General features: G+C 40.3%; 1 protein-coding gene across 1 annotated transcript; it reads left to right on the plus strand.

The window, feature by feature from the left end:
• The first annotated feature begins 834 nt into the window (after positions 1–834).
• Positions 835–28,510, plus strand: MKI67 (marker of proliferation Ki-67). The gene is made up of 18 exons (XM_074875545.1): positions 835–926; positions 2,429–2,510; positions 2,593–2,708; positions 3,214–3,283; positions 4,190–4,268; positions 7,326–8,831; positions 9,142–9,380; positions 10,135–10,555; positions 12,636–12,751; positions 12,955–13,126; positions 13,215–13,349; positions 17,504–19,332; positions 20,366–20,441; positions 21,003–22,675; positions 23,708–23,783; positions 24,346–24,705; positions 25,426–26,331; positions 27,830–28,510. The coding sequence occupies exons 1-18, from the start codon at positions 835–837 to the stop codon at positions 27,979–27,981; spliced, it is 8,100 nt and encodes a 2,699-aa protein (XP_074731646.1). The 3' UTR covers positions 27,982–28,510.
• Positions 28,511–72,089: the final 43,579 nt, after the last annotated feature.

The raw sequence follows: 72,089 nt of genomic DNA on the forward strand, positions 1-72,089 counted from the left end.
GAAGGATCGCCCTTAAGTACATTAGGCCCCTTGTTTTCCGCTTGTCACTTTCAAAGGTGTAATATTTGATGGTGCATTTTATATACGCTTTCTTGAGGATGGCTTGTACTTCGTGACGCGCTCTGTATATAAAAGGAAGAGCGTCTCTGGTAGTGCAAACGCTGTGGGTTTGGTTTTGGTTTTTTTTTTTTTTTTCAAGTTAAACGCTGTTCCTTCTTCTGCTGCCTCTCGGTGCGCGCCGAGATGCACTTGCCACCCTCCCAGCTGCGGCTGATCCTTGCAGCCGTTCAGCTCCCTTCCTGCGAGTGCTCCTTTGGGGGGACGCCACCATTTATTTCCTCCTTGTTCAGGAGGATGCAACTATAGTCTATTGGTCTCTTTACTTTAAAATCGAGTTTAAGGATTTCCGTGTAGAGAAGAGAATGTCTAATACTTCGATTTAAGTGAGGAGGAGTGACTGTTTACATGAAAATAGAGTGGCGCACAGGGTGAAATACAGTGTGTGTTGCCCCTGAATCCTTGCAAAGGCTCTGATGGGTAGGAAATACCTGTTGCAGATGTCAAAGTAGTATAATCGAGTTTACAGGACCACGTGATGACTGCTCTTGCCACCCTCTATAAGCAAGTTTCTCCAAACACAGGGTGCCTTCAGCTTCCCGTGTTTGCTCATGGTAAATAGTTCCCAGTTTTCTACACTGAGAGTCTTCTGCTGTACGTTAGAAAATCTTTATTGAAAAGAAGTAAAAAAAATCCCCTGATTTACATTATTTGGATGAGTAATTTTGATGAGTAATTTTGACGTGCTTTTATAGGTAAGATTCCTTACATTTGAAGATGCCGCTCTTTGGGAATATCATCGTAATTAAACGGAATGGGACTGATGGAATTAGTTTTCCACTCACTGCAAGTTCTTGTTTATTTGGAAGGTGAGAATTGGTTGAGTACTTGCGTACATCAAAATAATATTAGTGATATTTTTCCTGCAGATTATATCTTCTAATACTTATTTGCAAAAATGTTTAGTTGTGAATGGTGTTCAGGGAAGGGAAGGTGACATTGGACTAAGGTTAACTGTTAAGACTAGAAAGCTGAACTTAATTTTTTTTACTGCTTTTTGTCCTTTCCTTGCCAGAACTACTACTTTTCTTTTTTTTAAAGTTTCTGGCCAAAGGAAGTCTGGGGGAGGGATTAAAAGTAATACACATTTGACAAGCAAGTGATGGTATACCTTTATTCTGAGGCAGTTTCCAGATAATTGACTAGTGAAGAGAAGTGAGGTACATGGCTTGGTTTTGACAATCTTCATTACATCACTGCTCTTTTCAACCTTTTTGTTTTGGTTTGGTTCTCTGAAACCTCAGTAATGGAATATGTCAGGCAATATCTAGAATTGATATTAAATATGAAGAAAAATTTATACCTCTTCCTCCAATCTTGAAACTCACTTTGACTTATACAGTCTAGTGATAGTGGGTTTTGAGCTTGATCCAGCCACTTCACATTAAAAGATAAAATTAATATGCCTGAATGGTGTATGTGAAGACTTGACTAGATTATCTGACTATAAATAGGCTTTAAATAAAGTGGTTTTACTTCCCTTAAACTAGGTCTGTTCAGCACTTTATTGTCTGATAGATATCTTAAATAACTAATTATTCAGTCTGGAATCAGATTCTTCAGGGCAAATCTATGGGAAGCACTCCAGGGTCAATAATACCTGTTCCTTGGCCTCAGCAGAGCTGCCCAGACGGATGATACTTAATGGTACAAACATTAATTTCTGCCAGCTGCATCAGTGAGAGGTGTTGGTGCTTCTGGGAACAGTAGTACCTCTGGTATGACAGTGGATAAGTCTGCTGCCTGCAAGCTAAAGCGTGTCAAAAGCTTAAAAAAAAAAAAAAAGAAAGAGAAAGTCTGTACACTTAGAAACATAACTTTCACTTACTAGCAGCTTTTAGAGAAGGTTCAGGTGGCTCTCCAGGTGAGACCAGAGGTCCAGGTCTGTCTCTGAGGGTGATAAGTAACAAATGCTTAAGAGTGAACTTAAGAACATGTGGTATTTTAAGAACATGCTGGTATTTCCTAAAAATATTCTGGAAGTCTTCAGCAACTTGCAAGTCAGGAAACAGGTAATCTCAAACCAGGAGATATGTTGTAGATGTCTCTTTTGGCTTGTGAACTGCTTTTTTCAGAATTTGCGTATTTCACATTTTTTCTTCTGATATGGATTCTCTGATGATGTAGAAGCATGAGCTGCTATTTTTTGCTGCAGTTAGGTAGTTCATTTTCTTCACATTGCCAATTTAAGAAAGTACCATGGTGCTGCACAACTATTAGCTGAAAAGTTGGGAAATCACCTAATTCTATAGTAGTCAGATTCTTCTGTCTTTTGCGTGTCTTGAAACTCAAACTGTATTTTCACCTGCAGGAGAACAGAATGTGATATTCGCATCCAATTGCCTCAGGTGTCGAAAGAACATTGTAAAATTGAAGTAAATGAAAACAAGGAGGTAAGATTGACATATTTTAATGAGGTATACGTTGCATCGTTGGATCTCATCAGGCTACACAAAATGTTTGTTTTATTTTTAGGCAATACTGACTAATTTAAGTACGGTAAATCCTACGCAGCTGAATGGTGGTTGTTTTCAGCAACCTGTACCTCTGAAGCACGGAGATGTGTTAACTATTATTGATCGTTCTTTCAGGTAAGTGCCACTGCCAAACTGTTAGTGCCTTGGTCCTGGAAGGTGTTGTGCAGGCAAAGAGCGCAGAGAGCTTTGTGGGCGCAGGCTCTGCTGTTGGATGGAGATGTAGAAGGTGGCTGGAGATAAACGGGAAAAATTAAAACGTCCTTTCACCATCTTCAGGAGCAGAAGTTAATCTAGTTTATTTCATATTTCTTTATGAGGTCTTATAGACCTTCTTCAGAAAGCAGGATTGCTTAAAGATTTTTTTTTATCATTTTTATATTACGTTAAGCTAAACCAATAAAGATAGAATTGTCTAGAGAGATCATTGTGGTTTTGTTTCGAGGGTAGTCATTTTTAGGGGAAAATTTAGAACTAGTTTGATGTAGTTAAAGCCTTTAAAAGTGGTATGTCTGTATTGTTGGGAGTGGACAACTATTGCTAGGTCATTTATCTTAATAATAGGGATTTAGACATCAGCAATTTGTCAAAAAATGGTTGTCTTTTTAAACATTTCTTCCAGATTTGAATATCCTCTCCAATCAACTCCAAGAAAGAAACGTTCTAGGTCTCCAAAAGATGAAACACTGCAGGTAATTTTGTGGCCATAGGTTATTTATTGCAAGTACGTTGGTATTGGTAGTGATACAGTATTCTATTTCCTTGTTCTGTTTTCTTGTTAGAAATAATTTTTCAGCCATAGACTAACTTTCTGTTTGAAAATACGAATAAACTCCTTCAGATAAATACTTTTTAAAAAATTAATAATTTATTAATTTTAGACTTGTCAGTTTCTGGTAATAGATCCTTAATAATCTATGATGTTACTAATACAGGTAAACTATTAAAAATTAATCCATAGTTTTTTCGAAGAGAGGATGGAATGGAGGAAATGCAGAGTTATGAGCCTTGGATATCCTCATATTTTAAACAGGGAAGTTTGCCCTAGAGAATGAGCATTCTTTTTTTTTTCCAAAATAATCTGTTGTTCTATGTGCTAGTACACTAATGTGTTGTTAGAATTTATAAATATCAAGCTAAGACTGTCTTTTAATAATTTATTTCCATTAGTTTCTTTTTTTGTTCTCAGCAAAGTTTTCTCCCTTAAAGGGGATGGTGTTAGTTTGTGAGTACTGTGGCTATTGAAAGATTTTTTTTTTCTACTATTATTTTATAGTTCTCTTATTTAAATAAAAATTTTCCAGTAGGTCTGGTAAGAAGGTGAGATTCAAGTGTGCTTATATATATTCTTATGATACAGCTGCTTTTAGAGCTAATAATTCTAATGGCAAAACAAGACTTACACTCTTGCTATATAGGGCCTTAAATGTGTATTGGTCAGTGTGCTTCAACTTTGAAATATTCTAGGATTTCATTTGACTACTTCTATGCCTGTTTAGTAAACAATGCATATACTTCTATACTGTTTTTCAATGTGCAGGTGAAAGCTAAACTGTAAAATATTTGTTGCTCTGCTGTAATATTGTGCAAATTTACAGGTTCTTCATGTTCAGCAGGTGGCAGAAGTGGAATTACTACACAAACAAACTTCAGGATCTAAAAGTCTTCATGCTTCAGGTTGGTACCTGTTTTATGGGGGCTTTGTTTTCTTCTTCCCCCTTAACTGCATTTATTCTTAGCATAAAAAGAAAAACAAGGTTGAAGAGAGCAAAGGAAATGTGGTTTAGGACTTTTCAGTACAATACACCTTGCCAAGTCAGTGTACTATCTCATCATGCTTAGATGCTGTGATTTACCAAAGCCAAGTCCTGCCAGAAGAGTTCAGTTGAATTTCATCCTGACAAATGGGCAGTAACAGTTAGCCTGGAGTTGGCAAAACCCATTTATATTGCTTTAAGTGACTTGTGCAGATTCAGTTTATGAACATTATAGCTAAGAAGGGAGTTGAGTTACACCAGCTTTGCAAATGCCATACAAATGCCAGTTGAAACTGATACATGCAACAATTGCCTATTACATTTTACTTTTCAGCAGCATCAGATAAGTACAACATGACAAATTCACCTTTGTGATTAAAATTTAACTTGCAGTTCTCTGCTGATCGAGAATACAGCTTTCCTCATTTGTACTAATGAGTTTCTTTTTTCCTTTTGAGCAAATATTGCGTTATCTCATGTATTCTTTCCTGATAAGAAATTGAAACAGCTATCATTTTGGAGATACGTAGGAAGGGTTAATTTTGATGATGGAAATAATAATTTACAATAGCTGTTTTGTGTAGACCCAGGAAAATCTTCTAGAGCTACCAAGTCTGGCTAGTTACAGATCATGGACTGGTTAAATGCCAGGACTTCACCTTCCCATCATTCTTGTCTTAATTAATGCTGATTTTCATGGGAAGATACAAAGTTTGTTAGATGGAGGCTATTTATCTACAGATGGGTTTGATTTTTGTGACAAATGGTTGTTGCAGTGCAAAAAGCCCAGACTGTTTCCAAGTGTTCCATTTCAGTAGGTTGTTGTGAGCGCATCTGTGTTTGCAGGATTCGGGTAACAGGTTCCCCAATGCTGTCCTACGATACAACAGTCTTTGCTTCATTGTTCTGTCAACTTTAAGGGAACAACTTGTCAACTGAGTGAAAAAAAAATGTTGATGTACTTGTCTGCAGTCGGGTAACAGCTTTCATAGAAAGATTTAATTTCCTGTTCTTTCCCATGTGTCTCTTTCCCCCACTCACTCCTTTTCCCCTTTCCCAGAAGCATTTCCTAGACAGCATTCTCCTGGCGAAACTGGCTGCTCGTGGCTTGGATGGGCACATGCTTTGCTGGGTGAAAAACTGGCTGGATGGCTGGGCCCAGAGTTGTGGTGATTCGGAGTTAAATCTGGTTGGCAGCCGGTCACGAGTGGTGTCCAAGGCTCAGTTTTGGGGCCACTCCTGTTTAACATCTTTATTGATGATCTAGACGAGGGGAACGAGTGCACCCTCAGTAATTTGCAGATGACACCAAGTTGGGTGGGAGTGTTGATCTGCTCGAGGGTAGGGAGGCTCTGCAGAGAGATCTGGACAGGCTGGTTTGCTGGGCTGAGGCCAACTGTAGGAGTTTCAATAAGGCCAAATGCCGGGTGCTGCACTTGGGCCACAACAACCCCCAGCAGCGCTACAGGCTTGGGGAGGAGTGGCTGGAGAGCTGCCAGTCAGAGAGGGACCTGGGGGTGTTGATTGCCAGCCGGCTGAACAGGAGGCAGCAGTGTGCCCAGGTGGCCAAGAAGGCCAATGGCATCCTGGCTTGTATCAGCAATAGCGTGGCCCGCAGGGACAGGGAAGGGATCTTACCCCTGGATTTGGCACTGGTGAGGCCGCACCTCTATGACTGGGTTCAGTTTTGGGCCCCTCACTCCAAAAAGGCCGTTGAATGACTCGAGCGTGTCCAGAGAAGGGCAACGGAGCTGGTGCAGGGTCTGGAGCACAGGTCTGATGGGGAGCGGCTGAGGGAACTGGGGGGGTTTAGTCTGGAGAAGAGGAGGCTGAGGGGAGACCTCATTGCCCTCTACAGCTCCCTGAAAGGAGGGTGCAGAGAGGGGGGATGAGTCTCTTGACCCAAGGAACAAGCACCAGGACAAGAGGGAATGGCCTCAAGCTGCGCCAGGGCAGGGTCAGACTGGCTCTTAGGAAGTATTTCTTTGCAGAAGGGGTTGTTGGGCGTTGGAATGGGCTGCCCAGGGCAGGGGGGGAGTCCCCATCCCTGGAGGGGTTGAAGAGTCGGGTTGACCCAGCACTGAGGGATCTGGTGGAGTTGAGAATGGTCAGTGTGAGGTTCATGGTTGGACTGGAGGATCTTCAAGGTCTTTTCCAACCTGGATGCTTCTGTGATAATTGATAGGCTTTCCTTTCTGTGTCAGTACCTTAATCTTTACATAGATTATTTCCCATCACAATTAAGAAAAGTCAACATGTATCAGCTTTTCTTCCAGCGGGTGTTCCCACTGACATAAAGTGGTGTTGAGAAATAGACCCTGTAGATGATGTACGTCAGGTCTCAGCTTCTCAGGGCTTAAAAAAAGCACCTCTTAGCAGATGAACTCTGTTAGTGTGCACATACCCCTTGCTCATGGGAAGCCCGAAGTGAAGCATTCTGCCTCAGTCTTCCTCGTGTGCGTGTCCCGGGATCCAGTGGAATGGCAGCACGTGCACAGTCACTTGCTGTGTCTCATCTGGGAAGAGGCAGCTCTGCAGTCTGGCTTTACCCTAAAGCAACGTAGCACCTATGTAAATGCAGGACGAAAAGCAGATGGAAGTGTGGTGAGCTGATCTAAATGGTGGGTTGATTGTATGCTCACAGATTTGTCTTGTGGCAGCCCTGAAAGATGTTTATGAGCCATTGATTCTGATGAAAAACAAAAGCGTGAAACATCAAGTGCCTTCCCTGAATATGGGATGAATTCCAGATTACAACTTAAAGTTTAATTAAATATTTAGGTACTAATACTTCTATCATGAGAAAAATTGTTCTGGTTAACAGAGCTTTATTTACAGTACTGTATCCTGGACCCTGGTTGACCATCTTGGGAGAGGAAAGGATGGAATTTTCACCTGTATTTATGGAACTCATATTTGTAGTTCTACCATTTTTAAGTAACTCTGCATCTGTATTATTTTTTGCTTTGCTTTGCAGATAATGCTGAATGTGAAGAAAAAAATGCCAATGAAAATAAACAAAGTACAGAGGAAAAAACTTGCAAAGCTTTACCTGTCAAACTACAAACACCCAAATCTGCACACGGAATACATCTCTCTAGTAGGAGGCAAAGTGAAATGTCTCCCTTTAGTAAACTTTATGAAAAACTGAAATGTGAAATTAAAGTGAAGAAAACTCTGCAAGAGGGAAATGTATGTCAACAAGCTGCAAAAGAAGATGGGAAGACTGTTCTGCTAGAGCCAAGTGCTCGAACTTCATCGAGTTGTGTTTATGATCTGGGAAGCCTGACTAAAGAAAAAGAAAGAAGTAGAAGTGAAAATATTGAAGAATGTAAAATAAAGCAAGAAGTAATCTGTTCAGAATTTAACCAGATCTCAGCTGTAGGAAGCGCTACCAGGAAGAGTTTTACCAGGAGTCCTCGAACTTCTATTTCAAAGGAGACACCAAGAGATGCTGTGGAAAGAAATCACTTGCAGGATCGTAAGGAACTAAGTACAGAAGGCAGTTCTAAAAGTACTGAAGTTACAACCAAATCCAGTAAGGAGAATGATGCAAATGCAGCATTTCCACTGAAGCCGTGCATTATAGAATGCTTGGATTGTGCAGATAAAATAAAAATACACAGCTCTCCAGCAGCAGTAGCTAAACTAGCACAAATGACAAACACAATTAATGTTTCTGAAGTAGATAAATATGTTCTGTCTACACCAACATCCAGGAGGAGGAGTCCTCGGTCGCATTTCATATCAGCTACCAAAGAAACCAGTGGAGTGAGTCCTGTATATACTGATACTCCAACAACTCAGCGACGTGTGTCATTGAAATGTAAGTCTTTTTCAGAAATTTTAGCTGAGACTCAAAGGGAAGATTCAGTGTGTGGAAATGATAGCCTCAAACAACTGCCTTTGGCAGAAAATGAATGCTTGAAACAAAGACGAAACAGTAAACAACGTACCCCAGGAAGACCTGTAAAAGAAGAAGTGCTGAAAGAAATTTGTGATCAGGCAAACTTTGTTAACTCAAAAGAGGAATGTTCTGAAACTCCCGTTTCTCTTTCAAATTCCAAGAGTCCCAGAAGAAGTAACAGGCAAAGTAAAGAATTATCAAACACAAGTGTCCATTTGGAGACACCGGCCGCAGAAGAGTTAACATCAGAACTGTCATCTACTGCTAGTCCGAAGTCTGACTCTGGAAGACAAAGGGGTAGGCCAAGGACCTCTGGTCTGCAAACTGAAAAAGCCTTGGAGACAAGTGCTGTTCAAGAACATCCCAGTAAAACTCCAGATGGAAACGACAAGGGAGCTAAAGAAGACCTGGCCACGAAGGGGCATCACCAGAAACGAGATTTGGAAGATGCCTGTGATACGAGACCTCGTAGATTGTCGTTCAGGAGAAGGTCTTCTGGAAGTGCTGCTGTACTGAAAGGCAATGAGGCTGTCTCAGAAATGAATGTTTCTGGCCTGTTGGCTGGAGGAGAGTCAGGTAGATATGTTTAATCCCTTGTCATTTTTATATTTGAGAAATTATCATAGTGTTTTTGTGATAATTTTTTCACTTATGTGAAACGTAGAACTCATTGCTGACATATTAGTTCTAAAATATTTATTGTGTAGTTATAGTGACCATAAAAATACACAAAAATATGTATAAAAGTTTACTTAATTGAGTCTATTTATCTCTTCCGATATGTTTCCAACTTTAAAAGGCACAAATAAGCACTGTTTTCTCTGCTGGTTAAAACGTTGACTTGGATTCTTAGATATATAGAAATATTTTCAATTGTTATTTTTAGGCAAGACAAAAATGCTATCTCAGAAGAGGAAAAGTGGTGGTTTGTTACTTCAGCCTTTAGAAAAAAGGAAGAGAGTGTCTTTTGGTGGTCATCTAAGTCCAGAACTTTTTGATAAAAGTTTGCCTCCCAACTCGCCCATTAAAAGAGGTGCAATTCCTGCCAGACTGAGCTTACCGTTTGGAAACTCGCCACGTGCCGTTCTGAAAAAGGCTCAGGGATTGAAGCGCTTCACAGTCCAGGTAAAAGTTAAGACTGATCAGGTTGTGAATGTGAGCAGAATTTATAAATTCTAAGACTTCTAAAAATTAGTAGTAAACCTTGTCAGGTGTATGCTGGGAAGTGGAGATTTTAATGGCAAATTAAAATCATATTTAAAATCAAGTGTTACTCAGCATTTTTTTAACTTCTCCATTGTAAGAAAGGGCTCGGCTTACACTTTATATCCACCTGCCTTTATACAGGTGTGTTTTTATTCACCTCACATGCTATTGCTTGTTCTCACGCATACACAGGAGTGTATTTCTGTATGTTTGCGCTTAGAAGCAGTGTCTACAAGCTCCAGTTTACCCTAAGTAAGAGAAAAAAGAAGAGGAGTTTGACAGACTGCAGAAGCTACTGCCATGTGGTTTGGCTAGAACTTTGAAAACATTCGCTGTTGATGTAAACTGGTTGAAATGTATCTAGTGTACTTGATATGAACAAAACTTTTGAATAAAGTAGAAGTTCAGTTAATTTATTCGATTGAATTTGCATGTGTCTTAATGGTTGGACTAGATGGTCTTCAAGGTCTTTTCCAACCTAGATGATTCTGTGATTCTGTCTTGTGAGACTGTTTTGAAATTTAAAACTTGTTACAAGTTTGTTTTCAGAGAATAATATTTAAGGTTTTCTCAAATGATCTGATGATAGTTTATACTATTGTATGTACTTGCCAGGGATGTAGTTGAGCTATGTGCAGTAACATTTTATGTTTATCTTTTTTTTTTCTACCAGGAACTTTCTGAACATTTGCAGAAAGAAACCATGTCACCAAAGCATTTGCCAGCCTGGAAGTCACCAGCGGCCTCATCCCCTGCTTCTGGGAAAGCAACACCTACACTTCCTTTAGGCTCTCCAGCACTTTTCACAAAAGGCCGTTTCTCTGTCTCTCACATCACAACACCATCCCCAATTGCAGAAGAAAAGTATGCCGTTGCAGAAAACGTGAATACGAAGGAGAAAAATGATCCCCAAGTGAAAACCCCTAAATCTTCTCACGTTCACCAAGATGATAAAACCTCTTCAACGACTACACCTGACAAATTGACAAAAAGTGCACAAGTTGCTTCAAAGGTCACGCCCATGAGGAGAAGTGGGGCTGTAGCAGTTATCAATGCAAAAAGAAGAAGCGGTGCCTCTAGTGCCAATTTACTAGGTTTGTTTCAGCAGATAATTTTTAGTAGTAATTTTAATGCTGTAAAATACAGGAACAAAACTGAAGTAGGCCTGTTATTTTGTTATGCAGAGCCCACCAAATGATTGGCATATCTTCTGGCGGTTGTTGGACTTCTTGGAAACAACCTGGGAATCGCAAAGTGTTACATTCTCTCATATTCATAAAGCAAATTACTAAAGCATATATGAAACCCTGTTTAGAACACATCTTAAAGTTCAGAAGTTGAAAAATGGTAGAGTTAAGGTTCTCTTTGCAAGGTTAGTTGCAATAGTGATCCTTCAAGTCCTTCCAAGTTCAGGTAATATTGAACTACATTACATTGTATCAGTTACATCAATTTTGATGTGAAAACCTGAGTTTTATAGCAATCTAGCTTCAGTTTGTTTTCTTTGTGCCTTTTTTTATAGGCAGTTCACAACTTTTGTCCATGGGCTGGACTGCATTTAATTGTTGACAGTGGTATATAACAGAATTAAAAAAAACAGGGTGGTAACTGGGTGTTAATTTGAATATGTTGAAGTTGAACATTTGAATTTGAATGTTGAACACTGGTTTGAAAAGGTTTTCACAGCATTGGAAACATTATGATAGGGGGCATCTGGTTCTTGACGTTTTTATTTTTGAAGAAGCTTACAGATAATGTGTCTTTGTCATCTGCTTCATAAATTAAATCAATTTGACTCTTTCAAAGTCAAATTTAAAACTTCCCACTAACACCACTATTCACCCAGGAATTTTTGTTACTCTTTACTGTCTCCATTTTTTTGTAGTGTCACTTTAAACTTTTGAACAATGTGCTGCATATGTGTACCAATGAGGATCTCATCATTAATATTATTACATGATAAGATAAAATCACAGGTCTTCACAGTACTTCCTGGTTAATACAGCTGAATGTGGTATTAGTCTTTTAGTGAAATAAGTGGGGGTTCTTTTTTCAGTGGCTTTGGTTGTGCCGTTCATTTTCATAGCAACAGAGTAGTTCACAAATATTAGACACACCATTTTTCGCCACCTCTCTGTAATGCGTGAGTGTTTTTTTATATCAGTGCATCAGTTTATTCTGTAATGCGAAAAGAAAGCCACAGTTCTTAAAAATTTTAGGTGTCTACTTTGTATCCAAAATAAAACTTTGTGCTTTTTCAGATAATTTCCTGCATGCTTGGCACTTCTCTATGTATTCTGAACACCTTAGCAATGCCAGCATTTGAAGTCTTATTTACAGACTTTCCCTAACTTGCACAGCAATTCTGACAAGAAAATAATAACATCCTTTTCTTCAGGAAGGGCATTCCCCTTTTTATCTCTACTTAAAAAAAAAAAAAAAAGCATTTCTTTTATATAATCATTGTCTTCTACCTCCTTTACTTCAGAAATAGACTATGAGATGTCCTTACAGCTTCATTTATTACACACCTGTAACTATTTTCCCTATTCCTCTGCTGTGTACAGAATGATGCTGTGATAAAGACAACTTTGCTTTGGGAATTTTCAGAGGATGTTATAAGGAGAAGGTGATATAAGAAAAAATTATGGAATGTCTGTAGATCTAAATGCTGTAAGCAGTATAAACAAGTAATTGCCTGACTATGAAATTCCTTGGGAAGGTGGTGAAAGAAAAGCTGGGTATGGATCACGTAGAAGCTGTTTCTCTGATGGTAAATCTCATGTCCCACCAGGGAAAAGTTCAGGTATAATAATGAACGAGACTGAAAGGCTCATGGCAAACTTCTGTTGGAAAAAATTATTTCCATACAAAAAGAGTGAGGGTGGAATTGGATTAGCTTTTAGTGCTAGGATCTTACATCTATTTGACTCTGTATGAAGCTTTTTGTTTTTGTTTTGCTGTGGAAATAGCCATAGCGGGTAATTGGACACTTGTTCAGCTGAAATTGGGTCCACCAACTGAAAGCATTTCACAGAGCACTTTAGTGTAGGTGTTGTCAGATGATGCAACCACTTCCCTGTGCCTGACTGCAGGAAATTCACAGGGAATTAAGTGTGAACTTCAATTTATACAGCTGAGAATTAAAGTGGTTATTTCTCTTTTGCTTTCTAGTTGCAAAATCTTGGGCAGAAGTGGTAAAACTAGGTGTTGCAAGATCACAGTCAAAGACTGTTAAAAAAAGTGTCCGAAAAGGAAGCTCCCTAAAGAAGAAAACCAAATCACCAAAGGTATTCCTTTTCTTTTTGTTTTTGTATAACCACAAACCAGCTTGTAGGTATTCTGCTACAGAAACGGGAAGCTTATGAGCTTCTAGTATGATGTTAAATGGGTGTTGATGTCTTTTTTTACAGCAAATAAGAAATGTAGATTTTATATAAAAGCTATCTTAGTTTACTAACCTTTTTTTTTTCCTTTTCTTTCCCCTCTGCAGACTCCAGAAAGAAAAATAAAAGGTCATTTTAGTACAGGTCATGCAGAGTCACCTGCTACAATAGTTGTAGGTAGAGCTTATTCCACCACAGTCAGAACAGTTGGACAGGTCCCTAAAGTGGTAAAAAATCCTATCATGAAGCTAAACGTGAATATGGATGAAAGCTTCACAGGTAAGGTGTTGAAATCTGTTGCTCACTCTGACAACTGTGTAGTTCTTTTGTCAAAGCATATGCTCATTTCTCTGAATTTAATTTATAGGAATAGCTGAAATGTTTCAAACTCCAGAAAATAAGAGCGGAAAAACTTTACCTTTGGCCTCTGTTCAGAAGACTGATTTTACACCAACATGTACCGCAGTGGAAACTTCTGAATTGCAGACGCCTGAAGAATCTGGTATGTTATTTGAAAAGAAAGGAAATGTTTTGGTATATTTAGGGGTAGCAGTGTAGTGGTGTGTCTGCTGCTTGAGACAGCGAGTAGGCTCAGCCTAGGCAGACTCGATGTATTGAGATGAAGCATCTGGCAACCCATAAAAGGAACCATTGATTTTTATCATGTATTAAGACATGTTTGTAGTTCCAGTTAATTTTTGAGTAGATGTTATTTTATTTATTTGGTATGAAACTTCAAAATGTTGAAGCGTGGCGCTTTCTTAATCAGTTGTCTGGATACATCTAAATCCAGTGACCAAGTTTCAGGTAAGGAGAGGTCATTGTGTAATCTTGCAGAAAAAGTCTATTTAAAAAAAAAACCAAAAAAACCCCCAAAAAAACAAAAAAAAACCCCAAACCAAAAATGTGTCACGTTAGAAAAATCTGTTGAGATGGTACTTTGTTGTGCAGCTTTTCCTAATAAGCTTGCATACCAGTCACTGTGTCCCTGTATAACCCAGAATTCTTGAAATTAAAATTCTGTTTTCTTGAGAATTTAGCAAAATTGAGCATCATCTACTGATGATGATGAGCATCATGAAAAATCAAGAATTAAGTCCTCCAATATTTAAAATAATAATTGCAATGTATTTTGGTTTATTTCAGATGTTGTGGAAGTCAGGCTTAGGTGTAACAAACCTTGTTAAAACTTCAGAAGGGAGTCCAGTAAAAAGTTTTTCTTTGAAAAGAAGAACTAGTAGAGTGATCTTCATGCGCTTGAAGATGTCCGTTAGCAGCTGTTAGTTATTCTATTCTTTAGTGCTTTCCTTAAATCGGTGGGCAAGCCCTTAATCTTAGATTCTACACACACCAATGCTTTTGTATGTCGTGAATGCTTTAGTTTCATCATTTAGGGAATATGGATTGAAAAACTTAAGTTTGTTTCTTAATGCTGCTGGACCAGGAATTTGGAAGGACTTGAACATTTTACGATTAGGACTTGACAGGATAGGAACTACAAAGGCAAGTTATTGCTAGATCCTAGAAGCCCTGATTTAAGAACTGACACCAGCAGACTTGCATACTTTATTTCTAGCTTGAAGATGAGGGTTATGCTTTTAAAATGAACAGATAGTTTTAAGATTGAGATTATTAGAGTTAGCCTGTTCCTCCAGGCTGCAGTACGCTTCCTTGTTACTGGCCGGCAGGTAGAGACTTATTAACTGCAACTCTCTGAGCCTGATCCACCAGCCAGTTCTTGATTCAACCAGTTGCCCGTTCATCTAACCGTGATGTTCCTGTTTAAGTACCAAAATATTGTGGGAGACAGTGTTGAAAACATTGTTAAAGTTGCATTAAATAATAGCCACTGCGCTCTTTTCATCATAAAAGGTAATTGGATCGGTCAGGTATGATTTTTCCTCTGATAAATCCAAGCTGACTGTTCCCAATAACCCCGTTCTTCCTGTGCCGAGAGGTGTGTTTCAACCTGTGCCACTGTTTTTCCAGGGACCAAAGCAAGGTTAGCCTTTTAACATTCAAGCCTTGGTTTGGAGTATATTATTCTGGAAATAGCGTTTCTGGCATAAGTTTGGTTCAAATTGTTTTGGGAAGAAAATACAATTTCTTTTAAAATCTTTGGTGAATTGTTCTGACCTGAGTTATTTCCATAACCTTTCCTTGGCTTCAGTTCTTTTTTACTAGTGGTAGGAATGTTGGCTGCATCTGCTGAGCAGCAGCATAGTTACGCTTGTTGTAATGCTCATGCTTACTGTGCTAGGAAATGGTGAGGGCAAATAAATAGTTGGCACTAAACAGCCAGAGAAATTCACCTTTTCCCAAGCTTTGTCATTTTTGGCTCCGCAGAATGAGCAGGATGCAAAAGAATCCAAAAACTCGAGCTCTGTGCCTCTGCAGGGACCATAATGAATAGTTGTGAAAAGTACCTTTCCAAGTACCAGCCACATACAAACCCGGTGTAGGTGGCCGATGTTCCTGTGAGACCTCTCCATTATTTTTCGGTGGTCTTAGGAAGGGTGACAGTAAGATGGGAAATGTCCCAATTTTCAAGATGGGTAAGAAGGAAGACTCTGGTAATTACAGTGCTTTCAGCCTCGCTTCAGTGCCTGGCAAAATTACAGAGAAGTTTATTCTAGGAGTTTGTGGTGGTTTAGCCCCTGCCGGGGTCTGAGACCACGCGGCCGCTGCCCCTCCCCCACAAAGGGAGTGAAATACAAAGCCCCAAGACTGAAATAAGGAAAGGTTTAATACAACAGTGCAATAGCAACACAACCAACAACAACAATAACAGTAATAGTGATAGCAATTAACAGAGCAAAATAGCTACCAAATACAGCAGTGGGAAGCACGATGTACAAAACCACGAGTGCACCGCGCTCCGCGCCAGGAAAAATGTGACCTGCCAGGATGTGACGTCCGCATGGTATCTGGTATCTGAATAACCCGGCTAGAGCTCCCCCCCCACTGCTGGGGAAACTTAACCCTATCCTGGTTAAACCAGGACAGAGTTACTGAAAAACACTTGAGAGAACGCAGCCATTGGTCATAGCCAGCACGGGTTTATGAGGGGAACGTCCTGCTTTAACCAATGTAATTTACTTTTAGGACAAAGTCACCACCCATGTAGTTGACCAAGAGAAGCCAGTAGATGTGGTGGTTTGGGATTTTAGTGAAGTTTTTGATACTGTTTCTCACAGTATCCTTCTGGATAAAATGTCCAGCACAGAGCTGGACAAGTCCATGGTATGTTGGGTGAGCACTTGGCTGACGGGACGGGCTCAGAGAGTAAATGGGGTTACATCAGGCTGGTGGCCAGGCACCAGTGGGGTCCCCCAGGGCTTAATTTTAAGGCCAGTGCTCTTTAATGATTTTATAAATGACCTGGACACAGAAATGGAATGTAGGGCAAGTAAGTTTGTCAGTGACAGTAGAGTAGGAGGAGCTGTGGGGCTCCCTCCTGGTTAGAGAGGCCTTCCTGAGAGATCTTGGGAGAGGAGAGCTGAGCAATCAGCAAACGTGTGAAATTTAACAAGGGCAAGTGCAGGATTCTCCACCTGGGATGGAGTAATCCTGGTTAAAGGTACAAGTTGGGGGATGAGAGGCTGGAAAGCAGCCCCGTGGAAAGACATCTGGGGGTTTGGGTTGATGGCAAGTTGCGTCGTGAGTCGTGGCAACCAAACGGGCCAACCGTGTCCTAGGATACGGCAAACACAACACAGCTGGCCAGTCGGGGAGGCAGCTGTCCCACTCTGCGCCGCAGAGCTGCGGCCCCTCCTCGGGTTTTGGGCGCGTGGCTGTACGAAGGAGATCAGAGTGTGTCGAGAGGATGGTGACCAAGGTGAAAGGCCTGAAGGGTAAGACTTGCAAAGAGCAGCTGAGGTCGCTTGGTTTGTTGTTGAGCTTGGAGAGGGCTGAGGGGTGCCCTCATGGCAGCCCTTCCTCCTCGAGGGGGGCAGTGGAGGGGGAGGTGCTGCTCTCCTTTTCTGCTGACCAGGGATAGGCCACGAGGAAATGGGATGAAGCTGCGTCAGGGGAAGCTGAGGTTGGGCGTTAGGAAGAGGCTCTTCACTGGGAGGGTGGTTGGTCAGTGGAACAGGCTGCTCAGGGAAGTGGTCACAGCACGCAGCCTGTCAGAGTTCAGGGAGCGTTTAGACAACACTCTTGGTTATATGGTTTAGTTTCAGGTAGTGCTGTGAGGAGCAGGGAGGTGGGCTCGCTGATCCTCAGGTGTCCCTTCCAACTTGAGATATCCTGTGATAAGAATTTTACAAATATCTCTTGTCATGTTTTTCTTCCTTGCTGTCAGAAAGGTCAAATGTATGTTCTTTAATGTGAAAATTTCTGATTTATGTCTGGTATTGCATCAAAACAAAGGAAATTGCAATAAAAGACTTGCAGCGCTAGAAATTTTAGGGATAATGGAAAACATTTTATATCAGTTTAAATAAAAACTATTTTTTTTATAGTCAGTTTTTTAAATGTATGCTGTGTCTCGTAGGAGCTAATTACCAAATCAACTGTTGATGCTGTTTTGTATTTGTGTTTTTAAAAGGCTCTGGCTGTTTGAATCCATTTTACTTACTTATAGCAACTAGAATGTTTGGATTTTCACCATCGTTATTTTTCCAAATTACATAAGTCTTCTACTTATTTCAGGAGAGATGATGGTGTCACCGTTAAACAGTTCGGATGCTTCGGAACAGAAACAAGATAGTCCAGACATTTTTCACTTTCAGATAGAGGAGTCGGTGAAGTGTGTATTTGATACATTATCCATGAAAACTCCTGAAAACGTAAAAGCTATCCTGGGAGAAAATGTTAGTGTGGCTAGTTTGTCAATAATTCCAGAAAAACAAACACCTCGGCTGAAATCAGGAAGTAAAAGGAGGACCCCAAAGCAGAAGTCGGAGCCTGTCGAAGACCTGCCGGGCATCAAGCAGCTCAGGAAGACCCCAAAGCGGACGTTGGATCCTGTAGAGGCCTTGTCAGGCATTAAGGCGCTCATGAGGACCCCAAAGCGCAAGCCAGAGCCCATCGAGGTCCTGTTGGACATCAAGCAGCTCAGGAGGACCCCAAAGCGGACGCTGGAGCCTGTAGAGGCCTTGTCGGGCATCAAGGAGCTCATGAGGACCCCAAAGCGAAAGCCAGAGCCCACTGAGGTCCTGTCGGGCATCAAGCAGCTCATGAAGACCCCAAAGCAGAAGCCAGAGCCCATCGAGGTCCTGTCAGGTATCAAGCAGCTCATGAAGACCCCAAAGAGCAAGCCAGAGCCCATCGAGGACCTGTCAGGTATCAAGCAGCTCATGAAGACCCCAAAGAGCAAGCCAGAGCCCATCGAGGACCTGTCAGGTATCAAGCAGCTCATGAAGACCCCAAAGCGCAAGCCAGAGCCCATCGAGGACCTGTCAGGTATCAAGCAGCTCATGAAGACCCCAAAGAGCAAGCCAGAGCCCATCGAGGACCTGTCAGGTATCAAGCAGATCATGAAGACCCCAAAGCGCAAGCCAGAGCCCATCGAGGACCTGTCAGGTATCAAGCAGCTCATGAAGACCCCAAAGCAGAAGCCAGAGCCCATCGAGGTCCTGTCAGGTATCAAGCAGCTCATGAAGACCCCAAAGAGCAAGCCAGAGCCCATCGAGGACCTGTCAGGTATCAAGCAGCTCATGAAGACCCCAAAGAGCAAGCCAGAGCCCATCGAGGACCTGTCAGGTATCAAGCAGCTCATGAAGACCCCAAAGCGCAAGCCAGAGCCCATCGAGGACCTGTCAGGTATCAAGCAGCTCATGAAGACCCCAAAGAGCAAGCCAGAGCCCATCGAGGACCTGTCAGGTATCAAGCAGATCATGAAGACCCCAAAGCGCAAGCCAGAGCCCATCGAGGACCTGTCAGGCATCAAGGAGCTCATGAGGACCCCAAAGCAGAAGCCAGAGCCCATCGAGGTGCTGTCAGGCATCAAGAAGCTCATGAGGACCCCAAAGCAGAAGCCAGAGCCCATCGAGGTGCTGTCAGGCATCAAGGAGCTCATGAGGACCCCAAAGCGAAAGCCAGAGCCCATCGAGGTCCTGTCGGGCATCAAGCAGCTCATGAAGACCCCACAGCAAGAGTTGGAACCTGTTATGGGTGAAACTGGCTTTCAAAGATTGCTTAAGACTCCTGCACAAGAAGGGGAAGCAGTGAAAGATGTGGCAGGTGTTACTTTAACCAGGAAAACTCCAAAGCTGAAATGTCAACCAGTAGAAGACATGATTGGGGTCAGCCGTATTTTCAAGACACCAGAGGAAAACGTTGAACCCATAGGAGTTGAACCCATAGAAGATATATTTGATATGAGTACATTAGTGAAGGCTCCGAGAGAAAAGTATCAACCAGCTGATGATTTTGTGGGTCTGCAAAGGCTTATGGCAGAACCCAAGCAGAAGTGTTCTAATTTCAAAGTGGACTATGTTGGACTTGCGGAATTGTTTGAAATACCAGAGGAAACAAAGGTAAAATGCTTTCTTTAGCTTTTGGAAGGAATGTATTTAAACTTTGAGGCCTGTGGTTGAGATGAATGCTTAGGCTTCCTTGTATGACATCTTGTACGTTACAGCACTTCAAATATGTCATGCCCAGAACCTCTGGAGGAAATAATACCTTCTAGAAAGGCACCTCCTGTTGATTTGAAAACACTAAAGATGGCATATTTTTTTTTTTTTTCCTTGGTAGCTGTCCAGGTGAATGCCCCCTTGTTAGAAGACACACGGGTTTTTTTGTTTTGTTTTGTACAGCTGCTTCACACCTCATAGTTTAGATTTTAAGCTATCTCTGTCTTTGCACATCCCAAAGTGTTGGGCATTGAAGAAAACATGTCACCACGTGATCGGTTGATAGCTCACTATGCCCGTAAGTGTTTGTTTCATCGCTCCCTGAATGGATGCCTCTTTTAGAGAGGTAGCTCTGTCGCTGTGCGTTTGCCTGTGTTAACATGTATTTTCACTGAAGGAACCCAAAGTAGTTACTGAGGTTGCTCTGGGTTACCATTCTGACCTTATAATTCACAGCTTCATCACTGTTATCATTTGTGAATTTTATTAGTATTGATTTTTCTGTTCACACCCAGATCCATAGGTAAAATGTCAAGGATCACTGGGCTTAGTGCTCATCTGTGTAGAACTACAATAAAACACTACAAAACACTCAACTAATTCAGCTTCAATACCCCAAATTCCTTTTGAGCACTCATTTAGACACTTTTCAGCCAATCTTATTAATACTTTTTTCAACTCTACGCAGTGTTTGTAATCTTTCCCTTTAACAACTGCTACACTAGCTCAGATGAGAAGGGTGAAGTTTGATACATTTGTGTGCTAGTAACAAATACATGGATGCAGTTACAAAACTGAGTTGATTTCATTTTTAGAGGAAAGTACTTGACAAGACGTTTTTCAACCATTACTATACATTAATTTTGTATTGGTTGGCTCCATTATTTCTGGTCCTGTCAGAGATGGATTTATGGATGATTGTTTATTCCCTTAGGTCGGATCAGGAAGCGTTCCGGATTCTGAACAAGAAGATACTGCACCTCCTTGTACTAATTCCAGTCATAAATATGGTAAGTACAAATACTTTAACTAGAGGAAAGATGAATATACAAAGTAATATATGTTACTGTCAAGTTCTAACATGTTTTTAAAATTCCTGAACATACAGTGTGAAGCTGTATATTGTATATGTGAAGTGATAGCTCATGGAATTTGTGCAGCATCTCTAATGAACACCAGGTGCTGGAATTCTATTGTTGTAGAAGTAACGGTGTAGTAATTAGTTGGTATGGTAAGGTTGGCATCTCCAGATGTAACAGTGTAAAACATCTCCACTTAAAATTACATTTTTTTTGTAAAGACTTTCAAGAACATAGCTTAAACCTATGAATGCTACCTACCAAATAAACCAAACATTTTTGGTCAGAAGCCTGTCCAATCTAGGAATTAGTTAAAATCTTTATTTATTTTAAATTTTTTTTAACATACTAGTGTGATTTGTTTGAGCAAGATGTCTGTTAGGAAAATTGAAACTCACAGATACTTTGATCAGGCATAGTAATATATAACTTTTGTTTGTGTTCTTTTCTTTGTAAAAACTTTGAATGGGGAAAAAAAATCCCCTATTTTAGAAGATAAAGGAAATGTTTCACAAAGTGAAGATTCTCAACAGAGGGAATCAACTAGTGAAGACGACTCTACCCAGAGACCAACAAAGGGCAGGTCGAGGAAGACAAAAGTACATCCTGCTTCAGCAAAGCAGTGTGAAAAGAATTTGAATTCAAAAGAATTGCAAAGTCTGGAAAAAAAGAGCACCCAAGAGGAGATGGAAGAGATCAGTACTTCAACTTCAGCAGCTAAAAACAGAGGAAGAGGAAGGAGAGCAAACCGTTGCATCCAAGAGGAAATTGTTTCACAGCATCCTGATCCGGAAGAAGTTGAAATTGATTCATTTGTGGAAGGACTTGGAGCTACTCGAAGAGCAGGAAGAGGTAAAGGGAAAAAAACAGCAGAGTTAAAACATGCAGGTGAGAATCTTGAGTCTTGTGGCAAAGCTTCTTCAGTGGTACAAAAACAACGTGCAAATAGAAAACAGACTTTGCAGGAGTATGGCTTCAATGGCATCTTAGAGACTGAAGATGATCCAGCCATATCTAGTAGCATTCAAAATGAAAATTGTCAGCTGCAAACAGGTTTAAAAAGACCTGAAAACAAACCTAACCAAGGTGGTGTGGAAGACAGTGAAGAAATGCTTCTGTGGCCTAGAAGGTCTGGAGGAATAAAGGAAGTAGAAAATACAGAATCACTGATTCCACCTAAAGGAGCCAAAAGAGCTAGAAATAACCCCATTAAACAAGCTTCTTCACAGGACCTTCCTGGAACAAGAAGGCAGCTTCGTAAAGGCCCATCAGCAAAGATAAAAGGAGACAAACAGACTTTTAACAAAGATACTAAGACTGCCACAGCAGAAAAATCTGAGAGTGGAACTAAATTTAAAATAAAGATAACAGAGAAAAGATTGAAGTCTTTAAGAAGTGCTAGAAAGCACTCAACTGAATTAAAAGCAGACATTTGTGAAATGGCACTTGAAAATCTACAAAACATTCCAAAAATCAAGGAGACTTCAACTGAAACTGGTACTGAAACACAATCACACATCAAAAATGAGATTAAAGTATCTCAGGGAGATACTGAAGAGGCCTTGTCGGGCATCAAGGAGCTCATGAGGACCCCAAAGCGAAAGCCAGAGCCCACCGGGGTCCTGTTGGGCATCAAGCAGCTCAGGAGGACCCCAAAGCGGAAGGTGGAGCCTGTAGAGGCCTTGTCGGGCATCAAGGAGCTCATGAGGACCCCAAAGCGAAAGCCAGAGCCCATCGAGGTCCTGTCGGGCATCAAGCAGCTCATGAAGACCCCACAGCAAGAGTTGGAACCTGTTATGGGTGAAACTGGCTTTCAAAGATTGCTTAAGACTCCTGCACAAGAAGGGGAAGCAGTGAAAGATGTGGCAGGTGTTACTTTAACCAGGAAAACTCCAAAGCTGAAATGTCAACCAGTAGAAGACATGATTGGGGTCAGCCGTATTTTCAAGACACCAGAGGAAAACGTTGAACCCATAGGAGTTGAACCCATAGAAGATATATTTGATATGAGTACATTAGTGAAGGCTCCGAGAGAAAAGTATCAACCAGCTGATGATTTTGTGGGTCTGCAAAGGCTTATGGCAGAACCCAAGCAGAAGTGTTCTAATTTCAAAGTGGACTATGTTGGACTTGCGGAATTGTTTGAAATACCAGAGGAAACAAAGGTAAAATGCTTTCTTTAGCTTTTGGAAGGAATGTATTTAAACTTTGAGGCCTGTGGTTGAGATGAATGCTTAGGCTTCCTTGTATGACATCTTGTACGTTACAGCACTTCAAATATGTCATGCCCAGAACCTCTGGAGGAAATAATACCTTCTAGAAAGGCACCTCCTGTTGATTTGAAAACACTAAAGATGGCATTTTTTTTTTTTTTTCCTTGGTAGCTGTCCAGGTGAATGCCCCCTTGTTAGAAGACACACGGGTTTTTTTGTTTTGTTTTGTACAGCTGCTTCACACCTCATAGTTTAGATTTTAAGCTATCTCTGTCTTTGCACATCCCAAAGTGTTGGGCATTGAAGAAAACATGTCACCACGTGATCGGTTGATAGCTCACTATGCCCGTAAGTGTTTGTTTCATCGCTCCCTGAATGGATGCCTCTTTTAGAGAGGTAGCTCTGTCGCTGTGCGTTTGCCTGTGTTAACATGTATTTTCACTGAAGGAACCCAAAGTAGTTACTGAGGTTGCTCTGGGTTACCATTCTGACCTTATAATTCACAGCTTCATCACTGTTATCATTTGTGAATTTTATTAGTATTGATTTTTCTGTTCACACCCAGATCCATAGGTAAAATGTCAAGGATCACTGGGCTTAGTGCTCATCTGTGTAGAACTACAATAAAACACTACAAAACACTCAACTAATTCAGCTTCAATACCCCAAATTCCTTTTGAGCACTCATTTAGACACTTTTCAGCCAATCTTATTAATACTTTTTTCAACTCTACGCAGTGTTTGTAATCTTTCCCTTTAAAAACTGCTACACTAGCTCAGATGAGAAGGGTGAAGTTTGATACATTTGTGTGCTAGTAACAAATACATGGATGCAGTTACAAAACTGAGTTGATTTCATTTTTAGAGGAAAGTACTTGACAAGACGTTTTTCAACCATTACTATACATTAATTTTGTATTGGTTGGCTCCATTATTTCTGGTCCTGTCAGAGATGGATTTATGGATGATTGTTTATTCCCTTAGGTCGGATCAGGAAGCGTTCCGGATTCTGAGCAAGAAGATACTGCACCTCCTTGTACTAATTCCAGTCATAAATATGGTAAGTACAAATACTTTAACTAGAGGAAAGATGAATATACAAAGTAATATATGTTACTGTCAAGTTCTAACATGTTTTTAAAATTCCTGAACATACAGTGTGAAGCTGTATATTGTATATGTGAAGTGATAGCTCATGGAATTTGTGCAGTCATCCCTAATGAACACCAGGTGCTGGAATTCTATTGTTGTAGAAGTAACGGTGTAGTAATTAGTTGGTATGGTAAGGTTGGCATCTCCAGACGTAACAGTGTAAAACATCTCCACTTAAAATTACATTTTTTTTGTAAAGACTTTCAAGAACATAGCTTAAACCTATGAATGCTACCTACCAAATAAACCAAACATTTTTGGTCAGAAGCCTGTCCAATCTAGGAATTAGTTAAAATCTTTATTTATTTTAAATTTTTTTTAACATACTAGTGTGATTTGTTTGAGCAAGATGTCTGTTAGGAAAATTGAAACTCACAGATACTTTGATCAGGCATAGTAATATATAACTTTTGTTTGTGTTCTTTTCTTTGTAAAAACTTTGAATGGGGAAAAAAAATCCCCTATTTTAGAAGATAAAGGAAATGTTTCACAAAGTGAAGATTCTCAACAGAGGGAATCAACTAGTGAAGACGACTCTACCCAGAGACCAACAAAGGGCAGGTCGAGGAAGACAAAAGTGCATCCTGCTTCAGCAAAGCAGTGTGAAAAGAATTTGAATTCAAAAGAATTGCAAAGTCTGGAAAAAAAGAGCACCCAAGAGGAGATGGAAGAGATCAGTACTTCAACTTCAGCAGCTAAAAACAGAGGAAGAGGAAGGAGAGCAAACCGTTGCATCCAAGAGGAAATTGTTTCACAGCATCCTGATCCGGAAGAAGTTGAAATTGATTCATTTGTGGAAGGACTTGGAGCTACTCGAAGAGCAGGAAGAGGTAAAGGGAAAAAAACAGCAGAGTTAAAACATGCAGGTGAGAATCTTGAGTCTTGTGGCAAAGCTTCTTCAGTGGTACAAAAACAACGTGCAAATAGAAAACAGACTTTGCAGGAGTATGGCTTCAATGGCGTCTTAGAGACTGAAGATGATCCAGCCATATCTAGTAGCATTCAAAATGAAAATTGTCAGCTGCAAACAGGTTTAAAAAGACCTGAAAACAAACCTAACCAAGGTGGTGTGGAAGACAGTGAAGAAATGCCTCATTTCTTCATAAGAAATAAGGTACCTGCTGCAGACAGTTACAGTCCTGCTCTTAAGCGTCGAAAGCAGGTGGGAAATGAACAGGGAATACTTAAACCAAAGCAAACTGAAATCCTGCAAGAGAATCAAGCACAGAAAAATGGAACAGCATGTAGAAGAGGTAGAGGTAGAAAAGTTAATTTTGAACTTGAAGAAGCCAGCTCCAAAGCAGCTGGAGGAAAATGGAGTTTACCCGAGGATGACAAAGGAATGACTTGCAAAGATGGTCAACGTGAGACTTCAGAAAATCCTTCTTTGCAAGTAAGGAGGAGCAGGAGAAAGCTAGTTGTTTCCATTCCACCAGTAGCTTGTTCTAACTACATGGAAAACCAAACATTAATTACAGGTCATAGCAAAGATGAGGCTTTTGTAAAAGAGCAATATTCATCTTTGTTTGCTACTCCCTTTTCAACCCAAGAGAATCCACTGAGACGAGGGAAAAGACGAGAGGTTGCTGCAGCATCACAAACATCTAGATCTCTTCCTGTCAGAAGAAGACATGGGTTGCCAGAAGGTGATGATAAGAAGACGACTGTGAGAGAAGATCAAAATCCAGCTTTGGGAAATAAAACTTTGCAGGTGAAAAGAAATGCATCAGCGAGGGGCGCAAGGAAAAAGATTGATCTAGCAGCAGAGGCAGGAAGTTCATCTTCTCTCCAGAGAAAATTTGACTTGTCAGAAACTGATGATAAAGAGGAGGGTACTAATGAAGAACAAAATATGTCTTTGGAAACAGTGTCCTGTGCAAAAGAGAAGCCTTTAGGAAGGGGCAGAAGGAAAGAAACTGCTCTGGCATCACACACAACTAATCACATTTCTCTTAGAGGAAAACGCCGTTTGCCAGCAGATAATGGTAGAGAAGCAGCTCCTAAAGAATATCAAAATGTTCCATTAGAAACTTTTGATTCACCCGTAAAAGAAAATCAGCTGAGAAGAGGCAGAAGGAAAGACATTGCCCTCTCGTTAGAAGCCACAAGTTCTATTCAGGGAAAACAGGGCTTATCAAAAGAAAGTAGTAGAAAGAAAAAGCTGATTTTGGACAATCCTGAAACTCCTGAAGAACAAGAGAATATACTTTTGGCAGTAGCTCCATCTGCAAAAGGAAATCCATCAAGAGTGGGCAGAAAGAGAAGAATTTCTTCCAAATCTGAAGAAACTACTTCCGCTTTTCTCAGGGAAAATCCTGCCTTGCCCATAAATAGATGTCAAAAGGGGATTCTTAAGAAACAAGAAGTTAACCCTATACAACAGGCAACTTCCTCTTCTCGCAGAAGAAAATGTGAGTTGCCATCAGATGACTTGGCATCCAAAAAATCAAAATCAGGTAAGGCAAGAATTTGCTTTCTAAATATAGCGAAGTTATTTATGGATATAACAATAATGTGTACCAAATTCTAGTATTACTGTGGGCTGCCGTGCTCTACTATAGCGAGTAGGGCTTCAATATAGCAAGAAGACTTAGTAAATAGGGTCGGTGTTACCTTACATAAACCAGATGTTTTTCCGAAGTAGAAGGGATTGATTTGATGGGGTATGACACGGAGTATTCCTCTGTTAGGGTACTCAAATGTCTTCATGCTTTTCTAGAATAGATTCTATCTCAATCATTAACAATGTAGTTTAGAGTAAATACAGCAAGTAGCTTATGTGGAGATGAAGGTGGTAGTGACAGAACAAGTTTATAGCACCCATTGTTCATCTTTTCTCCTAAATACCATCCGTGCTCCTGCTTTTCTAGCTCTAGGTTTGGGAGAACCTTCGCTAGCCATCAGCTGGTTTTGAAGTTGATGCTAGAAGGACTCGAAGCTGTGTTTGAGCTAAAAAGACAGCAAAAGTTCCACGTGTCTCCCATTTCCTCCTTTGCTGTTTTGCTTTCCCCAAGCCAATAGAATTCTCGCTGCAGACTCCTAAAGCCTTCCCTGCAATTTTCAGCTTGATGTGATGAAACTGCCATGATGCAATTAAGAAATATTGTCAAATAAATGCATGCAAATGGAAATAACAATCTTTAGAGCTACATATTGAGGGATTTCCTGGCAATCGTGTTAAAAACCTTATTGTGATTTGACAGTGCCCTTTGTTTTATTTCTCTTTGGCTCTTTCCCTTTCCTATTGCACGTGCTTGTCCTCATATAACACATACCTCTCTGTTGCCACGTATCTGTCTTGGTTTATTGAGTTTTTTTCTGTTTCCCTTTGCACACTTGCTAGTTCCTGCTTCCTGCTACTGCTGTAGGTACTCACCAAAGGGTTGATCTCTTCTGATGCTTTACTACCTGCCCGCATAGTTTCTCTTCCGGGGAGGTCATCTCTCCTCACGTGGATTTTAGTGATGGTTTCTATGTCTGGTGCTTGGGTTAGTGTTTATCTCTTGGAGCAGCTTAACTTTTCTGTGCTATCTCGATCTTTAGGGGTCTAGTCACTTCTTTACAGTTAAAAGCCTAACTTTCCAGCTTTATCTGAACCACAGAACAGTTACTAGATATTTGTTTGTGCAGGATTTTTCTTCGGTGTTGGATATGTTTTAGTTTTACATATCAGTAGAAGGAACTTTAGCTCAAATGGTAGCTAATTGGTTTTGGTGCTGTCATTAATGTTAACCTACTTTCAGAAATAGCTGTAAGTCCTCGGGGATTTATCTTAAAGGATATTGGATGTGCAGAAGTGTGGGGTTTGTAACTGGTTTGTTGAATTCATAGATGAAATCTTTGGAATGTAGTCATTAGGGACATTTCCTTTAAAAACAATGTAACTGAAGATTGAATTTTGTATGAAATGTTTGGTTTATGATACAATTTTTTTTTTTTTGTGTGTACAAATAGAGAACGATGAAAATGGATCGCTCCAAAAAGGAAGAAGAAACAAAGCCAAAGAACAACTTGGTGAAGAGGGTGTAAGGGCTACTCGGACGACTGGAGGGACAGACAGGAAGACAAGATCAAGCACAAGAACAAGTGCAAGAGCGAGGAAATAATCTTAACAGTCACAGAAACAGTCACAGAACCGGCTTTTAAATCAATTCAGTAATTGAAATTGCATCTTTTAATGTGAATTGATTTGCACTCAGATTTTAAACTCAGATTTTGAAAAGCGGTCACTGAATTAGTATCAAAATATAGTCTTTAAGGTGTTTACAAATAAAGCTTAGGTATCTGTTTTAATTGATTTTAATTAGATTTGTCTATGTGTAGTGCTTCCTAAAACCATGGGGTGCTTATGCAAAACTCCAAACATAAAAAACCATCTTTTTGTATCAGTATTTATCCCCCTTTTTCTGTTGATCAGTACAGCCGTCAGGAAGCCATATTACTTTATTGCCAGTTTAAGCTATTTTCTGTTTAAATTTTCATGTGCTTAAGTCTTATTTTTCATCACAGTTCTGTAAATATTCTTTAAAAAGACTATAGATGTATTAGGATTACTATTCTGAAATTTTGATAATTTTTTTAAAAATATTGTATTAAAAAGTGCGTTTTTAAGTGATTAAATTTGCAAAAACTTCAGGGCTTGTGTGTTTTGTGTTCTTAAGAACAGCTAAGAATGCGTAACGACCGCTGTCCTCTTAGAAGCATATTTCAAAGCTTCACCCTTCCGAGCCCCGCGGCGCGTCTCTGGAAGCGTTCCGTGGCTCTCCTGCCGCGCAGACGTTTCCCTTCCAAACGCGGCCAGGCTGTGCGAGTGCTTCCGTGGGTGAGAGAGGGGAGCAGTGAGGGTGTGAAGGTGTGATGGTGCCCTTTTTCGTAGAGTTTTGATGAATGTGGAGTAGCTGGTGCGGTCTGGGACCGTTTTGAGAGCGCGGTGTGTGCGTAACCGTGGTGTGAGTCGGCTTCTTGGCTGGTGGCTTCCTCTTACTGTATTCAGGGCAGAAAGGGAGACATTTCACCTCGGGCATCTTAACTTTTGGGCAGTTTTAAGACCAGAGTTAACAGATTATGTTTTTATTGAGTCCATGAGGAGTTATAAATGTTTCTACAGCTGGATGCTATGTTTGGATGTTGTTCTTAGCTCTTCTTTTTGGGAATGATAATGGTCCTTTAGGTGAGTTCTTTGTGAAGTCTGTTCTTCATCAAACTCCAGAAATAAATAATAAATGCATTGGATGCTGTCTGGACATTCAGAGCTCAGTTGTGACACAAGGTTAAGATTTTTTTTTTTTATTTTAAGTGGGTTTTTTAAATATGTGGAATGCGCGGTGTCCACATCCCTAGATTTTTAAATGCTTTGGGCGTTTTATCCTGTTACAATGTGCTTATGTTTCTTATTTTTTTCAATTCTCGTGTGTAAATTTGAAGTGTAACATGCTGTAGATCTAGATATATTTTCCAATTAGCTCTGTTGCTTCCTGCATGTGTTCGCTCTGCTTTCCACTGACCAGGACCAGTAGATGGTCTGTTCCTCTTGAAATAGTAGCCACCCCCCAACGCTTTTTTGTGATTAGAGTCAGCACTTGGTGATGGCTATTGCTTTGGGATTGAGGGGTCTTTTCTCCAGCTTTGATTTCAGCCTTCCAGATGTGAGGAACATCTGGACCCAAACTGTTTCACTGGGCCTATGGCGCAGGATTTGTGATCTCCCTAACGCAGGTCGTGTAGCTTCATGCATCTTGTCACAGCAGCCACTGAAGCAGAGTAGGTCTGGACTGTTACTCAAGAGTTACTCAGAATTGTACCTGTGTTATTGATATAAATATAGATCCAATAAAACAGGTACAATTCTGAATCACTCTTAAGTCCCAGCAGGCTGAGCAGCTTCTCCAGTGTCCTTTCACCCTACAAATGGTTGGGTTTTTTTCTCCCCACGCTTGGTTCATGGCTCTAGGTCTATCTAACTGCAAAACAGACTCCAAACCTCCCCCCTTCTATTTATTTATAAAACCTATTTATCAGCCCCTTTTGGCTGCTTCCTAGAAGCATCTCCCGTTGTTTTCAGAGAAGCCCAGAGACTGTAACCGTCGACTGATTCACAGAAGGGGAACGGGGCAAAGTGACTCGGCACTGTAGCCCCTTGAAGTTAATGTATAGGGGATCACTGTCAGAACCCCATTATTGCTGTGCTCCACATTAGGAGGGTAAAAAACCTGCAACACCAAAACGTTGCAGACACTACTGTAGGTTTAAATCCTTAAGCTACGCTATTATTTGAAAGTTTTGCTAAAAGGCAGATTTTTTTTTTTTTTATTATTAGTGTTGATGTTTCATTTCCTACCCTGTTTTTCCGAACATCTGATGCTCTAATGGAGAAGAGAGTCAAGAGCTGTCTAGTAGCCGAATTTTTGCAGGAGATGTCTAGACCTCAGCAGAGAACAGAGGGAAGAATTAGCGATGCACGGTAATAAATGACAACGTGCAGAGAAAATGAAATGCTGAACGTGATATTAAGGTAAATGGGTTGGAGAGCACTGCTGTGCTATGCTTTTGTCTGTGCCAGTGTATTAATCTATGTATCTTACGTTGCAGAGGACATTTCTCTTTGGAGTACTTGCATTTGCCTTGGCATTCAACTCCTCAAGAAATCATTGATGTGTTTGTGGTATCCTGTTCACGATTTGATCCATCTGAATGGAGGTTTCTGCTCAGAACTTGGCGTTTCTGCTCAACTGCTGCTCAGCTTTCGCGTTTACATTTCGGAGCTGTAAGGAGCTTTCCCTACTGCGTGTCCTGATGGCATGAATCCAGCAAGCTCTCCTTATTTTGGCTCAGCCTTCACTATGAAATGTGGATATAAAGAGGAAACAGAGTAATCCTTTAACCTCTGAGGCTTCTGGTGTAAGTACCGTTCTCCCAGGTGAGCCCCACAGGCTTGCTGGTTTTTGAGCTCACAACTGTAAATTTTCTCCTTTGTTCCCAGTAATATAAGAGAAGCAAGTGCCTATAAGTGGGGGTATTGTAATGGGAAAAAATGAAGTAACTTGGGCATTGGAGCCAGCTGGCTCTTGCAGATGCGTTCAGAGGACTGTATCTCCTTGTGCTTTTTTAGGTGGTGCTCGGACCTGAGCTGGCTCTCGGCGCTCATTCCCCAACCTGCAGACTTAGAGTCGCAAGTTTTAAGTGCTGTGACGATGCATTTCTGATCAGTTCAGCTGCTGATGAGTTTAGAGCTAACAAACCATGCTGGAATCCAGACTGTCACTGTGCCTGTGCTTAACAGCACAGCGATGTGGCGTCTGAGCGTGCTCTGCACGTGGCTAATCGGGCTTTTGTTTGGTTGAGCTACAGTCCACAAGAAAGTAACTGCTCTGTGTTTATTTTCTGTTGAGCAGCAATGCCCACTCTAACTAAATGGACTTTAAAAAACCTAAGTAATAACTAAAAAATAGTCCATAAATAACAGCTGGCTGTGTCTGCTGAGAAACCAGAGAAGACAATGTCTCTCTTAACAAAATAACGGCCTGTTTAGGCAGTCCAGGAAATTCCTTCCAAAAGATAATTATTGGTTTTGACCTTGCTCTTCCTATGAAAAGCAGACTAGTCCTAACTGACACTAAAAGGAAGAGTGCCACACTCTTTTGAGGCATATATGCTTCAGAACAGATTTAAGACAATCTGTGATTGTCTCATGTCACGGAACCAGTGATTCTATGTGTCACAGTAGAGGCTCTAAAGAGGGTTTTAAACTGGAAGTGTTTTGTCTTGAAGTTGTTTTCTTCAAAGCTAGTAAACTGAGAAATATTTTGGGTTTGGAGCAGGATTTGAAGATCAGCAGCCTCTGCATTTCATTCTCATAAGGAACAGAAACAGTGGTTTGGGTCATAGTAAACACAGAGGGGGGGAAAAAGAAGGTAAAAAAAAAAAAAAAAAAAAAAAGGTGACCCAACTTTATAAATGACATGAGAAGTGGAATATGGGTTTTGGTGGGGTTTTTTAACTCTGTTTCCTAAATACACATCCATAAAACTTTAGGCCTAGAATCTCAGAGGAAATCACAGTCCTACCGTCATGCCTAAAATGAAAATGGTCCCCTCTGCATAAGCACGTTTGCAAACTATATGGCACGGTTGAGAAATACAGGTAAGCACTGAGGAATATTTTTCTGATACTAATGAGTCTTCTTTTTTTTTCTCCAGTGACTGTTCAATGTCATTTTTTGTGTCTGGTTCAAGCCTGAAATCTAACAGGGGGCTGGATCAGATGAAATGACTGAGAATCCTCCTCCATGGCTGATGTTTCTATCCTTCCAGCCAAAATTGTCTTTCAGGAATTGTCTACTATTCTCGTTCCTCCTTTCCCAGGCTACCTCGCTGTTATGCAGATTTGGTCTAAACACTAACAAGGAACACTAGTCGCAATCTTCTCTAAGGTAGGCCGTAGAGTCTCTCCTGAAGGAGTGTACCCCCAGAGTTTCTAGAAAGAGGAGAGATCTCTCAAGTTAGATCCTGGTGTAAGACTAACTTCTCGTTTGTTTGTAATGCTAGGAACAAGCCTATCCTACGAAGATCTGTGGAAGTCCAGATCTGTTTTGTGAAGAGATGGACAAGATAGGATGGGAAGTCCCTAATGTCAAAAATGTTAGTCTGCAGGAGTCTTTTAGTAAGTGATGTTGTCATATCTGTTGTAGAAATGTTCTTGGCAAAACAGGTGAAATAGCGGGAGAATAAGAAAACTGGCTGACACATTTTACTGTATAAATATGCTTTTAACTGTGAAAGTACTATACACACGCAAACTAGTGCTTTGCTCTCTGTTCAGAACATTTCCAAAGTAGATTTCCTTAGTGCTTTTTTGTAAAACTCGTATTTTACTTGAATTCGCATTGACTTAAATTCTATAAAGATATATTGTGCTGGTAACTACATTTCCCCGTGAAAAATTTGAAATTGCAAGTCTGCCTCAAATGCACTTCCAAAGCTCTGTTAATGAGTTTCCCAGGAAGAATTGAGACAAAGCTTTTAACTGAGGGGTTGACAAGTCTTCTCCTTCCTCTAGAAAATTTCTTCCCTGGAAAATTTTCAAATTACCTTATCTCTCTGTGTTCTATAATGACACTTTGTCCTTGTTGGTAGTGTGCCAACACAAATTTAAAAAAAGGAAACGTAGTAGAAAAAGCTCATTGCTAACTTTTCTGTATCATCAAAGGCCAGTAATATATATTCTTCAGAAACCGAGCCACTCTAAAAATTACTCTTTCCTTTTCATTTTTAATTTGGGCAGGTTACGTTCTTATAATGACACAAAGAAAAAAATGGAACATAAAGTCAGGAAGCAGATGTTGTTGCGCTCTTATTGAAGGACTCCGAGGCAGTTGCTTTTCTCGCCATTTCCGGGCATTTCTGTTGTGTCTCTGAAGGATGCTGGCAGGGTAAGTTAAAGCTGCTTCGCTGCTGTACGGTGTATTCTGAAGTTGGGTGACGAAGAAAACGGGAGATTAAGAGTGGTGATTACCTGTCATTCTCCAGCTTCCATTGCCAGAATTTTGAATGATCATAGCAACCATCTGCACCTTCCTAAATTCTCAGTATCCATCTAATTCATGTTCTTTTTAATGGAAATGGCGTGATTGGTATTTAAATATGTTTGATTTCATCATTAGATGCTGTGCACTTTGCTGGTGCTACAGATCATTAGAATGGTCTTTCTGAATGAAGGATGTGTGACTTCTGCAGTAGAATTCATTCCTCCATCCCAAACCCACCGTCAGCCTCGAATCCCTTAAATCCTATTTCCTACGCGTACGTAAAGTGTGATTATCAACGTTACAGGTTTACTATAAATACTTTTTCCAGTGTAGAAAGAAGTTCAGATTCTGCCTTGCTGATATATAAATACAGAACACTTCATTCATAGTAGGTTACTCATTTATTTATAGCTAGTTAAATAACAGTTCTCAGAGGGAGGAAAGGTTGATTCCTGCCCAAATTCCGCCTGGAAGTGTCCACGACCAGCAGCTTTTCTCAAGTCAGATAGGAGCACTCTGCAACCCTAGGGGTAAGCGTTCGAACCTGCTATCTAGGTTAAGTGTTGAGTTGATGAATTTTAAGAAGTCCTTGGAGAATTGCTTTGAGTTGATGTGTATGTGACCTTAGGGAGAAAATAGTTAAATAAGGATTTACGCTCCCATGTCAAGATCTCCTTCAATGAAAGCAATATTCAGCATTAAATACAAATTTAGATAGATTTTATCTGTGGATTAGATTCTAAGGTATGAGCTGTTTAAATGTTTTAGCTGGTTTTTAGCTGGATGAAGTGCAGCTGAGTGAAATTCACTTTTAAAGCTCAGTTTACAGTCCCAGTAATAGCAATTATTGTTTTCTGTTACTTCAGTTTACCTGTTTGTAAACACACTAACTGTGTGGTTAATACTTGATATACATTTAATATCTGTGTGGCAGTGAAATCTTTTACTACTTTTACCATAATGTTTACTGGGGGGTCGAGTACCAGTAAAGAAGAACTGATATTCCATTCCTAACTGAACAGTGATCCACAAACCAAGATGACTATACTTTTCTCCCAGCTGCTGGCACTCCAGTACCATGCTCGAGGATACTGAGAGGTATCCCAGCATTGCTTCACGAATTTGTGTGGGACAGTTTGGGAGGTGGTGGTAGAAAAATGTCAGTTTTGGAGATCCATCTTGCAATGACAAATATTAGCTGTAGCATCGTAGTAGTTGAGGTGGACAGAGAGGAGATGCCTTCATCTCATGAGCCTCACAGTTTGTAACAAGGGAAAATACAAAATCTAGAATTGTTTTCTGTAAGAAAGCACACAAAAATTGTCTTGCAATTTGTTCTCAAGTATAGGTGTGTGTCTCAGATTAAGTTAATCTTTCCTCAAACACTTTATTGGCAAATAGAACTGGGTGGTTGTCATCCCATGCCAAGGGCCATTGGTTGTCTCTGGAATTTACACCTGTACTCAGTCCCTTTCAGGAAACTTTTGGTATTTCCAAAATACGTACCCTCTGCATGTTATAAGTGCTACTAATGGCCAGATATTTTTACTTACTCAGGAAACTGAATGGCTTGTTTAAAAACACCTTGCAGAGCTGCAAAACAGCTGACAAAATAATTCCCAAGCTGCCGTACTTCTATTTCACTCTTTTCTCTTTTATATTTGCTTCTGGTAGGGTTTTTGCTGCTTTCTGAAAGACCTGCTTTTGATCATTCTGACAGAAGATGAATCTGGGCAGATACAGAAATCAGGTAAAGCACTTGCGACTTTTTCTTTTCTATGAAACTCCTTGGGAATCAGAAAATGAACCCCAGATAGGTGGTAGAGTCCTTAAAGCAAACTGCAGTTGTTTTACTATGCCAAGATGTCTTCTAAAAAATGGGCTGTTATTCTAAGTGCTGTGATATGTAAATATTCCAGGGACAAACAAGGGTGTAAAACTTCTGGACACAAAATTAAAATAGAGTAAATGTTAAAGTATAAACTACGTTAAAAGAGTTCAAAGATGGTATAATGCCAATATTGTATATAAATTATAAAATATTCTGTGAGGAGATATTTATAACTCTGTCACCTACCTCAATTTATTTACCTTTGGGATGTGAGGTTCAGTGTCATTTTCTATCCCAAAGTTTGAGCTACAAGTGATTGCAGCAAAGATGCAACTAATTTTTAGTGTACTGCTGGCAGTATACAGTTTGTATTTCATTTAAAAAAAACATTTGTATAACTTTTACGGGGCATAATGTGGAAATTAAAGACGGGTGAACAGCTGACCTCTAGTGTCGGAAGAGGTTTTGCAACTCTTAAGATCAGGAGGGATCAAAGTGTCAGACAGATGTTGCCATAATGTGTTTGTCTGCTATAAAGCGTTGCTATCCTAGATAGTGTGTGGTTTATCCACCAGACTAGGATGATTTGATTGAAAATTTTGGAAGAATTTCACTAACTTTCTATATATGCCTCACTGCTTTTAATGCCTTGGTCCTAGATGGGAAAAAACTTGAGTGTTCATATTTTTCATAGTGACTTTGGATTTCAGGGATGCATAAAAATGTGCTTAGAGTGGCCATGTTTGCATTTGCATGTTACTGTGTAGACATATCTATATTGTTTTATCTACAAATCTATTTTAGAAATGATTATATGTGGAAAAAGACAATGGAGAATAAATAGTAAGTAATGGTGGTGAACATCCATGGTCAGGTAACATAAAAAGCCCCCAAAGCGTAACTGCCAGCCTTTTCAGCAGCAGCATGTTTGCTTTAGACCAAAGAGGGGGGGGAAAGAACAGCGTAAGAAACTACGTGGCACCAAATAGTGCACAGGACTTGTTTTTTTAGTTTGATATATTTTACTATTACATTATGAAAGACTAAACCAAATGCATTTTTTCTGTGCAAAAGAAGCAATAATATTCCAGAAATACCAGAAGTCTGTTAATATAAGATCAACAAAGTTGTCAGGAATGGTATAATATATACCCTTTAAAAGGCTGTTACTTTGTATTACTTTTAAGTAAAAGGTTACATGGTTATAGTATGATAGTGAATATACAGACAAAAGATTTCTTGTTTGTTTTTGTGTTTAAGAACATGGTCACACCTTATGAAATGTGGTCACAAAACTATTACCTTCTAAGGCTGGACTTTTAGTAACTCAGTATTCAGATTTGTTAAGTGATCTTGAACCAGTAGTAAAGAAGAAATCAATATTTTAAACTTTTTTTTAATAGGGAGAGCTGACTGGTGATGATATTTAGAAACACAGAATCGTAGAATCATTTAGGTTGGAAAAGACCTTTAAGAACATCAAGTCCAACTATAAACCTAACACTGCCAAGTCCACTACTAAACCATATGCGTCAGTGCCATATCTATACGTCTTTTAAATACCTCCAGGGTATTTATAATTTAAGCGGGAGATGTTATTTTTCTAGGAGTGATAGTCTGAACAGGCTTTTAATGGCATTTTCCCTACTGTGCTGTTCATTGTCACTGGTCTACAGTAGTTTGCTGTGGGAACCTACATGTATACTTCAAATTTAATCTCCACGCTTATTAAAAATATATGGACTTTCTGCTTCTATTACATAATTAAGGTTGAAAAAGCAACTTGGTTGTCATGGAGGGTTTAAAAACCTTCAAAAAATTCCTGACAACAGAACTGAATTTTAACATTTCAAACCTGCACTGTAATCAGTGCCACGATTCTGTCTGTTCTCGACCTTCTCTTTCATAGCCAATATCCTTTCTGAATACTGTAAGTTCTCGGCTTGAAAGAGTTTCTTGACAGCAAGATCAGCTGCTTAATTACATGAGGTGTGGAAAGAAAACTTGTATTGGTTTGAATTTTCCACCTTTTAATTTGTATCTTTCCATGGCATTCCTCTCCTGGTTTGGTTCAAATTGTTTTAGGAAGAAAATACAACTTCTTTTAAAATCTTTGGTGAATTGTTCTGACCTGCGTTATTTCCATAACTTATTTCCATAACCTTTCCATCAACCAGCTGATGGTTTTGTGGGTCTGCAAAGGCTTATGGCAGAACCCGAGCAGAAATGTTCCGATTTCGAAGTGCACTATATTGGACTTGCGGAATTGTTTGAAATACCAGAGGAAATGAAGGTAAAATACTTTCTTTACCTTTTAGTATTAGTATTTAGTATTTAAACTCTGAGGCCTTGTTACGGATGCTCCCAAATGAGCAACCAACCACCAAAAAAAAAAAATTTAATTATTAACACAGTTAACTAGCTCTCCGTAAATTACAGTTTCGAATGTCTGTGAGAGGAGAACAGAACAAATTTTTACGGTTTAATGGCAACCTAAAACACATAACAAAGCCCCACTCCCTAGGGTTTAACGGCAACCCAAAACGCGCTCTCTCTCACCTCAAGGGCTCTCAACCTCGAGAACCTGCTCAGGGCAGCGTCCCGACCCAAGGCACCTCGAGGAGTTTCCTTGGGCAGCATCCTGACCCAAGGGGAGAGTCCTCAACCGCAGCGTGCAGCTCCAGGGGATAAGCTCAAAATGGCTCCCCCAGGGGACTCCATTTATACCCAGGCCCAATCTGACCTGTAGTCAATAGCGGCTCCCATTGGCCAAAGGCCCCAATTACTGCGAAGCCCTGAGAACAAAGGCAGCCAGGAGCTGCTGCACTTCAGCAGCCAAGAAGCTGCTTTCATTGGGCAGATGCACCTGCCACAATCCACCTCGTGACTACACCCATGATTCGGCTGGTTTCCTTGAAGTGGTGGTGCAGTCACCTCTTGCCTCCAAGGTTAAAAGGGAGTGCGGTCCCGGTGTGTCTCCATACTCCTTGTGGATTGTCATCCCTAGATGATTATGCAATCAAATCTTAAAAAAACAATCCTCCAACCATACAGTGTATTACAATCAAAATTGAAGGAAGCTGATTAACCATTCTAACAAGGAAGATTCAAACATATCCATTTAATGCTTAATATAGCAACAGTTGCTTCAAGTCTCTTGCCACTTCCTTCATTTTTTTGACCTAAAGTGACATTAACACAACAGCACCCAGTCCAATCACATTCTTCTGAACGCTGCCAGTTTCACAAGATTCATTCGCCACCACGTTGTCATCCAGGTCTGGATTGTCCATATGGATCCCCATGGCCAAGCAGGATGTTGAAGTCATCTGTTCCTCCAAGATCCTAACAAAAAAACCAGAACTAGGCCTCGGATCAGAACCTGGGCATCAAGTTAAAAATTAGTAATTATCTATTGGGCACTAATATGGTGAGTTTTTCCACCTTTCCCTAAGGCTTCCCAAGCATGTCAACTATGCCCATTAGCCTGAGGATAGGATGGGGTGTGCAAACCCCCTAGATTTTAGTAAGGTCACAGGCACAATGCCAACTGAGGGCAACTTCACCATGACAGGTTGGCCTGCATATATTTTCAGGGGGAATTGGGCCTTATGATTGTCAAATATAGGAGCATCATCATCTGATAATCCCATAGGACAAAATGCTCATATTTTTGGGTTCACATAATGTCCCCAGCGGTTATTAACAATAAAAACCGCTTGTGCCAACCTTATATCCGAGTTAGGGTGTGAAACATTGGCAAGTCTCTTGATCAAGCCATTAACTCGCTCAACCATACCATTAGCTTGAGGGTAATATGGTGTATGAAATACCTGCTTGATGCCTTGTGTGCCCACTCCTGGACCACCCCAGCAGTAAAGTGGCTCCTGTTACCTGATTAAATTGATTTGGGTATTTCCTTCCCTAGCTGCCATGTGTGGCAATAATGATCTCACTGCACACAGCGCTTCCTCGCAGTTTCTCACTGCCCGACTGCCACAGGAGGAGGGGCGGGGGGGGCGGTTTCCAGAGCTCTTAACCCTTTCTCCAGGCGTGGTTTTAGGGAGCTTTTGAGCCAGTGCATAGCAAGCAATTGTCGGCGAAAGACATGCAAATGTAAACTGCCCTGTCCCACGTGGGAGCAAAGCCATCTCTGCTCTGACAAAGGCCCCACAACGAGCCGGTCCCAGACATGGCGCCGGCTCCTGCAGGCTGTGCCCAGCCCAGCCAGGCCCTGCAACTGACAAAGGCCTGGATGGGCATTCAGCCGCCCATAATCGCTGTTAATTGCCACCTTTTGTTTGGTTTGCAGACTGGCCACACCGGAGAATTCTAAGGGGAATGTGTACGATTTATAATCTTTTTTCAGTGTCATGAATCATCTCAAAAATACCCTGTTTGGCAGCAGTTGGCAGTGGATATTGAGAGACACAGGTAAGTTCCGTCCCCCTAACTCCAAAACTCCACACTGCCGTGTGGTAAACACCACTGTTTACCTGCCAAAACATCAAACCCGAATATTTTTCCTTTGTTCTCGAGTTCTGCCCTCCAGCAATTGCACCAACTTCGAGATGTTACCAGTAGATTGCCCATGTAATATTGCCCGGGGTATCCCCCGTGCCAACGCCTTCCGCCAAAGAGAATTCCTTCCTGAATCGTAAAATCGACCTGATTTATCCCGAGGCGGTTTAAACTCTCTACGAGGAGGCTGCTGGGGGGTGGGGGTGGGGGGGGTATGTGTGTGTTTCCGACTGACTGGCCGAACCTTCCGGCTTCCACCTTCGCCCCCCGCCCCGGGTCAGCCCAGCCCATCTCTCGCCCATCAGTGACCAGATCCTGTCACACTCCTGCCCACGTTAACACTCGCACGGAGGGCCGGGGGGTTTCGCTGGTCGCATTCAATAGCTCTTTGCACCCTTTCTTTGAGGGACTGGACATGGATCTTTAAAGCACCCGGGAGCCCTCTGATGAGAGCTCTAAGGGGGCTGGGATCCACCCGCGCCGAAAGCGGTATTCTGCACCATCCCCTCTCACCACCACCACCACCCCCCTCCCCCCCCCCCCCCCGAATGCCAACCGCCTTTTGTCCTCCCTCCGCCAGCTCCGACAGTCCCTTTAATGGTAACAGGTTCCCCCCTCTCCTTGGGGTCCACACCCCCAGCCCAGTAAGCCACTCGAGATGTTACCGACTGGTTACCCGCTGGTCCATCACTTAAAAACACTCCGGGACCCCAGAAACCACTCGCATCGTCATCACTCAACAAAATTCGATACCCCCCCACCCCCCCCCCCCCGGTAAAGAAACTCTCCACAAATACTCAGTTTCACCCAGTTTATGCGATATACGGACAGAGGTTCGGGGGTTCCCCCCTTGTGGACCTGTATGCCTTTCTGTTTTAATGAGAGGTTGCACATGTCTTTCCTCCAATTCCTTTTTTTCCTCTGAGCCACTTTCATCAGACTCTCCCCAAATATCTCCATCCCACTCCTCAAGATCTACACTAGTAATTAACTTTCGAATCTGAGCAACATTAGGGGGCTTTTTTGCTTGTGCCAGCATAATTTCATTTTTTTTTCTAATAACCGCCTTCTATGTCTTTCTTATAATAATTCTGTCTTTAAACGATCGACTTCCAACCGCTCCTCTAAGGCATCTCTCTCCACTGCTACAAAATAATCCTGCGCCTGAACCAAGCAGGCACCTAATATGGCACACATTTTTCCTTCACTTCTGCTATTCCATCAACTTCCCTGACTTTGTTCCAACTTTCTCTCAACTTCCACCGGATCAAACCACCTCTCCTTCGCCCATTGTACATCTGGGGAAGAAGGGGCACAACTATATTTCTGTAATAACTCCTCTATCAACATCCTGCCAACTACACCAATTGTTACGGATGCTCCCAAATGAGCAACCAACCACCAAAAAGAAAAAATTAATTATTAACACAGTTAACTAGCTCTCCGTAAATTACAGGTTCGAATGTCTGTGAGAGGAGAACAGAACAAATTTCTAGGGTTTAACAGCAACCCAAAACACATAACAAAGCCCCACTCCCTAGGGTGGCAACCCATGGGGTTTGTGCAGCATCCCTAATGAACACCAGGTGCTGGAATTCTATTGTTGTAGAAGTAACGGTGTAGTAATTAGTTGGTATGGTAAGGTTGGCAGCTCCAAACGTAACAGTGTAAAACATCTCCACTTAAAATTACATTTTTTTGTAAAGACTTTCAAGAACATAGCTTAAACCTATGAATGCTACCTACCAAATAAACCAAACATTTTTGGTCAGAAGCCTGTCCAATCTAGGAATTAGTTAAAATCTTTATTTATTTTAAATTTTTTTTAACATACTAGTGTGATTTGTTTGAGCAAGATGTCTGTTAGGAAAATTGAAACTCACAGATACTTTGATCAGGCATAGTAATATATAACTTTTGTTTGTGTTCTTTTCTTTGTAAAAACTTTGAATGGGGAAAAAAATCCCCTATTTTAGAAGATAAAGGAAATGTTTCACAAAGTGAAGATTCTCAACAGAGGGAATCAACTAGTGAAGACAACTAACCAGAGACCAACAAAGAGCAGGTCGAGGAAGACAAAAGTGCATCCTGCTTCAGCAAAGCAGTGTGAAAAGAATTTGAATTCAAAAGAATTGCAAAGTCTGGAAAAAAAGAGCACCCAAGAGAAGATGGAAGAGTCATAGCCAGCACGGGTTTATGAGGGGAACGTCCTGCTTTAACCAATGTAATTTACTTTTAGGACAAAGTCACCACCCATGTAGTTGACCAAGAGAAGCCAGTAGATGTGGTGGTTTGGGATTTTAGTGAAGTTTTTGATACTGTTTCTCACAGTATCCTTCTGGATAAAATGTCCAGCACAGAGCTGGACAAGTCCATGGTATGTTGGGTGAGCACTTGGCTGACGGGACGGGCTCAGAGAGTAAATGGGGTTACATCAGGCTGGTGGCCAGGCACCAGTGGGGTCCCCCAGGGCTTAATTTTAAGGCCAGTGCTCTTTAATGATTTTATAAATGACCTGGACACAGAAATGGAATGTAGGGCAAGTAAGTTTGTCAGTGACAGTAGAGTAGGAGGAGCTGTGGGGCTCCCTCCTGGTTAGAGAGGCCTTCCTGAGAGATCTTGGGAGAGGAGAGCTGAGCAATCAGCAAACGTGTGAAATTTAACAAGGGCAAGTGCAGGATTCTCCACCTGGGATGGAGTAATCCTGGTTAAAGGTACAAGTTGGGGGATGAGAGGCTGGAAAGCAGCCCCGTGGAAAGGCATCTGGGGGATTGGGTTGATGGCAAGTTGCGTCGTGAGTCGTGGCAACCAAACGGGCCAACCGTGTCCTAGGATACGGCAAACACAACACAGCTGGCCAGTCGGGGAGGCAGCTGTCCCACTCTGCGCCGCAGAGCTGCGGCCCCTCCTCGGGTTTTGGGCGCGTGGCTGTACGAAGGAGATCAGAGTGTGTCGAGAGGATGGTGACCAAGGTGAAAGGCCTGAAGGGTAAGACTTGCAAAGAGCAGCTGAGGTCGCTTGGTTTGTTGTTGAGCTTGGAGAGGGCTGAGGGGTGCCCTCATGGCAGCCCTTCCTCCTCGAGGGGGGCAGTGGAGGGGGAGGTGCTGCTCTCCTTTCTCTGCTGACCAGGGATAGGCCACGAGGAAATGGGATGAAGCTGCGTCAGGGGAAGCTGAGGTTGGGCGTTAGGAAGAGGCTCTTCACTGGGAGGGTGGTTGGTCAGTGGAACAGGCTGCTCAGGGAAGTGGTCACAGCACGCAGCCTGTCAGAGTTCAGGGAGCGTTTAGACAACACTCTTGGTTATATGGTTTAGTTTCAGGTAGTGCTGTGAGGAGCAGGGAGGTGGGCTCGCTGATCCTCAGGTGTCCCTTCCAACTTGAGATATCCTGTGATAAGAATTTTACAAATATCTCTTGTCATGTTTTTCTTCCTTGCTGTCAGAAAGGTCAAATGTATGTTCTTTAATGTGAAAATTTCTGATTTATGTCTGGTATTGCATCAAAACAAAGGAAATTGCAATAAAAGACTTGCAGCGCTAGAAATTTTAGGGATAATGGAAAACATTTATTTTTATATCAGTTTAAATAAAAACTATTTTTTTTATAGTCAGTTTTTTAAATGTATGCTGTGTCTCGTAGGAGCTAATTACCAAATCAACTGTTGATGCACAGTTTTGTTTTTGTGTTTTTAAAAGGCTCTGGCTGTTTGAATCCATTTTACTTACTTATAGCAACTAGAATGTTTGGATTTTCACCATCGTTATTTTTCCAAATTACATAAGTCTTCTACTTATTTCAGGAGAGATGATGGTGTCACCGTTAAACAGTTCAGATGCTTCGGAACAGAAACAAGATAGTCCAGACATTTTTCACTTTCAGATAGAGGAGTCGGTGAAGTGTGTATTTGATACATTATCCATGAAAACTCCTGAAAACGTAAAAGCTATCCTGGGAGAAAATTTTAATGTGGCTAGTTTGTCAATAATTCCGGAAAAAGAGATATCTCGGCTGAAATCAGGAAGTAAAAGGAGGACCCCAAAGCAGAACTTGCAGCCCATCGTAGTCCTGTCACGCATCAAGCACCTCAGGAAGACACCACAGGAAGAGTTGGAACCTGTTACAGATGAAATTGGCTTTCAAAGATTACTGAAGACTCCTGCACGAGAAGGGGAAGCAGTGAAAGATGTGGCAGGTGTTACTTTAACCAGGAAAACGCCAAAGCTGAAATATCAACCAGTAGAAGACATGACTGGGATCAGCTGTATTTTCAAGACACCAGAGGAAAACGTTGAACTCGCAGATGTTGAACCCATAGAACGTATATTTGATATGAGTACATTAGTGAAGACTCCAAGAGAGAAGTATCAACCAGTGATCAGTAGTTCAATTCCAGTAGCTAAAAGCAGAGGAAGAAGAAGGAGAGCAAACCGTTGCATCCAAGAGGAAATTGTTTCACAGCATCCTGATCTGGAAGAAGTTGAAATTGATTCATTTGTGGAAGGACTTGAGTCTACTCGAAGAGCAGGAAGAGGTAAAGGGAAAAAACCAGCGAAGTTAAAACATGCAAGTGAGAGTCTTGAGTCTTGTGGCAAAGCTTCTTCAGTGGTACAAAAACAACGTGCAAATAGAAAACAGACTTTGCAGGAGTATGGCTTCAATGGCATCTTAGAGACTGAAGATGATCCAGCCATATCTAGTAGCATTCAAAATGAAAATTGTCAGCTGCAAACAGGTTTAAAAAGACCTGAAAACAAACCTAACCAAGGTGGTGTGGAAGACAGTGAAGAAATGCCTCATTTCTTCATAAGAAATAAGGTACCTGCTGCAGACAGTTACAGTCCTGCTCTTAAGCGTCGAAAGCAGGCGGGAAATGAACAGGGAATACTTAAACCAAAGCAAACTGAAATCCTGCAAGAGAATCAAGCACAGAAAAATGGAACAGCATGTAGAAGAGGTAGAGGTAGAAAAGTTAATTTTGAACTTGAAGAAGCCAGCTCCAAAGCAGCTGGAGGAAAATGGAGTTTACCCGAGGATGACAAAGGAATGACTTGCAAAGATGGTCAACGTGAGACTTCAGAAAATCCTTCTTTGCAAGTAAGGAGGAGCAGGAGAAAGCTAGTTGTTTCCTTCCACGAGTAGCTTGTGCAGAGATTGCTGCAGCGTCACAAACATCTAGATCTCTTACTGTCGGAAGAAGACATGGGTTGCCAGAAGGTGATGATAAGAAGACGACTGTGAGAGAAGATCAAAATCCAGCCTTGGGAAATAAAACTTTGCAGGTGAAAAGAAATGCATCAGCGAGGGGCGCAAGGAAAAAGATTGATCTAGCAGCAGAGGCAGGAAGTTCATCTTCTCTCCAGAGAAAATTTGACTTGTCAGAAACTTCTCACAGAAGAAAATGTCAGTTGCCATCAGATGACTTGGCATCCAAAAAATCAAAATCAGGTAAGGCAAGAATTTGCTTTCTAAATATAGCGAAGTTATTTATGGATATAACAATAATGTGTACCAAATTCTAGTATTACTGTGGGCTGCCGTGCTCTACTATAGCGAGTAGGGCTTCAATATAGCAAGAAGACTTAGTAAATAGGGTCGGTGTTACCTTACATAAACCAGATGTTTTTCCGAAGTAGAAGGGATTGATTTGATGGGGTATGACACGGAGTATTCCTCTGTTAGGGTACTCAAATGTCTTCATGCTTTTCTAGAATAGATTCTATCTCAATCATTAACAATGTAGTTTAGAGTAAATACAGCAAGTAGCTTATGTGGAGATGAAGGTGGTAGTGACAGAACAAGTTTATAGCACCCATTGTTCATCTTTTCTCCTAAATACCATCCGTGCTCCTGCTTTTCTAGCTCTAGGTTTGGGAGAACCTTCGCTAGCCATCAGCTGGTTTTGAAGTTGATGCTAGAAGGACTCGAAGCTGTGTTTGAGCTAAAAAGACAGCAAAAGTTCCACGTGTCTCCCATTTCCTCCTTTACTGTTTTGCTTTCCCCAAGCCAATAGAATTCTCGCTGCAGACTCCTAAAGCCTTCCCTGCAATTTTCAGCTTGATGTGATGAAACTGCCATGATGCAATTAAGAAATATTGTCAAATAAATGCATGCAAATGGAAATAACAATCTTTAGAGCTACATATTGAGGGATTTCCTGGCAATCGTGTTAAAAACCTTATTGTGATTTGACAGTGCCCTTTGTTTTATTTCTCTTTGGCTCTTTCCCTTTCCTATTGCACGTGCTTGTCCTCATATAACACATACCTCTCTGTTGCCATGTATCTGTCTTGGTTTATTGAGTTTTTTTCTGTCTCCCTTTGCACACTTGCTAGTTCCTGCTTCCTGCTACTGCTGTAGGTACTCACCAAAGGGTTGATCTCTTCTGATGCTTTACTACCTGCCCGCATAGTTTCTCTTCCGGGGAGGTCATCTCTCCTCACGTGGATTTTAGTGATGGTTTCTATGTCTGGTGCTTGGGTTAGTGTTTATCTCTTGGAGCAGCTTAACTTTTCTGTGCTATCTCGATCTTTAGGGGTCTAGTCACTTCTTTACAGTTAAAAGCCTAACTTTCCAGCTTTATCTGAACCACAGAACAGTTACTAGATATTTGTTTGTGCAGGATTTTTCTTCGGTATTGGATATGTTTTAGTTTTACATATCAGTAGAAGGAACTTTAGCTCAAATGGTAGCTAATTGGTTTTGGTGCTGTCATTAATGTTAACCTACTTTCAGAAATAGCTGTAAGTCCTCGGGGATTTATCTTAAAGGATATTGGATGTGCAGAAGTGTGGGGTTTGTAACTGGTTTGTTGAATTCATAGATGAAATCTTTGGAATGTAGTCATTAGGGACATTTCCTTTAAAAACAGTGTAACTGAAGATTGAATTTTGTATGAAATGTTTGGTTTATGATACAAATTTTTTTTTTTTTTGTGTACAAATAGAGAACGATGAAAATGGATCGCTCCAAAAAGGAAGAAGAAACAAAGCCAAAGAACAACTTGGTGAAGAGGGTGTAAGGGCTACTCGGACGACTGGAGGGACAGACAGGAAGACAAGATCAAGCACAAGAACAAGTGCAAGAGCGAGGAAATAATCTTAACAGTCACAGAAACAGTCACAGAACCGGCTTTTAAATCAATTCAGTAATTGAAATTGCATCTTTTAATGTGAATTGATTTGCACTCAGATTTTAAACTCAGATTTTGAAAAGCGGTCACTGAATTAGTATCAAAATATAGTCTTTAAGGTGTTTACAAATAAAGCTTAGGTATCTGTTTTAATTGATTTTAATTAGATTTGTCTATGTGTAGTGCTTCCTAAAACCATGGGGTGCTTATGCAAAACTCCAAACATAAAAAACCATCTTTTTGTATCAGTATTTATCCCCCTTTTTCTGTTGATCAGTACAGCCGTCAGGAAGCCATATTACTTTATTGCCAGTTTAAGCTATTTTCTGTTTAAATTTTCATGTGCTTAAGTCTTATTTTTCATCACAGTTCTGTAAATATTCTTTAAAAAGACTATAGATGTATTAGGATTACTATACTGAAATTTTGATAATTTTTTTAAAAATATTGTATTAAAAAGTGCGTTTTTAAGTGATTAAATTTGCAAAAACTTCAGGGCTTGTGTGTTTTGTGTTCTTAAGAACAGCTAAGAATGCGTAACGACCGCTGTCCTCTTAGAAGCATATTTCAAAGCTTCACCCTTCCGAGCCCCGCGGCGCGTCTCTGGAAGCGTTCCGTGGCTCTCCTGCCGCGCAGACGTTTCCCTTCCAAACGCGGCCAGGCTGTGCGAGTGCTTCCGTGGGTGAGAGAGGGGAGCAGTGAGGGTGTGAAGGTGTGATGGTGCCCTTTTTCGTAGAGTTTTGATGAATGTGGAGTAGCTGGTGCGGTCTGGGACCGTTTTGAGAGCGCGGTGTGTGCGTAACCGTGGTGTGAGTCGGCTTCTTGGCTGGTGGCTTCCTCTTACTGTATTCAGGGCAGAAAGGGAGAAATTTCACCTCGGGCATCTTAACTTTTGGGCAGTTTTAAGACCAGAGTTAACAGATTATGTTTTTATTGAGTCCATGAGGAGTTATAAATGTTTCTACAGCTGGATGCTATGTTTGGATGTTGTTCTTAGCTCTTCTTTTTGGGAATGATAATGGTCCTTTAGGTGAGTTCTTTGTGAAGTCTGTTCTTCATCAAACTCCAGAAATAAATAATAAATGCATTGGATGCTGTCTGGACATTCAGAGCTCAGTTGTGACACAAGGTTAAGATTTTTTTTTTTTATTTTAAGTGGGTTTTTTAAATATGTGGAATGCGCGGTGTCCACATCCCTAGATTTTTAAATGCTTTGGGCGTTTTATCCTGTTACAATGTGCTTATGTTTCTTATTTTTTTCAATTCTCGTGTGTAAATTTGAAGTGTAACATGCTGTAGATCTAGATATATTTTCCAATTAGCTCTGTTGCTTCCTGCATGTGTTTGCTCTGCTTTCCACTGACCAGGACCAGTAGATGGTCTGTTCCTCTTGAAATAGTAGCCACCCCCCAACGCTTTTTTGTGATTAGAGTCAGCACTTGGTGATGGTTATTGCTTTGGGATTGAGGGGTCTTTTCTCCAGCTTTGATTTCAGCCTTCCAGATGTGAGGAACATCTGGACCCAAACTGTTTCACTGGGCCTATGGCGCAGGATTTGTGATCTCCCTAACGCAGGTCGTGTAGCTTCATGCATCTTGTCACAGCAGCCACTGAAGCAGAGTAGGTCTGGACTGTTACTCAAGAGTTACTCAGAATTGTACCTGTGTTATTGATATAAATATAGATCCAATAAAACAGGTACAATTCTGAATCACTCTTAAGTCCCAGCAGGCTGAGCAGCTTCTCCAGTGTCCTTTCACCCTACAAATGGTTGGGTTTTTTTCTCCCCACGCTTGGTTCATGGCTCTAGGTCTATCTAACTGCAAAACAGACTCCAAACCTCCCCCCTTCTATTTATTTATAAAACCTATTTATCAGCCCCTTTTGGCTGCTTCCTAGAAGCATCTCCCGTTGTTTTCAGAGAAGCCCAGAGACTGTAACCGTCGACTGATTCACAGAAGGGGAACGGGGCAAAGTGACTCGGCACTGTAGCCCCTTGAAGTTAATGTATAGGGGATCACTGTCAGAACCCCATTATTGCTGTGCTCCACATTAGGAGGGTAAAAAACCTGCAACACCAAAACGTTGCAGACACTACTGTAGGTTTAAATCCTTAAGCTACGCTATTATTTGAAAGTTTTGCTAAAAGGCAGATTTTTTTTTTTTTTATTATTAGTGTTGATGTTTCATTTCCTACCCTGTTTTTCCGAACATCTGATGCTCTAATGGAGAAGAGAGTCAAGAGCTGTCTAGTAGCCGAATTTTTGCAGGAGATGTCTAGACCTCAGCAGAGAACAGAGGGAAGAATTAGCGATGCACGGTAATAAATGACAACGTGCAGAGAAAATGAAATGCTGAACGTGATATTAAGGTAAATGGGTTGGAGAGCACTGCTGTGCTATGCTTTTGTCTGTGCCAGTGTATTAATCTATGTATCTTACGTTGCAGAGGACATTTCTCTTTGGAGTACTTGCATTTGCCTTGGCATTCAACTCCTCAAGAAATCATTGATGTGTTTGTGGTATCCTGTTCACGATTTGATCCATCTGAATGGAGGTTTCTGCTCAGAACTTGGCGTTTCTGCTCAACTGCTGCTCAGCTTTCGCGTTTACATTTCGGAGCTGTAAGGAGCTTTCCCTACTGCGTGTCCTGATGGCATGAATCCAGCAAGCTCTCCTTATTTTGGCTCAGCCTTCACTATGAAATGTGGATATAAAGAGGAAACAGAGTAATCCTTTAACCTCTGAGGCTTCTGGTGTAAGTACCGTTCTCCCAGGTGAGCCCCACAGGCTTGCTGGTTTTTGAGCTCACAACTGTAAATTTTCTCCTTTGTTCCCAGTAATATAAGAGAAGCAAGTGCCTATAAGTGGGGGTATTGTAATGGGAAAAAATGAAGTAACTTGGGCATTGGAGCCAGCTGGCTCTTGCAGATGCGTTCAGAGGACTGTATCTCCTTGTGCTTTTTTAGGTGGTGCTCGGACCTGAGCTGCTCTCGGCGCTCATTCCCCAACCTGCAGACTTAGAGTCGCAAGTTTTAAGTGCTGTGACGATGCATTTCTGATCAGTTCAGCTGCTGATGAGTTTAGAGCTAACAAACCATGCTGGAATCCAGACTGTCACTGTGCCTGTGCTTAACAGCACAGCGATGTGGCGTCTGAGCGTGCTCTGCACGTGGCTAATCGGGCTTTTGTTTGGTTGAGCTACAGTCCACAAGAAAGTAACTGCTCTGTGTTTATTTTCTGTTGAGCAGCAATGCCCACTCTAACTAAATGGACTTTAAAAAACCTAAGTAATAACTAAAAAATAGTCCATAAATAACAGCTGGCTGTGTCTGCTGAGAAACCAGAGAAGACAATGTCTCTCTTAACAAAATAACGGCCTGTTTAGGCAGTCCAGGAAATTCCTTCCAAAAGATAATTATTGGTTTTGACCTTGCTCTTCCTATGAAAAGCAGACTAGTCCTAACTGACACTAAAAGGAAGAGTGCCACACTCTTTTGAGGCATATATGCTTCAGAACAGATTTAAGACAATCTGTGATTGTCTCATGTCACGGAACCAGTGATTCTATGTGTCACAGTAGAGGCTCTAAAGAGGGTTTTAAACTGGAAGTGTTTTGTCTTGAAGTTGTTTTCTTCAAAGCTAGTAAACTGAGAAATATTTTGGGTTTGGAGCAGGATTTGAAGATCAGCAGCCTCTGCATTTCATTCTCATAAGGAACAGAAACAGTGGTTTGGGTCGTAGTAAACACAGAGGGGGGGAAAAAGAAGGTAAAAAAAAAAAAAAAAAAAAAAAAAAGGTGACCCAACTTTATAAATGACATGAGAAGTGGAATATGGGTTTTGGTGGGGTTTTTTAACTCTGTTTCCTAAATACACATCCATAAAACTTTAGGCCTAGAATCTCAGAGGAAATCACAGTCCTACCGTCATGCCTAAAATGAAAATGGTCCCCTCTGCATAAGCACGTTTGCAAACTATATGGCACGGTTGAGAAATACAGGTAAGCACTGAGGAATATTTTTCTGATACTAATGCGTCTTCTTTTTTTTTCTCCAGTGACTGTTCGATGTCATTTTTTGTGTCTGGTTCAAGCCTGAAATCTAACAGGGGGCTGGATCAGATGAAATGACTGAGAATCCTCCTCCATGGCTGATGTTTCTATCCTTCCAGCCAAAATTGTCTTTCAGGAATTGTCTACTATTCTCGTTCCTCCTTTCCCAGGCTACCTCGCTGTTATGCAGATTTGGTCTAAAGACTAACAAGGAACACTAGTCGCAATCTTCTCTAAGGTAGGCCGTAGAGTCTCTCCTGAAGGAGTGTACCCCCAGAGTTTCTAGAAAGAGGAGAGATCTCTCAAGTTAGATCCTGGTGTAAGACTAACTTCTCGTTTGTTTGTAATGCTAGGAACAAGCCTATCCTACGAAGATCTGTGGAAGTCCAGATCTGTTTTGTGAAGAGATGGACAAGATAGGATGGGAAGTCCCTAATGTCAAAAATGTTAGTCTGCAGGAGTCTTTTAGTAAGTGATGTTGTCATATCTGTTGTAGAAATGTTCTTGGCAAAACAGGTGAAATAGCGGGAGAATAAGAAAACTGGCTGACACATTTTACTGTATAAATATGCTTTTAACTGTGAAAGTACTATACACACGCAAACTAGTGCTTTGCTCTCTGTTCAGAACATTTCCAAAGTAGATTTCCTTAGTGCTTTTTTGTAAAACTCGTATTTTACTTGAATTCGCATTGACTTAAATTCTATAAAGATATATTGTGCTGGTAACTACATTTCCCCGTGAAAAATTTGAAATTGCAAGTCTGCCTCAAATGCACTTCCAAAGCTCTGTTAATGAGTTTCCCAGGAAGAATTGAGACAAAGCTTTTAACTGAGGGGTTGACAAGTCTTCTCCTTCCTCTAGAAAATTTCTTCCCTGGAAAATTTTCAAATTACCTTATCTCTCTGTGTTCTATAATGACACTTTGTCCTTGTTGGTAGTGTGCCAACACAAATTTAAAAAAAGGAAACGTAGTAGAAAAAGCTCATTGCTAACTTTTCTGTATCATCAAAGGCCAGTAATATATATTCTTCAGAAACCGAGCCACTCTAAAAATTACTCTTTCCTTTTCATTTTTAATTTGGGCAGGTTACGTTCTTATAATGACACAAAGAAAAAAATGGAACATAAAGTCAGGAAGCAGATGTTGTTGCGCTCTTATTGAAGGACTCCGAGGCAGTTGCTTTTCTCGCCATTTCCGGGCATTTCTGTTGTGTCTCTGAAGGATGCTGGCAGGGTAAGTTAAAGCTGCTTCGCTGCTGTACGGTGTATTCTGAAGTTGGGTGACGAAGAAAACGGGAGATTAAGAGTGGTGATTACCTGTCGTTCTCCAGCTTCCATTGCCAGAATTTTGAATGATCATAGCAACCATCTGCACCTTCCTAAATTCTCAGTATCCATCTAATTCATGTTCTTTTTAATGGAAATGGCGTGATTGGTATTTAAATATGTTTGATTTCATCATTAGATGCTGTGCACTTTGCTGGTGCTACAGATCATTAGAATGGTCTTTCTGAATGAAGGATGTGTGACTTCTGCAGTAGAATTCATTCCTCCATCCCAAACCCACCGTCAGCCTCGAATCCCTTAAATCCTATTTCCTACGCGTACGTAAAGTGTGATTATCAACGTTACAGGTTTACTATAAATACTTTTTCCAGTGTAGAAAGAAGTTCAGATTCTGCCTTGCTGATATATAAATACAGAACACTTCATTCATAGTAGGTTACTCATTTATTTATAGCTAGTTAAATAACAGTTCTCAGAGGGAGGAAAGGTTGATTCCTGCCCAAATTCCGCCTGGAAGTGTCCACGACCAGCAGCTTTTCTCAAGTCAGATAGGAGCACTCTGCAACCCTAGGGGTAAGCGTTCGAACCTGCTATCTAGGTTAAGTGTTGAGTTGATGAATTTTAAGAAGTCCTTGGAGAATTGCTTTGAGTTGATGTGTATGTGACCTTAGGGAGAAAATAGTTAAATAAGGATTTACGCTCCCATGTCAAGATCTCCTTCAATGAAAGCAATATTCAGCATTAAATACAAATTTAGATAGATTTTATCTGTGGGTTAGATTCTAAGGTATGAGCTGTTTAAATGTTTTAGCTGGTTTTTAGCTGGATGAAGTGCAGCTGAGTGAAATTCACTTTTAAAGCTCAGTTTACAGTCCCAGTAATAGCAATTATTGTTTTCTGTTACTTCAGTTTACCTGTTTGTAAACACACTAACTGTGTGGTTAATACTTGATATACATTTAATATCTGTGTGGCAGTGAAATCTTTTACTACTTTTACCATAATGTTTACTGGGGGGTCGAGTACCAGTAAAGAAGAACTGATATTCCATTCCTAACTGAACAGTGATCCACAAACCAAGATGACTATACTTTTCTCCCAGCTGCTGGCACTCCAGCACCATGCTCGAGGATACTGAGAGGTATCCCAGCATTGCTTCACGAATTTGTGTGGGACAGTTTGGGAGGTGGTGGTAGAAAAATGTCAGTTTTGGAGATCCATCTTGCAATGACAAATATTAGCTGTAGCATCGTAGTAGTTGAGGTGGACAGAGAGGAGATGCCTTCATCTCATGAGCCTCACAGTTTGTAACAAGGGAAAATACAAAATCTAGAATTATTTTCTGTAAGAAAGCACACAAAAATTGTCTTGCAATTTGTTCTCAAGTATAAGTGTGTGTCTCAGATTAAGTTAATCTTTCCTCAAACACTTTATTGGCAAATAGAACTGGGTGGTTGTCATCCCATGCCAAGGGCCATGGGTTGTCTCTGGAATTTACACCTGTACTCAGTCCCTTTCAGGAAACTTTTGGTATTTCCAAAATACGTACCCTCTGCATGTTATAAGTGCTACTAATGGCCAGATATTTTTACTTACTCAGGAAACTGAATGGCTTGTTTAAAAACACCTTGCAGAGCTGCAAAACAGCTGACAAAATAATTCCCAAGCTGCCGTACTTCTATTTCACTCTTTTCTCTTTTATATTTGCTTCTGGTAGGGTTTTTGCTGCTTTCTGAAAGACCTGCTTTTGATCATTCTGACAGAAGATGAATCTGGGCAGACACAGAAATCGGGTAAAGCACTTGCGACTTTTTCTTTTCTATGAAACTCCTTGGGAATCAGAAAATGAACCCCAGATAGGTGGTAGAGTCCTTAAAGCAAACTGCAGTTGTTTTACTATGCCAAGATGTCTTCTAAAAAATGGGCTGTTATTCTAAGTGCTGTGATATGTAAATATTCCAGGGACAAACAAGGGTGTAAAACTTCTGGACACAAAATTAAAATAGAGTAAATGTTAAAGTATAAACTACGTTAAAAGAGTTCAAAGATGGTATAATGCCAATATTGTATATAAATTATAAAATACTCTGTGAGGAGATATTTATAACTCTGTCACCTACCTCAATTTATTTACCTTTGGGATGTGAGGTTCAGTGTCATTTTCTATCCCAAAGTTTGAGCTACAAGTGATTGCAGCAAAGATGCAACTAATTTTTAGTGTACTGCTGGCAGTATACAGTTTGTATTTCATTTAAAAAAAACATTTGTATAACTTTTACGGGGCATAATGTGGAAATTAAAGACGGGTGAACAGCTGACCTCTAGTGTCGGAAGAGGTTTTGCAACTCTTAAGATCAGGAGGGATCAAAGTGTCAGACAGATGTTGCCATAATGTGTTTGTCTGCCATAAAGCGTTGCTATCCTAGATAGTGTGTGGTTTATCCACCAGACTAGGATGATTTGATTGAAAATTTTGGAAGAATTTCACTAACTTTCTATATATGCCTCACTGCTTTTAATGCCTTGGTCCTAGATGGGAAAAAACTTGAGTGTTCATATTTTTCATAGTGACTTTGGATTTCAGGGATGCATAAAAATGTGCTTAGAGTGGCCATGTTTGCATTTGCATGTTACTGTGTAGACATATCTATATTGTTTTATCTACAAATCTATTTTAGAAATGATTATATGTGGAAAAAGACAATGGAGAATAAATAGTAAGTAATGGTGGTGAACATCCATGGTCAGGTAACATAAAAAGCCCCCAAAGCGTAACTGCCAGCCTTTTCAGCAGCAGCATGTTTGCTTTAGACCAAAGAGGGGGGGGAAAGAACAGCGTAAGAAACTACGTGGCACCAAATAGTGCACAGGACTTGTTTTTTTAGTTTGATATATTTTACTATTACATTATGAAAGACTAAACCAAATGCATTTTTTCTGTGCAAAAGAAGCAATAATATTCCAGAAATACCAGAAGTCTGTTAATATAAGATCAACAAAGTTGTCAGGAATGGTATAATATATACCCTTTAAAAGGCTGTTACTTTGTATTACTTTTAAGTAAAAGGTTACATGGTTATAGTATGATAGTGAATATACAGACAAAAGATTTCTTGTTTGTTTTTGTGTTTAAGAACATGGTCACACCTTATGAAATGTGGTCACAAAACTATTACCTTCTAAGGCTGGACTTTTAGTAACTCAGTATTCAGATTTGTTAAGTGATCTTGAACCAGTAGTAAAGAAGAAATCAATATTTTAAACTTTTTTTTAATAGGGAGAGCTGACTGGTGATGATATTTAGAAACACAGAATCGTAGAATCATTTAGGTTGGAAAAGACCTTTAAGAACATCAAGTCCAACTATAAACCTAACACTGCCAAGTCCACTACTAAACCATATGCGTCAGTGCCATATCTATACGTCTTTTAAATACCTCCAGGGTATTTATAATTTAAGCGGGAGATGTTATTTTTCTAGGAGTGATAGTCTGAACAGGCTTTTAACGGCATTTTCCCTACTGTGCTGTTCATTGTCACTGGTCTACAGTAGTTTGCTGTGGGAACCTACATGTATACTTCAAATTTAATCTCCACGCTTATTAAAAATATATGGACTTTCTGCTTCTATTACATAATTAAGGTTGAAAAAGCAACTTGGTTGTCATGGAGGGTTTAAAAACCTTCAAAAAATTCCTGACGACAGAACTGAATTTTAACATTTCAAACCTGCACTGTAATCAGTGCCACGATTCTGTCTGTTCTCGACCTTCTCTTTCATAGCCAATATCCTTTCTGAATACTGTAAGTTCTCGGCTTGAAAGAGTTTCTTGACAGCAAGATCAGCTGCTTAATTACATGAGGTGTGGAAAGAAAACTTGTATTGGTTTGAATTTTCCACCTTTTAATTTGTATCTTTCCATGGCATTCCTCTCCTGACTTGACACCAAGGTGCAATGCTATTTTGAGAGAACAGTATGATTGTAGTTGTTAACCTTGATGCTGAGTTGTAAACACTATCAGGTTTGATAATTTCCCAAAGGCTGAGGTCTGATGGAAGCAATTCTCAAAGATTAAAAGATACCAGGTAATTGATGATCTTTGAGGATGTTGTCTCCATAGATTCCCACTTCAGCTTCTTCTCCTGTTTCTTTAGAATATAATTTATGGCTGATACTCAGAGGAGGTCGCAAGAAAAGTGGAGACAGGTGGGACTCGCACCCTTTTTAAAAATTGCATGTGAGGTTACATGCAACTCCAGAAGTCATAATTAGTGAATATTCTCAGGCTTGTGACTAGAGATATATGCACTTCAAAGGCTTAAATTTGTGGAGGTAATAAACTTGAAGAACATCTCATGAAGTAACCTTTCCTTTTATAGTACTAAAAAAGGTAACGGAAACCCAACTAGAATTTTAACTGTCAGGTGTATTGGGTCATCTGCTAGCTTTTTATGGTACTCAAGACAGATACTAATACATTTTTATGGTTCACATGAGTACTTATGCCTAGCAGGTATTTTAGTACCTGTCAATCTGTGACTAGCACTCTCATCATCGCTTTTCCTCACTAAGTCATCTGTATGATAAAGAAAATAGCAGTAGATATTAACATCAAAAATTGGAATAATATCAGTGTTTTGGAAAGCTCAAGAAAAATTAGTGGTCTGATCTTCAGTATTATAAATTTGATTTTTTTAAATGAGTGTAAGCAAGTTCTTCATATTAATGTGGTACAGGTTTTTTTCAAGAAGGAATTTCTAATTTCCAGTAGAATGCAGGAGAGTGTGTGGCTAAAATACACCCTTGTAGTCTAAACCTGATGTTTGTTAGCCACAGCTTCTGAAGGATAAGACAGCAGAGGTAGGGATGAGTAAAGCCTACTGTCTTTCACTGTAAAGTATCACTTTTAACAAGAAATGGATACGAAGTGTTTCACTATCTAACCAGTTTTAATAGGAGAATTTTAAACCTGTTGCAAATGCAACCATAAGCTATTACAAACTGCAGCTCTTTGTGTGTTTAGGGCTTAAGTATGCAGGTTAGGGCAACCTTGTTAGAGTTGACACACAGTTTGTACCATCACACGTTTTATTAACTGGGGAAAGGACCCAGTAAAAACTGTGGTGATCCTGTGGAAAACAAGGTACTTCCCTGGTTTGGGCTGGGCTGGTTCTCATTCCTGTATGTGGTCATTCTCTGTACTGGCCACTTGGGAAAAGGTGGCCGTATCCTCATTTAAAAACTGATCTATGTGATGGGATACCTAAACAAAGGCAAGCCTGTATCCTTTCAGAAGGCATATACTGCATATTTTATACTTAGAAAAAAAGAAATTGTACTATTTAAGAGTGTAGAAAGAAAATTGAAAATTACTTTCCCTGCTAGATGCCTTGTGAACTCTGACCTACAGTCAGAGTTCAGAATTAAGGGTAGACATACCGAATAAACACAGGGAGGGGAAAAAAGTGTATCAGGATCCAGTCAGATCTGATTGTGAGCATCATAATTCAGGATCTCTTTGTCCAGATCACTCTAGATTGTATAGAAATATTTTAGCCGAAACCAGAAGAAATCTCAGCATTGATACAAATATTCCTGTGGCTGTCTGTGTTAAGGAAGAAACACTGGCAACAAATCAGCATTTTTAACACTACTTTTAATGCTTCTATTAGAACGGCATGAATAAAATTGCTACATTTTTAAGCTTATAGTACAATACTAAGATCAAGTAATCAAAACAAACCTTGGCAGAAAATACCTCGTGGCTTGCTTTACCTCCTCAAGATATATGGCTATTTAAAACAAAAACTGTGTGAGAGAAATCTCACTCTTAAGTGTTCATTTAGGAATGAAAAAAAACCAAAACTATTCTGACTTGTGAACAGGAGTTTAAAATATGCCACTGCTGCAAATCCTTCCACACCAATGTCCAAGCGTTAGGGGAGATCTGGGCTCAGTGAAGTGCAGTACAACAGTACTTTGAAAGAGAAGTTCAGTCAAGTTGGAGTGCTTCAACAGACACAATAGTTTGTTGGATTGTCGTTTTAATGTACACAAGTATGTTTTTCCACTGCAAGAGAAACTTCTTAGCAGTAAAGCTAAAAAACCTCCTTTGTTAAACAAAAAACTTGTATGTGATTTCCAGGGATGTACCATTTTTGCTCTTCATTGTAGGAGATAAAAGGACTGCACAGATCTGCAGCCATCTGAAAAGTATTTCTAAATATAAGTTTATTTCTAATAAAACAATATAATTTTAATATTTAGCTTTTATATTTAATTCTCTTAGTATTATTTCCTTCAGTGGCAAGATCATATTTTCTAAGAAAAGACATAGTTTTAGAAGTGCTAGCATGGTGGAATGGAAACTGGGATGTTCTACAATTATTAAGAGCCTTTTCCAGGCTGCTGTATAAGTATGGATGTATATAAGGAAATCCAGGTGGCTGCTGTATGGCACAGAAATGAGCTCATGATCTTCTCTTCTGCTAGTTTCCGAGGCAGCTGCATCTACATCTTTAATATACTTAGTTTTGCAGCTCTAGAAGTATTTTAAAATGCAGTGTTTATGAATACCAGGAAAAGATGCAGGTTTCATTGCCCTTAAGATGGTCAAACAAATTTTCCTAAAAATCAACTAATTAGAGCTATAAATTATGTTTAAAGACTGGGCTCTTCTTAACCACCTACGAGCATTTACCATGTAAATCTCTGAAGCAAAGCACACGATTGTAAATCCTGACTTTTCTTTGAGAGAGAAGATATTCCACAAGCTAACCAAAACTGTGTTGTGTGAACTTTGTAATTAATATTTTGCATGTGTTCATAAAGCTCTGAATGACCTATTTTTAAGTAATGGAAAATGAGAAAACCCTCTAGGAGGGTCAACCAGATCATTTTGTCAGAAATCATACATAAGACAAGTTAAGGGCTAAATTAATTTTAATTGAACCCACTAAGAGCATGTTTTCGGTCAAAGCCTGCAACTAAGTTTAAAACTAAAACCCAGACTTTCATCAGTCTAATCTGGTAGCTGTACCAGGTGAAAAACAATCAACTGTCATCTGTTGAAGTTCAAGTCTTTCAATTTACCAAGATCGAATTGTATAACCCTTATATATATATATATATGTATGTATCACTGTAGTGTCTTTAAGAGTGAGTGCATCACTTTAGAGCTCTCCTCTTAAAATGTGTGTGATTACTATCAGCAAAGTCAAGACCACCAATTAGCACCAGCTAATTTTTCCCCCTTTTCCAGTGTGTGCTTCCTTTGTTACGCTATACCTTGTTCATTAGCTGGTATACCTAATGCCAATTAGGGAATGAGGCAGGCACAAAGACTAATTTGATCATCCAGAGACTTGCCTCCCAAGATCCCTGTGTAGTCAGCAGAGACACGGCAGTTCCTCCAGGGCACTTCAGCTTGGGTTTCTGCTCTCATTCGCCCTCTAGAGAAGCCTACTTCTTTCCATTAACTAAAGGGAAAGACTAGCATCCCCAGGCAAAAGATGGCCCTTCTCAACCACGCTCCCATTTTAATAAAGGAACTCACAGACTGAGTCTGACTTTGGAGTTTCAGGGCAAAGGCTGCTCGTTTGCAGCAGTGAGAAGAGGCCTGTTCACGTTGCCCACTGAAACGCAGACCCCACCATCCCATTCCACCTTTCCTAGCTTGTTTTTGTCCATAGGTGTACCATGCTGGTCCGTGGGATGGGTATCGTCCACGGACTCAGCAGTTGCCTCTTGGCAAGCTCCTGTGCTTTCTCAGGACATCACTGACCTCAGCAATGCATCAGGGAGGAACGGGAGAGTGATGAACCTCTCACATGAGTTAAAATTGTTAAGTCATGTTGGATGAGGCACCTATTTCATAAAATCATAGAATCATTTAGGTTGGAAAAGGTCTTTAAGATCATCGAGTCCAACCATAAGACCTATTTCACAGACTTATTCAGTGCTGTAATTATCAGTATAAACTTTTGAAGTTTCACTTAAGTTGACTGTAAAGAAAAAACACCTTTGCACTGGACATTATTGTTCCCTTTTAATGCCAACTTTTAAAAGGCCAAATCCTCCTGCACTGTATGAGGAGATCAAAGCAGATCGTCGCTGTCTCTTACAAGACACAACATGCAGCATTGTAGAGGTGCCTCCTCCAGAAAGGTTCAGGAGAGCCCACACAAACCATGTCCTTCCTTCTTAGCATTTGACCCCTAATACAGCTGTAAAGAGAGACAGCTAGTAAGTGGATTTAATACCTTTTCATATTTAAAATTGCCTTGTCTTTTGAGTAATGAGTTCTCTGTGCTTTATGATGGAAAAGATTACAATTGAGTTTTATTTTAGGTAGGGTAGCTGACTAATTTGCTAAACCGCTTTGGCAACCCAGGTGTGTTGCTAACTGAACCAAAATTATTAACCTTAATACAATTTTTAAACAATTATTAAGCTAATCGGATGCAAATTAAACAAAATGAACCTATAAATATATGTGTTTTTCAAATTAGTAATTGGATTTTTTGATGATCTTTGGCTTGACATTGATAAGCTGCTTCTCATAACAGTCTAATTAGGCAATATGTAAACTTTGGCATTCGGTTCTGTCCTAGTGGCTTTTTCAAATGATGTTTGTAAAATTTGCAATTTCATATTACAGATTAAAAATTAAAAACTGCAGGAGGCTAACATTAAAATGAGAATTCATTTCATGGAAAGCCCTGTAGACAAAATTCACCCTAATAGAATTGTGCATAAGGGGCTGCAAATCATGATCTATAGTTACACAGGGGAAGGCTTGTCAAAACCAGTATTGTTGGCCTGTAGTTCTATTCACAGTATTAAACCCATCAGTGAAGTCACTTTGGGGAAAATGCGAACATTATCAAAGAACAGTAAATTAGCAAGAAATTAAAGCATATACCCTTGCATTTCCAAAACAAAAGATCCCTTCATTAAAAACCTTTCATCAGTGGTTTAATATTCATAGCAGTAATTTGCATAACTAAATCAGTTTTCACTGATGAGAGACGACCAAAGTTTTTTCACTAATTTCTTTTTTGAATGAGCTCCCTAGTTTTTTGATTAAAATTTCACACCAGTAGTTGAGCAGAATTGAATACATGACTTAACCGTATTTGTGAGCATCATCTTTTAAAATGCCAGGTTAAATGTTGCTACTGCACGAGAAAGAAATGGCTCCGACTGCTTTGTTTACCTTCACAGTGTATATCCCTCCCGTCCTGGAGTCCGTGTTAAATTCCAAACCAAAAAGATAGGGGTTGTTTGGTTTTTTTATTAGCTTTTTCTTGTTCTCATACCTGTGCATAGACACAGAACAAAAAGCTGACGCAGATGATTTAGTAATAAAGAGAAGTCATTAGAGTACGCATGGTAAGAACTTTCCAATATCTCTCCGAAAGCAATACCCTTTTTCCAGGTCCTTCTTTTTTTTTTTTAATGTTTTGAAAAGACCAGTTCCCCTGTGAAAAGCAGGAAGGAAAGAGGAAATACATTTGCCTTGGGGAATGAAGACAGAAAAGTCTTTTTCAGTGTGCAAAATACATGTATATTATGCTGGCTCAAGACCACATAATAGCCCTTACTAGAAATCATTTTAAAGAGCGTGTTTGAGAAATAATGAGAGTTAATTCTAAGTCACTGAGAGATGGAGCGGGTAACCAGTCGTGCGATATTTACGTGTAGGTTCTCTGGGCAGTGATTTGTTAAACTGAAATAATTTAATTCATTTGAATCCTGGCGTGGCCTCAGTCACAAAACTGCATTGAGAAAGGACACTTAAGATGCAGTTTTAGTGTTTTCCATCACATACTGATTTCGAGTAAATTAGTTTCAATTGAGTGAATGCCCACATTCAGAAAAGATAGATTGATTAGCAGTTTTTATCTGATTTTTTTTTTAATTGGCTGACACTGAAACTTAAATTAAAACACAAAAAGTTGAGAGTGAAAATGAAGAGGTCTGCTCCTATGCAGAGAAGCAGAAAACAACTGTAATAACAGTTGGCGAAGTCTTCATTTCTCCTCTTCTCCAAATTTTTTGTTGTCTTATTATTGGTAGTACTACTTTAAAATGCTTAACATTTACCAGTGCATCCTGTGTGCTCTTAATTGTTTGAGGGTGTGATCTCCCAACCTGTTTCTGCTTTAGCTGGTAACTATATTTCATGCAGCTGTGATGCTTTAGTTCTACTTCTCTGTAAATATATTTTTATGTTTATTGTGAATGAAGCACACAGGAGGTCTCATTACAGGTGTTTCTCCGCTGCCATGGCCCTCACTGATCAACACTAGGAAGAAGTTACCAACCTCGGTAAGTTTTTATGCCATTTCTCTGCTACCCCCCACCCCCCATCGTACGCAGTGGGGAACGTGCTGGCTGTCAATCTAGGCCAAAACTTCTTGTATTTGCTCTGTTACTTTTTGTTTGTTTGCATACTCTACCTGACAGAACCCTTCTTACCAAGTAGAAGAGGGGATTTTTGGCAGACCTTCCCAGCTGTGAGACTTCAGGAGCTGCCCCCCCGCACATACAGTGCTGCTCCTGCTGCTTCTGAAGGTCTGGCAAGGTGAGCTCAGCTTTCTGTTCAACACACATCGTGCTCAGAGGCTGTGGTCACGCCACCGAGGTAGAAATGTAGAAGAAGCTTTTCATATTTGCTCAGTTGTGTTGACAAAGTCATTGGAGGTCTCCCCGTAGGGATGAACGCTGGCAAGAAAGCCTTTCAGGGTTTTCTGCCATTCATGAGGAACCTAGTCAAATATTTCTGACTAGATGCTTTTCGTATAAAAAAAAAATAAAAATAAAAAGGCCACAACCTTATGAAGTCTTATTTCACTGGAACAAGCATGAATGAAACCCATCAGTATACAGACATTCTGAACTTTATAACCTCGTGCTCTTCTACATTTGATGTAATGAAAATTATTTCTATTTAGATAAAAGATTTGCATGCAGGTCTGAAACCAAGGTGGCAGCCTGCCTCAGGAGCTGGGACTGTATGGAGAAGAGGCCTTCATTTTTTCAGCATCCCCTTTCATACTCTGAATGTCAACCAATAATAGTGATGCAGATACTCACAGGCTCTTCCAACTTTATGCTCCCTTTTTAAAAGAAAGGCTTAGTTCCTTGACAGATGACTTTTTAGATTTATTTCGGGGGTCATGAGTTTCACTCTGATATTTAAGTTTAGTGGTGTGAACTGGCTGTGGAGCATTTTGCTTAAGTACCCTTATTACTACCTTTGCACAGTTTTCTCCCAATGCACCAAGGTGCCAACCCATCATGCAATCCACTTAGTATCATCTATCATGTTGCTATTAAAAACTACATTTTTGAAACTAGCCTTTCTGGCCTTGTTTAATAACGTAGCTCTAAGCTTTGTTATATTCCCGTTTCCTGAACTGTTTTTCTAATTTCTTTCTAATCCAATGTGCGTATTTTGTATCATCAAAAGGGCTGCAAGCAGACTGCTAAAGTGATACAAGCAAGATATGAAAGAAGATGAGAATAAGCACCTCTGATTAGTTTTCACGCCACTCTGATAAACAATTTGAGAATTTTTTTTCTTCCTGGAAGTAAATTTAAGGTTAGTGAAAAACACCAGGTGTCCCTGAAGGGTAAAGGGAGAAGGACCTTGTCTCCATAATAGTAAAGGTGGATGTTTCTTGGGTTTTTGTATTCTTCTGTCATTTCTTTGAATGATTTATTCCATTCGAAGAACTATTTTTATCAGTGAGAGATAATAAAGAGTGTCCAACTGTGAAGGAATGAAAGGAGTCAAGATAAACAACAGTTGCTTGTTGTTTACATTAATCAAATCTACTTGTATGAATACCAAAGTACCCCCTTTGTTGTTTCAAAAGGCATGACAGTAATGAACAGAGAGGTGTTTCATACACCAGTAATTATGCATGGTCATTAAAAGTTCCTTAAAAAAGAAGCTAGTGGACCACTCTAAAATAGATTCTAATATCTCTGCGAAGATAGAAGGAAAGCTTTTATCCTGGTCTTTGGCTCACCCCACACCTAAAACGTGTAACATCAGTGCATGTAATAGGTTGTCCCATGAGATAACCTGGATATATTTGTGATAGCAACATTTTATTATTCTGTTAAAGAGGAGGCTTGAGTCTTGTTCTCGATGCTCCAGGAATTTCAGCTGAAGATATTAAGGTTATTTTTAATATTTTTCATGAAAGTTTTGTGAGGAAGTTTCTGTGGGAGCAAATCCACTAAACTGGCACCCTGTGGGCTGAACGCTTCCCAGCGTGCCCTGCTGCCAGCCAGTGTGTTTGCACATAAATCCTTCCAGTCGAAGCACAGGGATCAGTTCTTCAGCCTTGCCCATTCAAACATAAATTCTTTATAGCCTGTATATAGAAAAGTAGACAAAACTTGAACTAAACAGCCCACCAAAATCCAAGTGATTGATATCTCCATTTAAAAAAACTAACCAATTTTCATCAACATGTTCCATGTTTGGCATCTGAAGGACAAGGCAGAAGAACAAAAAAAAGGATAGATTTTTTATTTTGCTTAATTATACAACTATCATAAACTTGGATAATATAACAATGACTGTAGTTTAAGGATCTGTATAATAATGATAAAGACTGAAATTTTGTTGTTAAGGTATTATTGACTTATTACAGACTAAACTAGAGATTTTGCTAAAAATAAGTTTAAGTGTAAGGCCTCCATCAGTTACTATCTTTTCATAGTAATTATTTGTAAAAGTGTAGAACACCCATTTTTAAATGGAAGCTGGGACATTTGGAGAGGTAAGTTTACAATGTGTAAGTAATTGGGTAAAATAAACATCATTCTTATCTATTTTGCAGTGTTGATTGGACTGTTATTGTAGTATCTAACTAAGTAGTGTGTGTGTGACTAGCCAAAATGTTCCATACAAAACTTTTTTTAATATAATATCATCTGGATTTCTAAAGAAATCCTAGTGGTAGCCCCTGACCCAAATGTACATCAAGTGCTGTTCCCCTATGGCCCTGGCCTATTTATTGCTTTCTTAACTACTTGAGTTCAAATAGGAGCTCAGAACAAAATTGAAAATGAGCTTGGGGTCTTTTTCTAGTCCCAATTTGTTCAATTCCAAAACCACTACCCAATTTAGCACAATTGGCAGCGTCTGCTCAAGAGAGGGCAAAGGCTGGAATAACAGGGATGCAGGAGGGCAGGACTGAAGTGTACTGGCAAAACAGCATGGAGGAGCTTTCCCAGTACTACGACGCCTGATGTAATTTCTCAGCTGTACGAGCGTGACAATTAGCATGCAAAACTGAAGATGGCAAAAAAAAGTTTTTTTTTTTTCTAGTGCCTACTCAAAATACACATATTTGTGTGACATGCTCTGGCAGCAAGGCTACTAGATTATTGCTCATGACTAAATATCAATGCATTGCTGTTTATCAAAGGTGCTACTGTATTGTAGAAGTGGAAAACAGCTGATAAGCAAGCAGTATTGCATGTTATCAGGAGAAACGTTTGTGGTTTTTATTTGTCCCTAATGTAGGAGGAAGGAACTGTCATGTACATAATTAATAGGTGCTCTACGGTGCAGAGAAAACATCCGCAGTTGAAACAGCAAGGGGCTGGACACTTTCATTGCCCACTGAAGTTGGCTGGAGTTGAGTGCCCAGCACCTTGCAAAGTTGGTTTGTAGATTAACTGTTGCCCAGAATTAAAACATACTTTTTATTTTTATACAGAGGCGTGACTTGCTTTGAATGGTTTACATGAGTGCCTTTTCAGCATGAAAAGAAATCATGTCGGTAGGTAAGTAAAGATTTGTCTGTGAAGAAAGCTGAGAATGTAAAGGAGAAGTAAAAAAAAAAAAAGTCTCATTCTTGTCCTAGTGGAAAATCTTGAAAAGAAAATAATCTAAGAGCAGCAGTTTAATCTCTTTAGTAACCTTCGTTTACCAGGACTCATCTTTCTCCTGCTTCAGGTTATTTTCTGGCATCATCAGTTGCTGTGTATCATCTGCACCTGATTTTGTAAATACCTGACTGTTAGCAGTTTAATTGCTTTTGGATATACAGTAGACATACACGAAAACTGTCCTGCTACAACCTAGTAGCAAAACCAACTAATTAAAACCAAAAAATAAAGTTAGAGAAGTAGTAAAATCAAAGACTTGAAAAACATAACTCAAACAAGCTTTTTGGTTTGCTTGAGGTATTGATGGACTGGCAAAAGAAAACATACACAGACGTTACTCTGTAGCCATTTCTTTAGATTATATTACCATTCTCCTGATATTTTTTCCCTCAGCTTCACGTGTATTCCATGGCAAGAGACACCCATCACTCAGCAAAGCAGATGCTTGGTCTAGGCAGAAATAGAACTAAATCAAATTTAATAATTTTGCTTTTAAAATATTGAGGTGATCTTTTTTCATGTGTGCTTTTAAGGTGCACTTATTAAAAATACATGTACTTGAATCTGTGATTTATGTAGGTAGCATGTGAAACAGGCTTCCTCCTACAATTAATTATGCCTACAGCTGCCTCAACTAGATACGTTTACTCTTGTTAGGTAAAAAAAAAAAATCTCTCTTCTGCCCACAGATATATATATTTAAAAAAAAATACTGTAATAGGAAGAAAGACTTATTTTCAGGGATTCGGTATGAGCTATATGGAAACAATTTTGCTAGTGTAAGTGAATTAACAATGGATTTGGCTTTAGAAAAGATAAAGCAGCTAAAAGTGTGTGGGGTATTTGTTATAGTACTTTGAAATCTTCTTACAAAATTGTAGGATATGTTTTTTCTTAGACTCTCTCACCTTATTCTCTTGGCCAAGAAGCCCTTTAGCTGTTACAGGCATTTCCATGTTAATACCAAAATAGATTAAGAATAGTCAAAGCACTTATAGCTCCTTTCTGTTCTTCTGAAGTCCTTGTCTCACTGGGATCAGCCTATAAACAATATGTACTTTTCTTTTTCCTGCCTTGTCGTGTCTTTCTGGTAAACTGGCATTTTGTAACAGATATTAATCCAGTTCTTTTAGCATAGTGGGATGGGGACTGACAGCTACCCCAGTCAAGTGCACAAATGCCAGCACAATTCTAGTAGTTTTCTCATATGTACCTTTGCCCTACACTGGTCCCCAGTATCCTTTCTCAAACAAAACCAAAATACTGTTCCCCATCTTCAGAAATCCACTCATGAAGTTTCTATCTGGAAATAAGATTCCTGACATTTTTGTTGACTATTTCGTATGGGCATCAATTGATACTTTGAGCCTTATTAGTTCCGTTTATCATGTATTAGGTAAAGCTTTTCAGTTCCAAAGTTGCATCAATTTATGCAGTATATTGGCTTGAATTTTGATAGAAGTGGAAGTGATAGAAATGTAAGTCAGGTTCTATGGTGAACATATCTCCCATGTGTAAACCCAGGAGATCTTTGTAGTTTAACAGATTTCAAATTAGAAATATACCTAATTTTGGAAACCCATATTAGCTGACAACAAACCTTGCTTTCCATAAGAAAAGTGTTGTCTGCAATAATGATGGATAAATTTCCCTGGTTTTCTCTCAAGCTTTAAAGGGCTTTTGCCTACCTTGTTGGAAATGGAAAGAAGCTGATTTGGTCGCTGGAAGCCGCCGGGCAGCACAGCATCATGGGGCAAGCTCACCCCTGGGGAACACCGCCAGCATCAGCGGAATGAAAGTGGGCCAAACCTGCAATATGGTTAAAAATTAATAAGCATTTGAGCATGTAATGTTCAAACAAATGTTCCTTTTTTTTTATATAAAGCTCTGGATAGACATATTCTTCATCATCGAAACCCAGGCTTCATTATTTAGATTATTTTTTTTCTTTCAGAAGTGTAGGTGAAAATTCGGAACATTCCTAAACGGTGAGCCAGGAACATACCTCAACTCTAAATATTGAGTGTTTGGCTTCTTGTGACTCCTCTCCCCACAAATCCTCAATTTACCTTCAAGAGAGGGTGGCTTTTCCCACTTTTCCTTAATACTGCCATCACCTATTGGATCTTCTTATATACTCTCTCAGGTGTGGATCAAGGTGTTTGGGATTTTTTTGGAATACCCTCTAAGTTGTTTCTTCCCCAGAGGTAGTGGAGCCCAGACCAGAAGTTTCGTACAGCTAAGGCCAGGAATCTTGTTTCAGGGGTCTGTGAAAGCCAAGAGCCAGAAGGACTTTCAGAGCTACAGAAGAGGACAGTTGTTCTGCAGGACTCCTGTCGCTCCAGGGCAAGGCTGGGCTGGGCTGGCTACTATCAGTATCTTCGTAAGTAACCAGGTAAGACTCACTGGCAGCCCTTGCTCATCTTTTCCAGGTTTTGGCTGGTTTTTCACCCAGCCCTTTCATCACTGACCTTTTCTGATGGTTGTATGACCGACCACCCATCAGCTGTTTGGAAGCACTATGCGTCTCCAGGGCCGTCCTGTCTCAGGGTTATCTGCAGTGATTCTGTTCGCATAAAGCACCTGGATTGGTAAAGAGGTTGACTATGTTTATTTTTTTTTTCTCCTCCTGTAGCGTGTGAATAGTTGACAAGATTTCCCTCTGCTCAGAAGAAAATGAAAGAAAACAGCAGGGATGCCTGAGCCTGGTTATTTCTTCTTCATATACTTGTCTACACATGCACCCCTCACCTAATTGTTTTTTTAATTATCATTTTTTAATGCTGCATGCACAGGAGTTTAGATTTCTGCAACACAAATTCCTGCCTATGCCATCTTTTAGTTTTAAGATTCTTCTATTGCTTCATCAGTTTCTTCATTCTTATTGCAGGAAACATCCTCAGCACTGACAAGAATCTAAAATATTTACCTAAGTCTTCGAAGTGCAGCCTCGACTCTGGGAGCATTGTGAGTACCTTCCAAAGCAGGGGTTACCAGTAGTGCTTAGCACCACGTCCACGCTAGCAGAGGTTCTGGACTGAATGTCACTGTGCCGGAGCTGTTCAGAGCACCACTCTGAGCATGGTTGTAGCTTCACAGGGACTGTATGGCACAGGTCCTGCACCTCAGTAGAGACTCACCCTCCCACAGCAATATTCTAGTCTTATAACCTCCACAGAGTGCAGAGGACTCTCTTTCTTGCAATTTTCTGCTATGGTAAATGGTAAAGTGGGATTTGAAGGAAGTAAGAAATGCTTGGACAACATCCCAGAGGGAAAAGGAGCTGAATACAGTCTCAAAGAGAGATGACAAGAGAGTGATGGGTGGTTTTTTCCATAAGTATCAGCCTTATTAATGTATTACAAATCAATTTCCAAAGAAGTTGGAGAGACTTGTCTGGACTAATTTTCAAGTCTTTAGATTTACTCAATCTAGTTGCTTCTGAGAATCTGTTGACTTCTGAGGAGCAGAAGATATTTTGAAGTATCATGAGCAAGTAGGAGAACAGTCAGAGCAATGCAGAGACTTCTGCTGGAAAGCCAATTTCCAGCTGCCTTGCACAAGACATGAACACAAATATGTCACTCTGTGTGATAAATTAACTTGCTGAAAACATCTCACAATAATTCTTCTAAAAACCTCTAAAAACATCTAGTCCTGACACAGTCTGTTTGCCTTCTGTCACGACCCGGACTGGGAGCCCAGGGAGTTGTAGTGGTTCTGTGATCCCCTCGGGTTAAATTAAGGTGAAATGACACCAAATGACTAGTTAAAATGTTTTACTTGTAGTAGAAAACAATTTAAACTTGGAAAAGGATAATAAGCAATGTGGTCTTTTATAAATCTGTAAGAAGTGAAGGGAAAGGGAAAGGGAGTCAAAGAAATCTGGATCACCACCCCTGGATCCAGCTGTCTCAGGGCAGGTAGCTTTGGGTGGTGAGTGCACACCCAGCAAAGTTTCTGTTGCCTTTTAATTTCATTTTATCAGCTGATTTGTATACTAGACGAGGAGGGGCAGGGATTCCAGAAACTCATTTCCATGAGAGATGAGGAAAAAGGTGGAGCGGGGATTCTGTCATGCATTGAGGGGGAAATGGGGTGCACCACCCCTTGTCCAGTTGAATCGGTGGTCATGCTCACCCTGCCCACCTTTGGTTTTTCCTCAGTTCCCACAGGTTTTTGCTGACTTCATGCTTCTTGAGCAATCATCCGGCTTCTGGGGCAGAAATGATCACCTCTTATCAGTCCTTATCACCTTTTCAATAGTGAAGTGGGGCTGACACAGCAGAGCCAGTGATTAGCGGTGCTTGGGCTTGATGAGAAACATTTGGTTTCACTGATTCCACATTTCCCCCCTTTGAGGCTTATCTAAGGAGTTTGTCAATAAACTGAAAGGGGGTGGGGGGTGCAGCCTTCCATACACTCCCGCTTCCTTGGGGGACATTCCTTAGACTAATCACAAAGGCCACAGCTTGTCCTTGAGGTTTTCTGTGTCGATGAATGTTTGAGGCATTGCTCCCTTCAGTTCCTTACACCTTCAGGCAGGCTGACAGTCTGGACTGGTGACACGGTTCCAGCTGGAAAGGGAGATTGGCATCCAAGAACAGTGTTGCCCAGTGCGCCTCAGGTCCTGGATTAGATTAGTGGTCAAACTGCTGGATTAGTGGTCAAACTACATCATCTACAGCTCCATCAGGAGCAGAAATTTATGCAATTACATATAGGAAGACCAGCTAGGGTTCTACCAGAGTTCTTGCCCTTCTTAATATGATGTCCTTGAAATAAAACAATGTTTTGTGCCAGCTATGACTGTGATAACACTTATCTCAATTGGAAGTTGGAAACTTCTGTTTAGGTTTGTTAACTACTGTCATCTTGCAGCAGAAAGTTCACTGGACGTGCTCCCAGGGGTCAGAAGAATTCCTGACACGATCTCCCCGTTGGTCCTTAAGATCGCAGACTATAGGTGCTTTCACTTACTACAACAATGAGTAGAAAAGGAAGGAACAAGGTTGTCACGTTGATGCTAAGATGTGATTTGTCTGTGGACTTGTTGCATTCAATTTTACATCAAATCTCAAATGCTGTCCTTTCTTGATCTCCAAAACACACCCCATAGTAAGTCTGTTTTGTAGAATGGTTTCTTAATCCCTCTGTCCTGGAAATGCTGCACAAGCAGAAACTTTTGTTCATCACTTTCTAGTACAAGTGCCAACAGATCTTCTCCAGGGAGAAAGCAAGTCCAGGCTTGCTGCCAAATGCTTTTACCTTGTCTTAGGCCCTGGCATTGTTTTATGTCTTCTTTCCAGTTCTTATAATCTCCAGGACCATTGGGAGGCTCACGCAGGTCTCAGGCCACATCATTGTGATAACCCAGCCCAGGACAAGCAGTACTGATTTTAAAAGTGACAAATTTCTTGGACAATCGACTCATCATCCTTTCATTCTTTTCCAAACTCCCATGACAGCACTACAGACAGATGTTACACCCTGAACCCCATTTCTAGACACTTAGCTTGAACCTTTGCCAGGGACCATTCAGAAGAGAGAAAGAACAGTCGGCCAAGACATAAGATATCCATATGGTAAGGCTCCCTTCCTTGGCTTTACTTAAGTGGTGAAGAAATTAATCATGTGGCTCAGCTTATCCACTCTCTAAAGGGGTATCAGTAAGTCGCAGCTGTTTAAAATCTCTATAACCATCTTGTCTTTTTCTGAGCGTGGTCTGGCTGTGTCTTAATATATTTATAATGTATATGTATCTATTTATCATATACACTTCTGTCTATCTGTAAACCACCCTTGTCACCCAGTTTCAACACACGCACACATTTACGCCTCAGATTTTCGCATGTTGCAAGCGTTATTCCTACATAATTTTCACAGTCATCGCTGTATGCGTAACGTGTGCTCATGTTTTCTTTTCAGACTTGACAGGGATATATTG

This window comes from Strix uralensis, chromosome 7 (genome assembly GCF_047716275.1).
Source record: "Strix uralensis isolate ZFMK-TIS-50842 chromosome 7, bStrUra1, whole genome shotgun sequence".
Classification (NCBI taxonomy): domain Eukaryota; kingdom Metazoa; phylum Chordata; class Aves; order Strigiformes; family Strigidae; genus Strix; species Strix uralensis.

Coding starts and splice junctions, on each gene's coding strand:
- MKI67 (XM_074875545.1), top strand. CDS start 835: ATGCCGCTCTTTGGGAATATCATCGTAATTAAACGGAATGGGACTGAT. Junction 2,709..3,213: donor ATTATTGATCGTTCTTTCAG/GTAAGTGCCACT, acceptor CATTTCTTCCAG/ATTTGAATATCCTCTCCAAT. Junction 12,752..12,954: donor AGAAAACCAAATCACCAAAG/GTATTCCTTTTC, acceptor TCCCCTCTGCAG/ACTCCAGAAAGAAAAATAAA.